At 41.1% G+C, this 72,089-nt stretch overlaps 1 protein-coding gene, 1 long non-coding RNA gene and 1 pseudogene across 4 annotated transcripts; 1 reads left to right on the top strand and 2 right to left on the bottom strand.

The window, feature by feature from the left end:
* Positions 1–209: 209 nt before the first annotated feature.
* Positions 210–9,752, bottom strand: LOC145515531 (nucleolar RNA helicase 2 pseudogene; annotated as a pseudogene). The gene is made up of 2 exons (XR_014060909.1): positions 9,677–9,752; positions 210–1,817 (listed from the first exon to the last, which is right to left on the bottom strand). The product of XR_014060909.1 is annotated as a nucleolar RNA helicase 2 pseudogene (transcript).
* Positions 9,753–16,341: 6,589 nt separating this feature from the next.
* Positions 16,342–17,388, bottom strand: LOC145521276 (protein ILRUN-like). Of its 2 annotated transcripts, XM_081529682.1 has the most exons (2): positions 16,938–17,269; positions 16,342–16,739 (listed from the first exon to the last, which is right to left on the bottom strand). In XM_081529682.1, exons 1-2 carry the CDS (start codon positions 17,246–17,248, stop codon positions 16,373–16,375), a joined length of 678 nt encoding a protein of 225 aa, XP_081385808.1. In that variant the 5' UTR covers positions 17,249–17,269; the 3' UTR covers positions 16,342–16,372. The 2 variants fall into 2 exon arrangements, with proteins under 2 accessions (XP_081385808.1, XP_081385797.1); XM_081529671.1 differs by having other exon boundaries at positions 16,342–17,388.
* Positions 17,389–27,146: 9,758 nt separating this feature from the next.
* Positions 27,147–27,752, top strand: LOC145521279 (uncharacterized). Its single transcript, XR_014065292.1, has 2 exons — positions 27,147–27,329; positions 27,441–27,752. It is a non-coding gene; the product is annotated as an uncharacterized LOC145521279 (long non-coding RNA).
* Positions 27,753–72,089: the final 44,337 nt, after the last annotated feature.

Here is a 72,089-nt window from a genome sequence, read left to right on the forward strand (position 1 = left end):
TCTGCTTCTGGCCTTTGTTTTGGAATCTGTTATTTTTGTTGCCACCTCCTGATCGCTGTCCTCTGAAGCTTCTACTTCTTTCCGCTGTCCCCTGAAGCTTCTACTTCTTCCCGCTGTCCCCTGACACCTCAGTTGCCCTTGCGCTGTCCCCTGAAGCCTCGATTGCTTCCTGCTGTCCTCGGAAGTTGTGATATCCTTCCCGTGGACCTTCTAGCTCCGGTTGCTCCGTGGCCACAGAAAGCTGCCAGCGCTGTGAATCGTGCCACTTTTCCTGTACTTCTGTTACTGATGCAGTAGGAATATCAAAGCAAACACCCTGCTTTCCTTTGAGAAAGATCATTCCCTTCACTTTGGAATCAATATCCTCACCCAGCTGCTCTTTAAGTTCTTTCCAAGCATAACTAATGTTTGGCATTTCAATTGAGCACCACAAAAGCACGGTCACAAAGCCTGCTTCTGAGTTGATCGAGGAGCGCTGGTCTATCAACGTGGCACCGGAAATGTGCGCCAGGGCTGCTGCCAGGGCTTCCACAGCTCCGTTCTCCTTGAAGTGACCAATCGCAGTGGAAGACACAGAGCCAAGAACCTGATAGCATCTTTGCTAGAAGCTTTTATCATCTCTGTTGCAGAAGGAACACCTCTTCATTTAAATTTAATTCCCGCTTTTTGCTCCACTTGGGCTAACTGGTATTCTTCTTTGTGCTGGTAAAAGCAGATGCAAACCCCAGTCCTCCCAGCTCTACCTGTTCACCCAGAACGATGAATGTAGGATTCAACATCCTTTGGTGGAGAACTTGGAACAACCAGAGCAGCCTCGGGGATGTCTAACCCACGTGCAGCAACATTGGCTGCAACCAAAACTCCAAAATCACCATTTCTAAAACCTTTCAGGGCGATTTCCCTTTGCTTCTATGGAATGTCTCCATGTAATGACTGGGCATCCTGTCTCACAGCCACATTCTGTGACAACTCCTGGGCTTCTTTCTTCGTTTCACAAAATATGATAGTGCGTCCTTAAAAACCTCTGTACACTCGGATCACGTCTCCAATAACTGCTGCCCTCTGAGTCTAGTGGCACTTGATAGCTAGATGCTCAACAGTTATTGCCGTTTTCTGTGTCTTTTTACCAATCAGGTCCACTTATTCATATGTAGATTTCATGTATTTCTTAGCAACGTTATACACCCAATAGGGGCAAGTTGCAGAAAAAAGCGAAGTTTGGGGATTGTCTTCCGAATCTTTCTTGTATGCCACACATAAAATCTCTTCTACTTGATCAGCAAAGCCCATATCCAACATCTGATAAATTTCATCCAGGACAACATGCTTAAGTTTGGTGAGATCGAGCTTGCCATTCTGCAGATGGTCTTTGATACGACCTGGTGTCCCAACCAGGATATCGATCCCATTCCACGTGTGTTCAATTTGTCCCACAAAGGGAGTTCCACCATAGAAACAAGCCACTGCCAGCTTTTCTATGATGTCACTGAAGTCTCTTCTTACTTGATTTGCCAACTCCCTTGTGGGTGCAAGAACCAGTACCTGAGGGGCACAGCCTCTCTTCCAGTCTTGCAGTTCTCCAGGAAGTTGCTCAACCAAAGGGATAGCAAAGGAGAATGTCTTTCCAGTTGCTGTCTGCGCCTGTGTAATCAAATCCTTCCCACTATAGACATGGTGAAACGTCTTTGCTTGTATAGGAAACAGGAAGGTCAACCCACAGGCTTTGAGGACTTTAATAGTTTCTTCAGATACGGGAAAATTAGAGAAAGCTCTTTCTTTTTCCTCCACAGTCATTTCCTGCCCTAACTCACTGTTTTCTTAACTGGCAGCTTCCTTGGAGTTGGAGTCAGGTCCAGAATCAGGGTATCCATTCCTGAGGTTGGGGCTTTTCTCTCGAATTTCTCCATTTATTTCTTGTGGACCAACAAACTTAATACACACTTATTTCACCCAGCAATTTCACTTCTGTGTAGTCAAGGGAAGGAAATAATGTTTATACAAAGACAATTATCACATCATAGTTTAAAATAGTGAAAAATTAGAAATAATCTAAATACCTGAAAAGAGGGAATTGGTTTTATCAATTATTATGCTATCTATAGACTTAGACACTTTCATTAACAATCATTCTACAGATGAATACTTGTTGACATGAAAAAATATTCAACCTACCTCTAAAGCTAAAATATATGTGAGATATGACAGTATTGGGCTTCTCAAAGGAAATCAACCCTGAATATTTATTGGAAGGACTGATGCTGGAGCTGAAGCTTTGGCACCTGATGTGAAGAACCGACTCATTGGAAAAGATGCTAAGGCTGGGAAAGACTGAGGGCAGGAGGAGAAATGGATGACAGGGGATGAGATGGTTGGATGGCCTAACTCAATTGACACGAGTTTAAGCAAACTCAGGGAGATAGTAAAGGACAGGGAAGCCTGGAGTGCTGCAGTCCATGGCGTTGCAAAGAGTTGGACTTGACTGAGTGACTGAACAGCTAAGGTGGCTCAGTGGGTAATGAATCTGCCAGCAATGCGGGAAACACAGGAGATGTGGGTTGTGATCCCTGGGTCAGGAAGATCCCCTGGAGGAAGGCACAGTAACCCACTCTGGTATTCTTGGCCTAGAGAATCTCATGGACAGAGGTGCTGGTGGGTTACAGTCGTAGAGGTGCACAGAGTCAGACACAATTGAAGCAACTGATCATCATGTAGCACAAGACAGTATTAGCTGCATCCTTCTGTATGTTTTGAAACATGCACAACAAAGTTTTCTCTGAGAGTAAAAGTATGCTTTTCTTTTTCCTTCTTTTGCTATTATTTTCTGAATTTCTGTCTACACTGGGCATATAACACATATCAGAAAGAAAAGATAATTTTTAGATAATAATTTAAAAAGAACAGGGACTTCTCCGATGGTCCAGTGGTTAAAATGCCACACTTCCCCTGCAGGGGGCACAGGTTTGATCTCTGGTCAGGGAATTAAGATTCCCACATGCAGTGCAGCCAAAAAAAAAAAAGAAGATGAAAGAAAATTTTTTCTTGAACTAAATAAAAATGAAAATACAATATATCAACTTTAAAAAATTATAGGAAAAAAAAAAAGCAAAGTAACCCAAATCTAGGCCTATGAACCAATAGTCAGAAGTATACTGCTGCTGCTGCTAAGTTGCTTTAGTCTTGTCCGACTCTGTGTGACCCCATAGACGGCAGCCCACCAGGCTCCTCTGTCTCTGGGATTCTCCAGGCAAGAATACTGGAGTGGGTTGCCATTTCCTTCTCCAATGCATGCATGCATGCTAAGTCGCTTCAGTCGTGTCCGACTCTGTGCGACCCTGTGGACAGCAGCCCTCCGGGCTCCTCTGTCCACAGGATTCTCCAAGCAAGAATACTGGAGTGGGTTGCCATTTCCTTCTCCCCAGAAGTACACTAGTGCTCCCATAATTATTTTGTACTCTAAATTGTAAACAGCTTTGAAATCAAAGTTCAATCCTTGAGCTGACTACAGCGCCCTGCTCTGGCCTCTGAGCTTCATTACCTGTGGCCCCTTTCAAGGAGGGTGTGGGCAACTTTCCCATGTGCCAGGCAGCAAGTGCTGGCCTAGAAGGAGAGCTTAGGTCTTCCACAATCAAGGAAAGGAGATGCCTGAAGACACTCACACAGTAATGATAGATTGCAGTACCTTCAGTTTTTGTATGTTAGAAGTTGCATGTGTAAATTGTATGCCTGCCATGCTATTTATAGGTGTTCTAATCAGAACCTTCCATCTTGCAGCAACTGAGGAATCACTAAGGAGTCAGTTAATTAATAGAAGTTGCATAGCCGGCTACAAGAAAGATGCCAAAGGAGAAACCAAATCAACAAAGAAGTGTTTATTCCTTGTAAGGAAACTGTGGTCCCCAAATTCAAGATATACATCAACTTAGAGGAGATGTCTAAGGCAAGAAAGCAGGAAAACATTCCATTCTTCCCCTCCCATTTGGAAGTGTGTTTTCAAATTTTCCTAATAGATATTATTTTTCATGAGTAACTTCATCTGATAGACAATGAGCATATTCTTCTTTGTTGGTTAGGGTCAGGAGGTTGTAACTTCTTATTGTATCATCTTGGTGGAAAGGACTCTCTGAAGCCACTTGCAACCATACGTTGTTGTTAAGACCTAGAGTTGTGGGGCACAGGAGAACAATGGACAAAGAATAAACACAGGATGTGTTCTTCACTCCGCATTGTTTAGTGTTCAAATAGCACACTGAGTAGTAACGGCTGGTGCCACAGTGACAGGCATTCACACGTGTGCTGCGCCCTATTTTCAGGTCTATGAGAAATAGCAACCAAAGTCTAGACCTGGGTACCTTCTCTTTGCTTGGTTTTAAGGAGAGCTGAAACTGAGTCCTGTGGAGTGTCGTATGAAACTCTTGAAATCAGGGTTAAACCTTTCCAGCATGCATGGTGAAAAAAATTATAATCACAATAACAACTTCAATGTGTTAAATGAGGCAGCATATTTTTAAAATAAAGATCAGAGGTTTGGGATTAGACTTAGTTCAAATACTTGTTTGTATCTTATTAGAGGTGTAGCCTTCCCCTCAGCGAGTTTCAAGCTCTTCGCTATGAAATTGGAATAAAATCATGTATCAAAAAATTCATAAGTTTCATAGAGCCTTATGCTGCATTTTCAAACACACTCTCTCATTTGATCTTTGCAATTATCCCAAAAAGAAGATGTTACTAACCCTAATTTATAGTTGAAGAACCTGAAGCTCAGAAATTGAAATGTTAACAGCTTATACAACTCAATAACAAAACAACAAACAACCCAACAAAAATTGGGCAGAAGACCTAAATAGACATTTCTCCAAACAAGACATACAGATGACAAACAGACCCATGGAAAGATGCTCAACATCAATAATTATTAGAGAAATATAAATCAAAACTACAATGAGATACCACCTCACACCAGTCAGAATTCAGTTTCAGTTCAATTTCAGTTCAGTCTCTCAGTCGTGTCCGACTCTTTGCGACCCCATGAACCGCAGCACGCCAGGCCTCTCTGTCCATCACCAACTCCCGGAGTCCACCCAAACCTCTGTCCATCGAATCGGTGATGCCATCCAACCATCTCATCCTCTGTTGTCCCCTTACTTCTCCTGCCCTCAATCTTTCCCAGCATCAGGGTCTTTTCAAATGAGTCAGCTCTTCACATCAGGTGGCCAAAGTATTGGAGTTTCAGCTTCAACATCAGTCCTTCGAATGAACACCCAGGACTGATCTCCTTGCAGTCCAAGGGACTCTCAAGAGTCTTCTCCAGCACCACAGTTCAAAAGGATCAATTCTTCGGTGCTCAGCTTTCTTTATAGTCCAGCTCTCACATCCATACCTGACCACTGGAAAAACCATAGCCTTGACTAGACGGACCTTTGTTGGCAAAGTAATGTCTCTGCTTGTTAATATGCAGTTGGTCATAACTTTCCTTTCAAGGAGTAAGCATAATGGTCATCATCAAAATGTCTGCAAATAACAAATACTAGAGAGGGTGTGAAGTAAAACAAATCCTCCTATATTGTTGGTGAGAATATAAATTGGCACAGCCACTATGGAGAACAGTATGAAGGTTCCTTAAAAAAAAACTAAAAATAGAAATACCATATGATCCAACAAATGGAAGGGAAAAAAGTGGAAGCAGTGACAGATTTTATTTTCTTGGGGTCCAAAGTCATTGCAGTCAGTGACTGCAGCTATGAAATTAAAGATGCTTGTTCCTTGGAAGTAAAGCTATGGCAAACCTAGACAGGGTATTAAAAAGCAGAGACATCACTTTACTGACAAAGGTCTGCTTAGTCAAAGCTATCATTTTTTCCAGCAGTCATGTACAGATGTGAGAGTTGGATCATAAAGAAAGTTGAACACTAAAGAATTGATGCTTCTGAACTGTGTTGCTGGAGAAGACTCTTGAGAATCCCTTGGACTGCAAGGAGATCAAACCAGTCAATCCTAAAGGAAATCAGTCCAGATTTCTGGAAATATTCATTGGAAGGACTGGTGCTGAAGCTGAAGTTCCAATACTTTGTCCACTTGATGCGAAGAGCCAACTCTTTGGAAAAGACTCTGGTGCTGGGAAAGACTGTGGACAGGAGGAGAAGCGGGCAACAAAGGATGAGATGGTTGAATGGCATCATTGATTCAATGGATGTGAGTTTGAGCAAACTCTGGGAGATAATGAAGGACAGGGAAGCCTGGTGTGCTGCAATCCATAGGATCACAAAGAGTAGGACATGACTGAGCAACTGAACAACAGCAACATGATCCAGCAATCCCACTCCTAGCCTCATATCTTGAGAAAACTATACTTCAAAAAGATATATGCACCCCTGTGTTCATAGCAGCACTATTTACAATAGCCAAGACACGGGAACAACCTAAATGTCTATCTATAGAGGAATGGATAAAGAAGATGTGGAACATAAATACAATGGAATACTACTCAACCATAAAAAAGAATGAATGAAATAATGCCGTTTGCAGCAACATGTATGGATGTAGAGATTATCACACTGAGTAAGTAAGAAAGAGAAAGACAAATATATATCACTTATATATGTAATCTAAAATATGACAATATGACACAAATGAACTTATCTGTAAAACCAGAAACAGACTCTCAGACAGAGAACAGAGTTGTGGCTGCCAAGGGGGTAGGGGGCGGGGAGTGGAGGAGGGATGGAGTGGGAGTTTGGGATTAGTAGATGCAAACTAGTGTATGTAGAATAAATAAACAGCAGGCTCCTACTGTATAGTACAGGTACCAACATTCAATATCCTATAATATACCATAATGGAAAAGAATATATAATATATATGTATTATATAGACAACTGAATCACCTTGCTGTACAGCAGAAATTAATATAACACTATAAATCAACTATACTTCAGCAAAAAAAAAAGAATTTAAAAAGGGAAATTGAAATGTCTTGTTCTAAATCACACAGGATGAGGACATCTATCTTCTGACTCATTGTCCTATGCTCTTTCCACAAAACACACAAAATATGTTCTAACCAACTGGCAATAAGGAAAATGAGTTGAAAGAAAGAGGAGCTAGCTGGCTCTAGATAAGGCTTCTCTCTGCTTGACCCCAGAAGCCAGTGAGCTGGGGCTGCGCTGAGAAAGCAGCACGTGACCATGAAGATGGCCCTTTGCTTACAGAAGTGAACTCAAATCTAAACTGGCCTAGTCAATTTGATTCTACCTACAGGAAGAGGATTTTACACATTAGCACTCCTAAAATTGTATGAGTGGAAGATGGTCTCAATTAACTTGTATTGCAAAAACTGATTATAACATAAGACCAAGTTTTCAGCCTGAGCCGCCATAAAAGCTCAACAAAATAAGAGCTAATTCCACAAAGCTAACTTTGCCTTTTGCACTTATGGTTAGTTTCATGATTCTAGTCTGGATCATTAGCTCATTTTATTACCTGTGGGGTCTTTCGGTCTCCACTGGGTCCTCTCTCTGCCAAATTCTGCCTGGTATTATAATTCAGGAGCTTTGAGAAACATGAAATTTATGGTCTGGGATTTTTCTAGTTGTATAATGCAAAGCTCTTAACTTCATTTTAAAAAACTGCTTCAAAATAACTTTGGAGGGTAAATTTTGTCATGTGAGGTCACATTAATGATGAATTCTTCATAGGGTCAAATGTCTATACCTATGGTCTAAAACGTCCCTTCTAGATACAATTCTGTTGATAGTATAATTAAAAGCTTAAACTCTAAAGTAAGAGAGAACTGGGTTCTAAACTCAGTTCTACTGTAGGATCTCAGATGAATTATTTACATATCCTCTGTTTCCTCATCTGTAAAATAATGACAAGGATTGCATTTACCTCATAGAATCATTAGGAGGCATTTGAATGAAATAATGTTTGCAACATGCTTAGTAACTCCTGGAAAACAGTCATCATTCAAGAACCTTACTGCTATCATTATTCATCAAATGTTTATTCCCTGGTGTCTCAGTGGTAAAGAATCTGCCTGCCAATGCAAGAGATGTAGGTTCAAACCCAGGGTCAGAAAGATCCCCCAGAGAACAACCCACTCCAGTACTCTTGCCTGGGAAATCCCATGGACAGAGGAGCCTCGAGGACTATGGTCCATGGGATCTTAAAGAGTTGGACATCACTTGGTGACTAAAAAATAAACAATAAACAATATCTGGCAAATACTGTAGCAGCAGAAGGTGGTTCTACTCAGGAGGCCAAGGTGACCAGTGCCTGGTGCATAGCAATTGCTGAAGCAGCAGTTAGCTTCTGATAGTAGCAAAACAAGTCAAGGGGGGTCACTACGGAAGACTCCAACTCTGAGCAAGCGGCCACCTAGAAAAGTCACCTGATCAGGAGCAATATCCTTAAATTATAAAAAGTATCAACAATTGAATTTCAAAAAGGCAACAAACCAAAAGAAAATTCACAGAAAGAAATACAAATATTGAGAAAAAGAATACATAAAGATGATTTGAAAACAAGATTCCTATGGTTTATACTTTCTGTAGATACATATTACTACAATAATTACTATTTTTGTGTTAAAAAAATCTCCATAGAACTAAGGTTTAAAATATCTATAAATGAAGCATTCAGTCTCCTCCTCTACATTTCTCCAGTTATAAGCACATATTGGAATTTCGTCATGATTTGGCTGCAAAGAAAAGGCCTATTGTGGTTATCTCAAAGAGTAAGGCTTGGCAGAGCATTCTGTAGGTAAAGAGAACATTAAATCATCATTGTTAAACAAGGAAGAGAAAGAAAAGAAGGTTTGAATTTCAAGAACGGGATTATAAATTAAATCAGACTCAGAATAGGTTTGGGGCCGTGTTTCTTTCACATTTTTCGGTCCTCTTTGTCTCCAATAGTTCATTCTTTTATGATGGGCTCCCTTCCTGGGAAGTTTCCTGATTCAGAATCCTGGATATTAGTCTTTCCCTTGCATTTTCAGGTCAAATCACCAAGTTCTGGGCCCTCTCTCTTAAATAAATCTCTAACTCAGTGTCCTCCTTTCCAAAGCCACCACGACTACCTTCACTGAGATCCATGGATTCTGGGGATAACTTCCTACTCAGTCTCTAAGCATCTGAGTCAAAACATACTGGATTTTTATTACCAAAAGATATCATTGACATGTATTTCATGATTCCTTGGCTTACACTTTAATCATATTTATGTTGTTTAACATTATTTTTTCATGAGTTCTTTTTAAAGACGACTACTATAATCAGGGGAAAATGATGTTTTAAATCTGATAAATCAAGGTTAATCTGTAAAAGGGTATCAAAGTCATCAAACCAGGAATGAGTTTGACATTATTAAATATACTATATCTCTATCATAAGAGTTCTGAAAGAACTGATAGAAATTTAATCAAGGATTTTCTGTACAGTTTGGAGTAAAAATAAAGGATCACGTTGTGCTCAAGTAGCCTCTCCCCCACAGATAGGTGGACCATATTTCCTAAGTGGTTGAGGACAATTCTATTTCATGCCTGTTGTCCTAGAATAATCATTATTTATCCAGCTTGGGGAATAAATTTTATCATCACTATATCTAGAATGGACACTATATCTAGAATGGATATGTCATACAGTATGTTTCCCCCTTTTTTCTTGTAAAAGGATTCCCTTACTTGGGAAGTACCCATCATATGGGATTCCAGGAAGGCTGAACCCCACACGGTAACTCTCCCAACCTTTATCCTCCATAAGTAGACACAGGCCTGCAGCATGGCCAGTCGGAATAATCCCTATCTTGGACCACAGTTTAGGAATAAGCATATAAACCAAGCTATCCGCCAGAATCCTTTCTGAAACAGTTTTACAGGCACTTCCTGGAAAAATTCTTCTTTATCTGGGTTTGTTCAAGTGGTTGGATATTAGCATTGGGGTTCCAGGGACTTCTTAGCCTACCAGGCAGAGAAAGATTGTCTCAAAGTGAGAGCGCCACAATGACATCACTGACTATGCCTCAAGTCAGCCACTTACCAGTCTCCCCAGTTCAGTAAGACATGACATTTTGGGGCTTCCTTGGTGGTCTAGTGGTTAAGAATCCACCTGCCAATACAGGGCACACGGGTCCAATTCCTGGTCCAGGGAGATCTCACCTACCCTGGGGCAATTAAGCCCATGCACCACAACTACTGAGCCAGGGCTCGAGAGCCTCTGAGCTGCAACTACTGAGCCCAGCGCCACAACTACTTAAGTCCAGGCACCTAGAGCCTGTGCTCTGCAACAAGAGAAGCCAGCACAATGAGAGGTCTGGGAACCACAACAGAGTGGCCCCCATTCACCACAACTAGAGAAAGCCCACGTGCAGCAACAAAGACCTAGCACAACCAAAAACTAATACATAAATAAATCTTAAAAAAGAGATGTGACTTTTTAATAACCAGTTTAAATGGTTCTAATTAATAGAACTATTAATTAGCCCAGCCCTCCTTCCAGTGTATAACATGAACCCCCAAATGAAACTGAACACCATATGGAATCCCATAAAGGCAGAGGTTTCCCGTTCTTGAGATTTCTCTAACGGAAAAGAGAACACATATTAGTTAAAGCACTTAATAATACTTATTAACTAAATGTAAATCATTGTTACAGTTATAACCACAAGGGAGTAACCAGTGAATTTGAGGTGCTGCTCTTGCAAACTACAAGGGAAGTCTCAGAGGAAGAGCAGTATGCTCGTTGCATCTTAATGACTCTTTCTGAGATAAGAACCTGCTGGAAGCATATGACTCCTGGTTACATGTGGCTTATCTGCCAGATGCTGTCTAATTTGCACCCTCTTTCTGACCCCACCCTCAAGTCTCCAGAGATTCAGGAGCTGGTGTGAAAAGAGGTTCTGCAAAGAGGTGAGATGGCTATTTTTGCACATCACTTGGTAAATTTTAAGAGCTGAAAATGTAATTAATTTTAGGCTACCTCAAAATATCCCCGAGTCAAAACACCTGCATCAAAGAAGCAACTTCAAAGTGCCAGGTATCGACTGCCTCTTTCCGTCTGGTCTTGCCCCCTTAATTTAGTTTCCATCCAGACTCTGGAGGGAATTTTATAAGATGAAAACCTGATCTAATCATGACCTTATTTAAGGTCCCTCTGGCTCCTGTTTTCCTTTCTCCCACTCTGTCCCCACGTGGATTCCCGGCTCCAGTTACGTCAAACTGTACGCAGGTCCCCGAATCCCCACGTGACTCATGACCCCATGACTGTGCAAACCCTCCCCTGCCTGAAGGCCCTTTTCTCCCATCCTGCCTGATGAACTCTTCATCTTGGGTCATCTCCTCTGAGAAAGACTCCTGGGTCTCTCCAGACAGGGCTAGTTAGGTGTTTCCTGCTCTGGGCTCCCTCAGCATTCTCTGCTGATTCTCTAATACCACACTTACTCCTTTAGTGGATGGACTTGTCTCCTATTTGTCTCTCTTTCTAGGCTGTGGATCCCTCAAGGGCGGAGGATATGTCTTTATTTTTGTCGCCTTTGAACTTGGCATAGTACATCGCATGGCAGTTGTTCAACAAATGTTTGTTGAATGAGTGAATTAATAAATGCATGTATCAATGAATAAATGGGGAATAAATTGAGCATAAGAAACCAACCATAATAGGATGATTACACTGGATGTCTCTTGCAGCTATACAATTTTTAATTTGTTCATGTGAAATGTGAAGTTGTTAAGTTTCCTGCCTTCCCCACAAGGGGAAGGAACATTTGTGCCGATATTTAGGGTTTGAGAATAAAGTTCTGTTCATCATTCATTAGTTGTACTTCAAGGACATGATATTTCATTTGCCAGAAGTTTAAGGACTCCACTTGATTTAGAAGTTTCCTGGATATGAAATCAGATAATACAAGAGATAATACATGTAAAGGACAGTGAATGGCACAAACAGGCATTAAAAATACTAATACTAACACTATTGTTATTGTCATCACCAGCATCAGGAACAGCAGCAGCCTTAAGGAATCGTGCTGTTGCATATAGCAGCAGAGCCCAGAGGTTAGAAAACACAGGGTTTGGAACTAACTGCTTGGGTTTATATCCTCCTTCCACCACCTACTTGACAATTGGCCTTTAAAAAGTAATCACTGAAGGATAGGGGGAGGGGATAGTTAGGGAGTTTGGGATGGACATGTACACATGGCTATGTTTAAGACAGTAACATGGAAACATACATTACCATATGTAAAATAGATAGCCAATGGGACTTTGCTGTATGACTCAGGGAGGTCAAACCAGGGCTCCATAACAACCTAGAGGGCTGGGAGGGAGGTTCAAGTTGGAGGGGACAGGGGTAAACCTATGGCTGATTCATGTTGATGTTTAGTAGAAACCAATGTAATACTGTAAAGCAATTATTCTTCAATTAAAAATAAATACATAAATAAAAATAAATAAATAAAATGGATAACCAGCAAGGACTCTGCTCAATGTTATGCTGCAGTCTGGAGGGGAAGGGAGATTCAGGGAAAATGGATACATGTATAAATATGGGTCAGTGCCTCTGCTGCTCACTGAAACTATCACAACATTGTTAATGGGCTATACACCAATACAAAATAAAAAAGTTTGAAAAAAACCAGTAATCACATGTCTGTTTGGTGCCAAGGGGGCGGGGGGGGAAGGAATGGACTGGGAGTTCGGGGTTAGCAGATGCAATCTATTATATATGAAATTGATAAACAACAAGGTCCTACTGAACAGCACAGGGAACTATATTCAATATCCTATGATAAACAGGGAATGGAGAAGAATATGAAAATGGAAATATATGTACAACTGAATCACTTTGCTGTACAGCAGAAATTAACCCAACTTTGTAAGTCAACTATTCTTCAGTAAGGGGGATTCTGGAGGGGGAAAACATGTACACCCATGGTGGATTCATGTCAATGTATGGCAAAACAAATACAATATTGTAAAGTTTAAAAATAGAAAATAAACTAATTTAAAAAACACAACAAAATAAATAAATAAAATACAAAAATTAAATTAAAGATATCTTAATGGTTTCTGAGTCTGAGTTGCCTAATCTATAAAATGAAGATATATGCATTTAACAAGCATTGATAGATTGATTTTTCTGTGCCAAGAATTTTTCTAGGTGCCTGGGATCCACAGCAAATAAAACGAATAACCCTGATCACATGAGGTTTACACTCTCAAAATAAAATCTATCAGAATAAATGAAATGTATCATAAATTAAATTTTTATGGTGATAAGTGCCATGACTGAAAGAAAAGCCAGGATGTGGATGGGGAGAGGGACAGGATTGCATTTTAAACAGAGTGGCCACAAAAGGGGACAGTTGTGTGAATATGAAAGTGGAAAGAGAGAGAGAACAGGGCCAAAGTGGGAGTGTGGGGACAGCAAGGAGGCGAGCATGGCCAAGTCAGGGGTCGGGGTGGAAAGCACTAGCATGATGTCAGACATCAGGGATGGACCTCGGAGGCCTGTTGTAAGGACTTTGACTTTTCTCTGAGTGGAATCCCATTGGAGGGTTTTGAGCAAAGGTGTGACTTGACTTATAGGGTTACACGGACAATTGTTCTGAAAATGAGAAGGGTGGAAGCTAGGAGGCCATGGTAATAATTCAGAGTAGGTGGTAAAAGGGAACTTCATGGCCTGTAATTGGGATATTTTCCTTTCATCGCACAGAAAATGGTTACAGTTACTTATTATACCAGAACTGCAGCTTCTGGGAAATTATTGTACTCCAGTATACAAACCTATGATGCCTACGATGTGAGTGGCAAGTCTTTACTTGTGCAGTATGCAACCTGCAGAACTACATGTGTTGAGGGAGAGAGAAAGAATATTAAAGATGACTGCAAGTTTGGGTTTGAGCAACGGGAAAGATGAAATTTCCAAGAATTAGTAAGAGTGAGTGGTGACTCAGTGGTAAAAAATCCTCCTGTCAATGCAGGAGACATGGGTTCGATCCCTGGGTCGGGAAGGTCCCCTGGAGAAGGAAATGGCAACCCACTCCAGCATTCTTGCCTGGGAAATCCCATAGACAGAGGAGCCTAGTGGGCAACAGTCCACGGGATCACAAAAGAGTCGGGCACGACTTAGGGACTAAACAACAATGAGGAAAATTTGTGGTGGCGGAGGCAGGAGATTCATTTTGAGCGTGTTGAATTTTAGAAGTGTGAGGCTGAGGATAATAACAGAACTTGTCTCTCAGGATTATTGTGAAGATTAGTTGGTATGTGTAAGCATCAAAAGCTATCAGTAGTTGTTCAATAAACACTAAATCTTGGACTTCCCTGGTGGTCCAGTAGTCTAAAATCCACTTGCCAGTGTAGAGGACACGGGTTTGATTCCTGGTATTCCATATGCCACCACAACTACTAAGCCCACGCACCTAGAGCCTGTGCTCCACAAGACAAGCCACCATACAGAGAAGCCTGTGCACTGCAGTGACGAGTAGCCGCCACCTGCCACAACTAGAGTAAACCCACGCACAGCAACAACGGTTCAGTATAGCCAAAAATGAAATTAATTAATTAATATAAATAAATAAATGCCGGATTCTATCATTGTCAGGTAATTTGAATTTTCAATGTACAAATTTAGACTGTAAACAAATAAAAATAAATTTAAACTGTACATATATATACTATATATATATAAGATCATAGATGCATATATGTAGTCATAGAATCATCTTCTAAGTGGTTAGCATTCCAGGCTCACTATTCCAAAACATAATTCTAAAACTGCAAAAAAAAAAACTGCAATCCAGACTGATCTTCTATCATCAAATTAAAAATAATGAAGTTGTTATTTTACACACACACATCTGTCTGCCTTCTATCTATCTATCTTTGATGAAACATGTGAATGTGTATGTTTGGAGCTGGGGTGGCATTTGCTTTGCAAAGTCCTCTCTCCTCTTTCCCTGCTGCACACATGGGCTCTTTGTCCTGACCGAGTAATAATATACAAACAAGCAAGAAACCACTGAAGAATAAAATTGATTATCTTTCAGAATTCCTTTTCTGTCTCTCATCAGACCTGACAAAACAGGAATGCTCAAATTTAGGTTGTAAAAATGAAATTACACCTTGGTTTTTATTACCTGTGATACCACTGAAGCAGAATATTTTGATATGATTGTTTAAAAATTCCCCTCAGCATGTAACAAAACGTTTGTTACAATCAAATTTGGCAGGTTTCTCTCCCACTGACTTATTCTCTGGACCAGGCTAAGCTACACTAAGAAGATAGTTTTTGGTAAAGTTAAGTACTTTGAAGAATACTCTCTTTTGAAAAAGCAACAACAGCAAAACTCTGTAGAATTAAGTGGTGGCAATCTGGGGAGAGAAAGAAGTCAGAGATGCTAAATGATCTAACACAAAGACATCTTAGTAACAAATTGTGCTGGACATGGCTTAGGATTTACGCAGAGCTTGTGCTTAGAAGGCATCATTATCTCTCTCCAAGCTTCCACCAGGTTCTCTGTTTTGTACATTAATACTTTTTAAAGTTATTGAATAGTTAATATTTTAATGTACATTTACATATGCATATAGAAATATCCAGTTGGGGGATACTTTCTGTTTTATATAAACGTCATGTATTTTTGTCAACTTATTTAAAATTTTTATAATGATGTGTTCATATATGAGAATAAGTGCTTATAAATATAAACAGCATAAATAATAAAGGAATGAATACCTGGGGTGCTCAACTTAAGAAAGTTAAAAGACTTCAATGTGCCCAGGTCACTCCTTTATGGTCACACTGCCTTCTCTCTTCTGAAAGGTAATTATGGTCCTACTCTCCTAAAATTGCACTATTTGTTTCCTTACGTACCTTTAGTTTTATTACATATGTATGTAGCTATTCATTATTTATAGATGATAAAGTTTGAAAGGTTTTGACCTTTATATATAGGTAATTGTGCTGTAGTTATTTTTCTGGGACGTGCTTTTTCCATCAATGTCACTTTTTTATTTTTTAGGCAAAATAATTTTTGTTTAAAAAGATGGCTTTTTCCCATTTAAACATTTTTTTCTTTTCCTTCTCGAGCAACCTAATAACTTGTTAGACTGACACCTAACAAACAAAGCCCAAAGTGGCTCACCGATCTCTTCTTGGTAGCCTCAACACCACTCCTGCGACTCGGCATTCACACATGCACACTGAGTTTACTCAAAACTAGTCTTTGCTGCGTCTTCCTGTTCTTCCAGGATGGGGGTCAGAGCCAGGGGTCCGTGCGATGTGGTCTGCAATCCAGAGGAACCCCCTGCCTGCAGCACCGCCCCCCCACCAATCAAGCCTTCTGTCGTTTGTTTATTTTTTTTCTTGCTGACACCCGTTTAAGACTGGCCGAAGGGGTAAGGCCCGTGGAGCCCCTTACTGTGAGTCACTACTGATAAGCTGTCTGCGGGACTGCTGGGGGACACATTTACAGAGTTCTGTGAGGGTCTAGTCTCGTCTTGCTCGGTTTGATCAGGAGCAGGAGCCCATGTGTTTTTGCTGATGGAGTCGAACTCGGAACCCCCAGGGTCTTTTAAGTTGTTTTTATCTGATTGTCGGTTCTTTTGGGGAAAGGCAAACGGGTTGAAGTTTCCTTCTACCTTGAGATGTGGCTGTGTGTTGAACTCCGTTTCAAAAGATGACAGCTGCTGCGTGACTCCTAAAAGTCCACCCACTTCCACACTGAGAATGACCCAGATGACATCTCCATAGTAGAGTCCTGTAGCGGTGCACATCCGCCACTGCCCCTGATACATCCCCGCTCGGCTGGGGCTGCGCATCTGGACGCTGACGTCCGCGACCTCCTGGGGCTCTAGCGGTCTCACCATCACCGTGTTCACATGTCCAAACTGGTCTCCCCCGACATACTTAAGACAGACCCCCGGAGGCCAGGCCTCTGCCCCAGAATTTTGGATCCGCCACGTTTTTATAAACTGAGTATCAGGAGGTATCGACTCCCCTTCTCCTATGGTGACATCTTCAACAAAGGACATGGAGGGTACACTGATGTTTGGGCTCTCAAAGTCATAATATGCGCCAATTGCTGCTTGTAGGTTCCAGTTGGACATGTCCAGGAAGAAGGCGCAGCCGGCCGGGTTGAGCTGGAAGCCGAGCAACCACTGAAACTCGGAGATGAGCACGTCCTTGTCCGTGGTGCCCAGGCAGCTGAACTTCTGCATCAGCTCGGGGTCCAGGTCCACGTCCATACCCTCCATGGCTGGGGCCGGACACTCGCTTCCCCGCCTCCTCACAACCAAGCAGCCGCCGCGCCGCCGGGCCCGGGGACCGGGAGGGGGCCCGCTGCTAGCTGGCGCCGCGAGCCCGCTCCGCTGAGGTTGGCCCGGGCCTCTCACCGCCTCATTGGGGTAAACTCTCTCAGCCGCTCACTGGCTCTCGCGCTCCCCCCCATCCCCGCCCCACCCAACCCCGACCCCGCGCCGCCGCTGCCTCTCCAATGTCACTTTTATAAGATAAATCCACATTGAAATTTGTAGCCATTGTTCAATCATCTTTCTACTGTATAGTATTTCGTTGTGTGAATGGGTACAAAAATATTTTTTCTTTTTCTCCATTCACTGGACATTTTGGTGATGTGCAATCTTTTATAAACAGTGCTGCTGTGAATATTTTTCTCTCCCAGTGCCCATGTCCAGAAGTTTCTTGGACATATACCAAGGGTGGGCATATATCAAGAATATATACCACAGGTGGAATGAACATGTAATGTTTGTCAAGTATTCTCAGAGATGTGCAAAAATGTCAAGCTCTGATAATGTCAAGATGTGAAGCAAGCACAACTCTTTTAGTCCTGGCAAGAGTATAAGATGGTATGTTTGCGTGCTAAGTGGTTTCAGTGTGTCTGACTCTTTGTGACCCCATGGACTGTTGTCTGCCAGGCTCCTCTGTCCATGGGATTCTCCAGGCAAGAATACTGGAGTGGGTTGCCATGCCCTTCTCCAGGGGATCTTCCTGCTCCAGGGATCAAACCTATATCTCTTATGTCTCCTGCATTGGCAGGCATGTTCTTTACCACTAGCACCACCTGTTTAAGTGATATAAGATGGCATAACTGTTCTAAATGGCCGAGGCTTGGTGGAAATGAACACTCTGATTCATAAATCTCATGCAAATAATATTTTACTGCCACAAACTGAAAGGACAATTATAATAAGAAATCTCAAAGTACGTGAAGCTAGGGCTGTTCAGTGAGCATTCTGTTAGAACCCTTCTACTCCCTTATGTTTAGGCTGAGGGCAATGGCCATTGGTTTGTCCATGGTAAGGTCTCTGAGGACTTGAGAACTTCATGGTTAAGAAAAACTTCTTTTAGCAAGCCAAGTCACCTAGATCTAACATCCAGGTTCCAGGTACTACTTCTTACTACACTCCCAGTATCTTCTTGTCACTCACCTACATAATTGCAATACTATTTGTTGACAGTGATCAGACCATAGACGAGCAAAATCAGTTCCAAGCCTAGGAAAGATGGTGGGAAAAATATACCATCAGATTTACTGTAAAGAACAAATTCCTTTCAAAAGTGGCTACCAGACTTCCCTGGTGACTCAGCAGCAAAGAACCCGTCTGCCAATGCAAAGAATGTGGGTTCAATCCTTGGTCCAGGACGATCCCACATGCTGTGGAGCAACTAAGCCCCCTCAACACAACTACTGAAGCCCACCCACCTAGAGCCCATGCTCCACAACCAGAGACGTCACCACAGTGAGCAGCCTGGGGACTGTAACTAGAGAGCAGCCTGCATGCGGCAACCCAGCAGAGCCAAAAATAAAATATATTTTTTAAAATAGTGGTTACCTGTTTTAATATTATCACAGACTTAGTTTATAGAACATATGTTGCAGACATCTTCTCCAAGACTGTGGCTTGTCTCTTCACTTCCTTAATAGTATGTTTCACAAATTCAAAATAAAAGATTAATTGTGATTTTTCACAGAAATGCTGTTATAGTCTGAACAACCAATTCATTCTTATAACTTGCACTATGCTTTATCAGATGTGTCAGCTAACATTTAACACTACTATTCACTTTATTATTTTTCTCTATTGATTAAAAAAATGGACCAGAGATTTAAATTTCAGGACTTCTAAGATATAAAATAATGATAAAATAGCCCTGAATAGCCAAGAAAATCTTGAGGAAAAAAAAAAAAACAGCTGGAGGAATCATGTTCCCTGAGTTCAGACTATACAACAAACCTACAGTAATCAAGACAGTATGGTAACTGGCACAAAAATAGACATATGGATTAATGGAATAGGACAGAGAGCACAGAAATAAACCCATGCACTTATAGTCAATTAATCTATGACAAAGTTGGCAAGAATTTAACAGAGAAAAGACAGTCTCTTCAATAAATGGTGCTGGGAAAACTGGACAGCTACATATAAAAGAATGAAATTAGAACATTCTCTAACATCATACATAAAAAAAACTCAAAACAGATTAAAGACCTAAATGTAAGACTATAAAACTTCTATAAGAAAACATAGGCAAAACACTATTTGACATAAATTGTAGCAATATATTTCGGCTGTCTTCTAGAGCAAAGGAAATAAAATCAAAAATAAACAAATGGGATCGAATTAAACTTAAGAGCTTTTGTATAGCAAGAGAAATCATAAATAAGACAAAAAGACAACCTACTGAATGGGAGAAAATATTTACAAATAATGTGACTGATAAGGGATGTGTAACATATATAAATAGCTCATACACCTCAACATCAAAAAAAAGAAAAAGAAAAAAAAAAAGACCCAATTCAAAAATGAGCAGAAGACTTAAAAAGACATTTCTCCAAGAAGAAATGCAAATCAAAATCACAATGAGATATTACCTCACACCTGCCAGAATGGCTATCATCAAAAAGAACACTAATAACAGCTGTTGGTAAGGATGTGGAGAAAGGGGAACCCTCCCTCATACACTGTTGGTGGGAACATAAATTGGTATAATCACTGTGGAAAACAGTATGGAGTTTTCTCAAAAAAAAAAAAAATAGGACTACCATATGACTGAGCAATTCCATTCTTGGGTATATATCTGAAAAAACAAAAATACTAATTGAAAAAGATATATGTAGCCACAGTGTTCATAGCAGCATTATTTATAACTGCCAAAATATAGAAGCAACCTAAGTGTCCATCAGCAGATGAATGGATAAAGAAGATATGATATATGAATACACAATGGAATATTGCTCAGACATAAAAAAGTATGGAATTTTGCCATTTGCAACAACATGGATGGACTTGGGGAGTATTATGCTTAGTGAAATATGTTAAACAGAGAAAGACAAACACTGTATGATATCACTTATGTGTGGAATCTAAAAAACACAGCAAACCAGTCAACATAACAAAAAAAGAATAGACTCACAGATATAAAGAACAAACTTGTTCTTTCCTCTCCCAGTGGGGAGGGGCAATATAGGGGTAGGAGACTATGAGGTACAAACTATTAGGTACAAAATAAGCTATAAGAATATATTGTACAACATGGGAATATAGCCAATAATTTATAATAACTATAAATGGGGTATAACCTTTAAAAATTATGAATCACTATGTTATATACCTGTAACATATATAATGGTTGGATGGCATCACCAACTCGATGGACATGAGTTTGAGCAAACTCTGGGAGCTGGTGATGGACAGGGAAGCCTGGCGTGTTGCAGTCCATGGGGTCACAGAGTCGGACACGACTGAGCAACTGAACTGAACTTATATAATATTGTACATCAACTATATTTCAACTAAAAAATAATAAAATGATAAAACGTATCATAAATATAAGAATGTGCAGAAATGCTATAATTGTAAGTGGCATTCAGAAATTCAGTACAAATATGAATATTTATATGTTCTGCTTCAAGGTGATCTGTAAATGAGATAATTTCCTACATGGAGCCTTAAAATGCAAAAAAGAAATATATCATGATGAAAACATTAAACTGAAATTTATTGGCCTTATTATCCATTTATCCCTATTCCTTGATATAGTGTTTTGAAATTTTGTCAAATAGTTGTATGAAGCCAGAGAACTTCCATATAATTTTCAAATAAAGAAGAGAAACCTCTATAGTAGACTAAAAAAGATTTTCTAGCACAAGCCCTAAGTAATGCATTTTAGGAGCTTTATTCCTTATTGTAAAATTAGATCAGGCCAAGACAGTAAAGAATCTGCCTGCAATGCAGGTTTGACCCCTGGGTCTGGATGATCCTCTGAAGAAGGAAATGGCAACCCATTGTAGTATCTTTGCCTGGAGGATCCCATGGACAGAAGAGCCTGGAGGGCTAAAGTCCATGGGGTCACAAAGAGTTGTACACGACTGAGCAACTAGTACTTTCATGCTATTGTCAAGAAGTCTATAAAACTTCTGATAAAAATATAGTTCTTGAGAGGAAACAGAATGAGTTATTAGATAAAATTCCTTTATCACAGGGAGCAAGCTGAAGTCACATGGAAGCACCGTCGCATGTTCATAGTGTGTGTGTGTGTGTGTGTGTGTGTGTGAGTTCTTTTCAGTAGGTTGGAACCTCTGATACACTGAATACAAATCCGCACTTGGTACAGATGCTGTCTGTCTGTCTGTGAGGGAGAAGGGTTTGGTGGTATTTGTCCCACTTATTACTGAAATCCATGCTACTATAGAGACTTTTCATTAATTGAAAATTTCTATGTGAAAAGCGATATGGAGTGGGACCAGTGTTGACAGGTGGGGACATCCAGGAAGGGGTTAACAGAATTTGCTCCTGACTGCCTGACCCCACATGGCTGTACACATTCACTGGCATTCAATGCTAAGTGACTCTTGACCTTGATTTTGAGTTGAAGGAAATAATGGCAAGTAAAAATGAGATGAAATTATATCCACTAATGGTAAAACTGTTCAGCATGCTGTGAGGGGAAATATTAAGCAGTGACACACACACAAAAATCCACTTCTCCCCACTTTCATAGGAAAAAATACTCACAAGATCATAAACAGAAACATAATTTTACTCAAAAGTATTCATATGAGACCATATTAGAGACATTTCTATATTCATAACACGATTAATGCCAGGAAGGGCTAAGGAAACCATCTAATGTATTATCTGATCAGGGACACCTTTGAGAATGAAAGGAGGCCCTTTTAACAGTTTTATCAATGTTAAGATAATAGACTTAAATTGAAACCAACTCAGAGATATATATCATCTTAGTAAAGACTATTTGTAGGACTTCCTTGTTGGTACAGTGAGTAAGAATTCACCTGCCAAAGCAGGGGACACAGGTTCAATCCCTGGCCTGGGAAGATCCCACATGCCCTGGAGCAAGCAAACCTGAGCTCCAAAACTACTGAGCTCACAAACCACAATTGCTGAGCCTGTGCACGTAGAGCCCGTACCCTGCAACAAGAGAAGCCACCCCAAATTAGAAGACTGTACCCTGCAATGAAGAGTAGCCCCCATTCACCACAACTAGAGAAAGCCTGTGCACAGCAATGAAGACCGAGCACAGCCAAAAAAATTAATTTTTAAAAGAGACAATTTCTATGATTTCAGGTAACTTGTTTGAATATTACATGTATAGTATTATTAACAAAGTGAACAGTTACCATTCGGGGTGAAATACAATGTTAATGTTGAGGATAAGCTATTGAGACTTCTTGGAAGATCGAATTATGCCATAAATCATTTGATTGCTGAGTATTTCAATCTTTTCCAATCCTGGATGATTTTCTCATGCCTTAGAGAAATAAATTGATTCTACATATTGAGCATATTTTACAATTTTAATAAAATGTTTTTTAAAAAAGAACCCAGAAGAAATACTTTCAAAAGCTGAACTCACCCAGATTGCACTTAACAATCCATCCATCACTGTCTTCCTAGGTGAACCATCCACCCTTGAGTTTCTAGTTTATTACTATGGAGTAGAGAAAGCACTTGGTAAGAAATCTCACCATGGAATGAATTGAGACAGTAGCATCGAAACATATACTTTACCATATATAAAATAGATAGCCAATGAGAATTTGCTGTATGACACAAGGAGCTCAACCCGGTCCTCTGTGACAACCTAGAGGGTGGGATGGGGTGGGAGAAGGTAGGGAGGTTCAAGAGGGATGGGACATGTGTATACCTATGGCTGATTCATGTTGATGTATGGAAGAAATGAACACAACGTTGAAAAGCAGTTATCCTCCAATTAAAAATAAGTAATTTTAAAAAAAGAATATGAAAAAATGATGAAGATGTTGAAGAGGGAAGACATGTTCATTTTAAAAAAAACATCTCACCATAATTTCCCCATAAGCATTTGAAAGATTCACCAAACACCTGCTGCCTATTTTCCAAACTTTTCACTGTGAGAATATTGTTATTAAATAGAACAAAGAGAAGTCTAAATTGGATATGAAATCTCACCAATGGTTCACAGTGTCTGTAGATCCCTTAGTGAAAGATAGTGAACAAGTATCATCCTTCTTACTGATATGAAACTGGTAAATATGCTAACAATAGTAAGTTAACATACAGTGCTTTTGTTTCATTTTTTGATTATGATTAATCTTTTGAGAGTGTTTACACTTGCTGGTTATCTGCATGACTCATACACAAAGTATATGGTCTGCAAATGCCAAAAGTTTTAGAAACCTTTAAAAATGATAGTCCCATGTCAGAACTGAGGCTTGTAGGCCTGAGCCTTAACCAAGATTGCAAAGGGTTGACAGGACAGATATGTTTACGGTCTACATTGCTCCATTATCCTGCAAGAACTAACTCAAGTATCATATTTTACAAACATTTGAGTCCTGTTTGTGTGTCAGAGTTATAACAACGTACAAAAACCAGCCCTTGTCCTCAAGAAACTTCAGAGAATCTGTGAAACCTCAGGGGTTTAAGCGCTACATCGGAGAAAATTTAAGAATCTCTAAAAAAGTACAAAAGAGTACCAACCAAGACTTGGGGGAGTCAAATCAGACAACTGAAACCTGAAAGCTGAAGGAGTGGTGAAAGAGAGCATTCCTAGCCTAGGTAACATGATTTGCACAAACCCAGGAGGTGAGAAAAAGTATACCATCCCCAAAACTGCAGATCACTCAGTACCGCAGAGCACCTGGAGGGAAGAGACACTATGATTTTTTTTTTTAATAAATTTATTTATTTTAGTTGAGGGCTAATTAGTTTACAATATTGTAGTGGGTTTTGCCATGCATTGACATGAATCAGCCATGGGTTTACATGTTTTCCCCATGCTGAACCCCCCTCCCACCTCCCTCCCCACCCCATCCCTCTGGGTCATCCCATTGCCCCAGCCCTGAGCATTTGTCTCGTGCATCGAACCGGGAATGGTGTTCTGTTTCACATATGATAATATACATGTTTCAATGCTATTCTCTCAGAACGTCCCACCCTCACCTTCTCCCTCAGAGTCCATAAGACTTCTATGCATCTGTGTCTCTTATTCTGTCTCGCATAGGGTTATCGTTACCATCTTTCAAATTCCATGTATATGCATTAGTATACTGTATTGGTGTTTTTCTTTCTGGCTTACTTCACTCTGTATAATGGGCTCCGGTTTCATCCATCTCAATAGAACTAATTCAAATGTATTCTTTTTAATGGCTGAGTAATATATTCCATTGTGTGTATGTACAACAGCTTCCTTATCCATTCATCTGCTGATGGACGTCAAGGTTGCTTCCATGTCCTGGCTATTGTAAACAGTGATGCGATGAACATTGGGGTACACGCGTCTCTTTCAATTCTGGTTTCCTCTGTGTGTATGCCCAGCAGTGGGATTGCTGGGTCATATGGCAGTTCTATTCCCAGTGTTTTAAGGAATCTCCACACTGTTCTCCATAGTGGCTGTACTAGTTTACATTCCCACCAACAGTGTAAGAGGGTTCCCTTTTCTCCACACCCTCTCCAGCATTTATTATTCGTAGACTTTTGGATAGCAGCCATTCTGACTGGCGTGAAATGGTACCTCATTGTGGTTTTGACTTGCATTTCTCTAATAATGAGTGATGTTGAGCATCTTTTCATGTGTTTGTTAGCCATCTGTATGTCTTTTTTGGAGAAATGTCTGTTTAGTTCTTTGGCCCATTTTTTGATTGGGTCGTTTATTTTTCTGGAATTCAGCTGCAGGAGTTGCTTGTGTATTTTTGAGATTAAATTGTTTGTCTCTTGCTTCTTTTGCTATTATTTTCTCCCATTCTGAAGGCTGTCTTTTCACCTTCCTTATAGTTTCCTTTGTTGTGCAAAAGCTTTTAATTTTAATTAGGTCCCATTTGTTTATTTTTGCTTTTATTTCCAATATTCTGGGAGGTGGGTCATGGAGGATCCTGCTGTGATTTTTGTCGGAGAGTGTTTTGCCTATGTTTTCCTCTAGGAGTTTTATAGTTTCTGGTCTTACATTTAGATCTTTAATCCATTTTGAGTTTATTTTTGTGTGTGGTGTTAAAAAGTGTTCTAGTTTCATTCTTTTACAAGTGGTTGACCAGTTTTCCCAGCACCACTTGTTAAAGAGATTGTCTTTTCTCCATTGGATATTCTTGCCTCCTTTGTCGAAGATAAGGTGTCCATAGGTGCATGGATTTATCTCTGGGCTTTCTATTTTGTTCCATTGATCTATATTTCTATCTTTGTGCCAGTACCATACTGTCTTGATGACTGTGGCTTTGTAGTAGAGCCTGAAGTCAGGCAGGTTGATTCCTCCAGTTCCATTCTTCTTTCTCAAGATTGCTTTGGCTATTCGAGGTTTTTTATATTTCCATACAAGTTGTGAAATTATTTGTTCTAGTTCTGTGAAAAATACCGTTGGTAGCTTGATAGGGATTGCATTGAATCTATAGATTGCTTTGGGTAGTATACTCATTTTCACTATATTAATTCTTCCAACCCATGAACACAGTATATTTCTCCATCTGTTTGGAGACACTATGATTAACACAGTTTGTGTGAGCTACATTACGGATCTCCATCCTGGGCTCCATAGGTAGCCAGTGAAGAATATGAGCAGAAGAGGGACATGACTAGAAGCGCACTTTAGAAATACTCTGCAGTATGGAAAATGAATTGGAGGGAGGCAAGAAGAGGCAGGGAGACTTGGCAGGGGGCTATAAGGGCAATGGGATGATCTAAGAGCAATGATAGCAGTAATTATGGGAATGCAAAGGAAGGGGAAAATAGAGGATGAAAGTGAGTTCTGACATTTAATTTTGGTCTTGAAAGATGAGTAAGAGTTTACCAGGCAGGCAAGTAGGGAAGGGCATTCTAAGCACAGCAAAGATGAAGGAAACAAAAGAAAAAGGCATATTCCTGGGCACTCATACATCAAAGAGATGGGGTATGGAGAGAAAGATGGCTTGGGAACAGGGTGGGATGCCACTTGGTTTTCGGAGATGTGGAGTGACATGCGCAGAACTATATTTTAGAAAAACAAGGACAGGGCACAAGATAGATTTAGAGTCTGGGGAGGTAACACCCTACCAACCCCCTTTACAAGAGCACATCTAGTCGCTCCACCTCTGGGCCTCCATAGAAATTCCTTCAAACAGAGGAGATTTGACCAGAACAAGGACACAGTGAGATTTCCACAACGAAATGCTTTCAACAGATCCTTGCAGAAATCAGGCTGGTTTTAGCCACTTTGAGTTGCATGGCACCAGCTAACATCCTCTAAACAGAGCCCCTTTTGCAGTGGAAGAAACTCATGGAATTTTTAGCAACAGGGAGGGAAATATTCTTCAACATTAGCTACATCTCTTCAAGTTCTCCCTTTTCTTCTACTTTCCTCACTGACTAATATAAACCAATCATCTGTTCTATAGCCTGCTCCGTGGAGGTAAACAAAGTACCAGGGAGAAGGTAAAATACACTGACTGACTGTTTCCCAGCCTGGAGCGTTTGATTGACTGATTACGGGAGGGGAAATATCACTCCCGGCTGTTCAAAAAGGAGCCCTGTGAACACCTGTTCTTTGTAGAAGATGTGGGAAAAGTGTCATCCTATTAATGCAGGGCCAATGTCCTCACAAGGAATGGGATGCAAATGTCACAAAGGGCCATTATGAGCAAAGCTGCCTTTAATTGGGTGGCTTAGCTAACTTGCAGCATCCTAGGAGCAGGTAAACTTCACTCCCACACAAGCATCTGAAAGTTCGTGAGCGGCTGTGAGCTCCTGACCCAGGCTCGGGTTTATGATTGAGTCCAGAGAAAAGTGCCACAGAAGATGGTCCCTGGTCTCTCACAGCACAGCAGGGACTCCAGCAAAGAAAGCTGCTGTCAGTTTTTGATTTCTATGACTCATCTCTCACATTTTAATTTTCTGGAATTGGGATGCAGCTCACTACTGACATGTAACACTTAATGCAGTATTATTTCTTTTCCTGTAGGATGTTCTTCAGTAGATATCAGTGTCAGCTGATGTGCTGGGAAAGGCATGGACAGATCTACTCCCCTCAGGGGGCGGCGAGCATGTGGTTTAACCAGTGACCTCTGCCGCAAGAGGCTGTTTGCTTATGAAATCTTCCTCCTGCAGAATGGTGCCCACTGAGCTGGATATCCCGGGAAGTCTGACCTCTGGGTGGACAGGAGAAGTGCCTTGAGTGGCATAATTGTGGGGTCCCTTCAGCAGGGGACCTCTCATGCATCCTGTTCAGTCTGAAATTCCTGCATTATAAAGTCATTCCTTTAGGTCTTAAAAAGTCGTCTTGTCTTTGAGAGTTTTCTATTGCATTATTTTCAGATTGAATAGCAGTGAACTCTTTCTCAGTAAAATCTCATTGGCAATAATAGTATATAGATATTTCAATGGATACTTGCTTATTGGAAAAAAACCTTAATCTTTGCACAATTTCTGAATCGCCTCCATGGGACACTTGTTTGAAAATTACTACTCACATCCACTGAGATATATGGGAAAAAATTATGAGGGAAGAATCTGGCCCAACAACCTCATTTTACTAGAGAGGCAACCTACGCTTTGAGAGATTAAGAGGCTCAGCTGCAGGTAGTATTTATGCAGGTGGTGACCATATGGATCAGAACCTCTGCCAGCTGACTCCTGGTCTATCGTTCTCATAAGACAGTAGGTGCCACTGACAAGAAGGGACAGGCAGAGGTCCACATACCTGGGTCACCAGGTTGCCTGGCACTGGCTCTGTGCCCTCAGAAGAGAAGCCTGCCACCACACCACTGGAGCTTCTGCAGCCTGGTCCTTCTTTCTCTCCTCCCCTCTGTGCCAGCTGCCGTCATGAGGAGGGTGGCCATCTCCACACAGAGGCCCATAACCTCGTGTCAACAGACCAAGCAGCCTCCCATGAGGTGAAGTTGTATGGCTGAAGTCCATGGAAGACAGATTCTTTCCCTGCTCTTCTCTCGCCCTGAGTCCTGGGACTGTCTTCACAGAAATGCCCGATGGGCTCCTTGGATCATCCATCCGTTCTTCTCAAGAACCTGCTCTCAGGCGTTGTGGAAACTGAAGCCTAGTTGGGATCCATGCCATTCCAACACTGTGAGGTGGCATATTCCTTCCTGTGGTGTCAGAGGCCTCAGTTATAAAATGGAAAATAACAGTACTGGGCTTATGGTGGTGTGGGGAAGATTCAGTGGGTTAGTACCAGTGGAATACTTAGCATGTAGTGAGAACTCAGTCATACAGTCACCTCTTATTAATAATACTCACTGTTGTTTAATTCAATCTGTTGAGTAGCTCTTTGTGCATGAGGCATATGCCTATTAATACCAAAAATATTTTTGAAAAGCTACATCTTTTACACTAGGTTGCAGGGTAGACGGCAACCTGGCACAAACCACTTGTCACCAAACTAAGGAAGATTCAGCTAAAATCATTTCCTACAGATGCTTTGCTTTAATCCCTGCTGATAGAGTCAGCCTAATTCCTGGACACCGTGATGCTAAAACACCAACTCTGTTCCATAAATAAACATTCTGGCAAAGGACTAGATCAGCAGTGTTCCTTCAATCATGGACTCTATAATGAAAACATGCATTCTCTTCATCATTTTAAGATATTAGTGGTCTTTTGTTATTGTCTCAGATTCTACCATCCTTCCTATTTTTCTCCTCTACTCTGTTTATCTTGTTTCCTGCTTTCCAAATGTGATAGGACTTCTTTGCCATCCGGAGGGGAAAAAAAAACCAAGAGATAAACTTCTCTGCCTTGCTGCAGACAGGTGAGAGGCTTCCTGAAAGCCCTACTGGTTGGGGAAAGCTGTAAAATGACTTAAATATTCCTACTAGTTCTAACGTGAAGAAGTGTGAGACACAGGTAACCAAGGATACCTCAGTAGGTTTGACAGAAAATTCTTCAACCGGACAAGGAAAATAAGTTTATAAAAATAGCAAACAACACTTTGTAAATAAGCAGATTGAGTTTGTAGATAAAGTGTACTGGCAAGAGAAGACTTGACAGTGGACGAGGAGTGCTGGGGGAGTCTTTGGAAGATGCTAGGGGGCCAGGTGATTGACTTTGAAAAAGCAGCAAGTGAAATTGTGATTTATAACAAGAAATATATATATTTGGTTTTCATCCCACTCCTGGCACAGAGCTTCTAAAATCTTGGGATTTCCCAAGTGATAAGGAGAGATAAAGATGTTATTGATAAACCCCTTTTAGCCACAACCTGTGTTTATGTTAATACGGTGACTTTGCAAAGCCCCTAGTGATGGGGTTGGATGCCAGGGGAACCAACCCTGTGATTGCATGTGGGCTCAGCTGTTCAGTCATGTCCGCCTCTTTGTGATTGGCGTCTGAAGTTGGGGAGCAGTCTTGTGGGACTGAGCCTTAACCTGTGGGATCCAATACTGCCCCCAGGGTAGATAGTGCCAGACTGAGTTAAAGCTGTACGACACCCAACTGCTTAGTGTGGGAAACCCTGCGCGCACGCACGCACGCACACACACACACACACACACACACACCCACACACACACCCACACACACCCTTGGTGGTCAGAATAACAGTGTGTGAGTAGAAGGGAAAAGAGTTCTCCCTTTACACAGTGTCTCTGGGGCTTGGGGTTATTTTGCACTTAGAGTTATAGACAGGAAAAGTTAAACATGAGAATGCTTTGAAAGCATGGTTTACAATCACCTCTGTCGTATATCTAACTTCCACATATTCGTAAATCTGTTGACGGCTCTCTATTACGTCCCACTGGTCTGTCTACTTTGTCATCAACATCACCCTGCTTGAAACTAATTCAAAAAGAAACATGCAGCCCTATGTTCACAGCAGCACTGTTTACAAGAGTCAAGACATGGAAACAACCTAAATGTCCATCTACAGAGGATGGAAAAAGATGATGTGATACATATTAATGTATACAATGGAATACTACCCAGCCATAAAAAAGAATGAAATCATGCCATTTGTAGCAACATAGGTGGACCTAGAGATTATCATGCTAAGTGAAGTAAGACAGAGAAGGATAAATGTCATATTGTGTCACATATATGGAATCTAAAATATGACACAAATGAACTTATCTGTGAAACAGAAACAGACTCACAGCCACAGAGAACAGACTTGCCATTGTCAAGGGGAATGGGGTCAGGGAAGGATGGATTAGGAGTCTGGGATTAGCAGATGCAAACTACTATATATAGGATGAATAAACCAGGTTCTACTGTATAACATAGGGAACTATTTTCACTATCCTGTGATAAACCATAATGGAAAAGTATATATATATATATATGAATAACAAAATCACTTTGCTGTACACCTAAAACTAACACAACATTGTAAATCAACTATATTCAAAAAAATGAATATTCTTAAAAAGAAGGTAAAGAAAAAAGTACCACCTTGCTTACTTTACTATAGATTTTTTTAATAAAGTATGCAGTAAAGTGAGCTCGTGAGCTCTTATTTTGCCAAAATTTTTCTTGGTTCATCTTGGTCCTCTATGTTTCCATAGACATTTTAGAATTAACCTTTCAATAAAAGGGGGACTTCACTGAGTTTTTATTGGAATTACATTGATTTATTCTGCAAATTTGGGGGACATTTAGCAGTTTTAAGATATGGAGCATTTCCATTTGAAAATGTGCTGCATGTTTCTCCTTAGATTGGCTTTAATTTTTACTTTTTATGATTGTCTCCAAAGCAGTCTTGCACATCTTTTGAAATATTTGTTCTTTAAGTACGGTGGTATTTGTGTTGCTTTTTAAAATGGTATCTTTCTTAATTCCATTTTTTACATTTGTTGCTAATGTGTAGGAATACAACTGATTTTTTATGCACTCATATCCAGCAATCTTGCCAGATTCATTGGTCAGTTTTAATTAGACTGTAGGTTCCCTTGGACATTCTACATAGACCATCATATAAATGTGAACAATGGCAATTCTGCTTCTTCCCTGGCAACTTATATATCTTTCATTTGTTTACTCATTTATTTTTTTAACTTACTGTACTCATAGGATCTCTAGTATATTATAAAACAGATAATGATAGTAATAATGGGTATTTTACCTTTCCTGATTTGTAATAAAATGCTTTCCACTGTTCATGGTTACATGTGATGTTATTGACGAATTTTGGTAGATGATTTTGATTTTCAAATGATCATGTGGTTTTTCCTTTATAAAATGTTAATGTGGAAAATTAGAGCAATGGATATTTATCAAAATGATGCACAAACATGATTGAAAGAGTCAAATTGCTCAATAACCCACCATTTGTAAGTCTGCTAGCAAGGCATGAGAATTCCAGGTATTCTACATCTCCATCCATACTTGGAATTATTATCAATATATTTCATTTTAGTCATTCTAGTGGGTATGTAGTGGTATCTCATCATTTATAAACTTATGAGCTCTGTAGTTCTTGCTGCAAGTAAAACTAACAAAAGCAACTGGTGTAGGGTGAGCCACACCGAGATGTTTATAAACCGGTAGATAAATCAACTCGCATAACAGTAGCTTAATCCAAAGTCAGCATCATAACACAGATTCCGAAACTACCATGAAGGACTGTTCCGAGAGCTTTGTGAATCCATTATCTATAAACTGTATCTATAATAATTTGTGAGTCCATTGTTTATAAACTAAATTAATAAAAGTATTACTTTATGTGGGTTCTACGGGGTTTTCTCCTTTAAAAAAGAGCTTCCTCTGGTAGCAAAGACACCAGCAGGCCTCTGACAGCTAATCTATGCGACCTTGGGTAAACTCTAAAACCTGAGCCTCAGTCTTCACACCTGTGAAGTGGGACAGTAGTAGGATCCACAGAATAGGATCATTTTGAGAATGAAATAAAATCATGTCAAGTTTATTCCAGTGTCTAGCTTGGAGCATATGCTTATTAAATGTTTAGTTGTGGCAATTTATCAAGAAGCTTAGATATTGGTTGCTTCACTAGTAGGAGAGAAGTAAAGCAGTCATGCAAGTCCCTAGCAGATACATAGTAAAAACTAAACAAAATGGAAAACAAAATTTTAAATGTCTGAAAGTATTCCAAAGTGGACCAAAATCAGAGGAAGGTTTAGGCTTGAGAAACTGCAAGTAGAAAGGGTAAAAACTGCACAGACTGTGCTTCCTGACCTGAGAAGCTGCCAAAAATCATAGCCAAGGTCAAGGAAAAAATAATAAAGTTAAAGAAAGCTGTTACATAATGGATGGCCTTGGACTCTGTGTAAAGTAAACAGTGTTATAAGTGGTGGTCTTTAGCTGTATAGAAAAGGGGAGAGGAAAAGAATTATTCACCCAGCATCACCCAAAGACTCTATACATGGGAGACATTTATAAAGAAATTAGTGAATAGCTTTGCATGATTGGGCAGCGACCATTCATTCATTCATGTGTTACTCCTCTCCTTGTTTGTTTAGTCAACAAATTTTTATCAAGCATCTACAATTTCATTACTAAATGTTAGCACTATAAAGATGCTACTTAATGTTAGCGCTATAAAGATAATAGTGGAATTTCTGGATTTCCACTATTTATTCTCTAAGACACAGGCTTGACCAAATTCAGAGATGATTTTAAGGCTCTGCCTCAAAATCTTGTACCCTGTCAGAGCTTCCACCTGTGTCAAACCAGCACTTGCATTTACCTTGAATTTATACCCACGTCCATAGACCTGGCTTCCCTGGTAGCTCATCAGTAAAGAATCTGTCTGCCAATGCAAAAGATGCAGTTCAATCCCTGGGTTGGAAAGATCCTCGGAGGAGGAAATGGCAACTCACTCCAGTATTCTTGCCTGGAAAATTCCATGAACAGAGGAGCCTGGCAGGCTGCAGTCTATGGGGTCACAAAGAGTCAGACACGACTGAGCACGCACGCACTTCTGCCTCCACAGATCTAACAGAGAGAGGCTACATCCATGATGATCAACTGGCTGTATGTTAGATCCACCTAGGAACTCTAAAAACTCTAAGGCCCTCACTGTTTCCAGATCAACCACATGCAAACATTTGAGTATAGGACCCTGACATCAGAATCTATAAATCTTCCTAGATGATTCGGGGTGTAACCAGAATGGAGAATGAACACTAGGCTGGCTTAGTTGCATCAGAACAAATGAGAACGGCTGGATGGTCTTCCAGGGAGCAGGAAGGTGGGGACTGGTGTTGCTACTGATAGTGAGGGGCCTTCCCTGGTGACTTAGATGGTAAAGAATCTGCCTGCAATGCAGGAGACCTGGGTTCGATCCCTGGGTCAGGAAGAACTTCTGGAGAAGGGAGTAGCTACCCACTCTGATTCTTGACTGGAGAATTCCACGGGCAGAGGAGCCTGGTGAGCTGCAGTCCATGGGGTCACAAATAGTCAGACATGACTGAGTGACTGATAGTAAGTCAGGGTAGGCTAGAGGCAGGAGGACATTATGGTCCTCCCCCATGCCTGCTCTGCACTGGTGGGGCTTGTACCTATCAGGAAGTGTTGTGGGCTGAATTATGTCCCCGCAAATTCACATGCTGAAGTCCTAACCCCCATACCTCAGAATGTGACTGTACTGGGAGACAATGTCCTTACAGAGGAGATAATAGGGAGGCTATATGCAATATGACCATTGTGCTTACAAGAGGAGGAGATTGGGACACAGGCACGCAGAGAGGGAAGAGCATCTGGACACACAGTGGGAAGGCGGCCATCTGTAAGCCAAGGAAACAGGGAAAAACCAACCCTACCGACACCTTGATCTCAGATTTCTAGACTCTAAAACTGTGTGAAAGTAAATATCTGTTGCTTAAGCTGCCCAGTTATGGCAGCCCTAGCAAACTAATACAGGAAACACAGGTTCCATTTGATGATATGGCTGTCTCATTACGGCTACTAAAGCATAGTCATGGGAACTTTTCTGGTGGTCCAGTGGTTAAGACTCCGCCTGCCAATGCAGGGGACATGGGTTCGATCCCTAGTCCAGGAAGATTCCACATACTGCAGGGCAAGTATGCCTGTGTGCCACGACCACTGAAGGCCACGAGCTCTAGAGCACATGCTCCACAACAAGAGAAGCCACCGCAATAAGAAGTCCACGCACTACAGCTAGAGAGTAGCCCCTGCTCTCCACAACTAGAGAAAGCCTGCATGCAGCAACAAAGACCTAGTGCAGATAAAAATAAAATAAAATTAATTAAAAACCATATAGTGATAGTAAAAAAAATTCTAACAGTGGAAAATGGTAGAGAATGAAAATTTTAATTTCTCTTTTCTTCTCTGAACCCTCTGTAATAATTCCCCTGAGGTAAGTACTGTTAACAGTTTTACATTAAATAATATCATGTGAAAGCGTCAAGATGTATTTCTTGACCACGCAGTGAGCACTGATACCTTCTATGTGGCAGACCTTGTGCAGCTGCCATACAAAGGAAGACACTGTGCTATTCTGAACCCCAGTGCTGGCCACGTGATGGTGCCTGGCTTCCCTCTCTGGGGTCAGGGCCCCTCAGCAGGAAGGAGGAGCATACTGGGAAGGCCACACTGGGGGCCAGATGGGAATGAGCACAGCTGTTATTTGGAGTAAGCCAAAACAATCACCATCAGAGGGCAAGAACCAACAGGAATGAAAATTTGTGCTTAGTCATGGAGGAAAGACACTTAGCCAGCCACTGATCTAGGACAAGAGGACCAGGCCATGGACAGAGGGCAAGGTGGGAAGTGAGGAGGTGCAAGGGTCCCCAGCAGGAGCTGCAGGAGAGAGGGTTCTGCAGCTCTAGGCTGTGAACAGGGTGGGGTGTAGGGTGCGACTCAGTGGCATCAGGCTTCAGGTCTCGGGACGTCTCTCAGGTGACAAATACACACACGTGGGGAGGTGGGGAGTCTAGCCGACATCATCCTGAGCAATTACAGCCACGGGAGGTGACACCCAGATCTCATGGAACACAGAGGAGGAATTAGGGAAGGAAGTCAGGAAGGTGACGTGGAGGAGTGAGGCTGAACTTGGTCTTGAAGAAGAGACATTGACCAGATGAAGGCGTGGAAGGCCATTATAGGAAGGGGAAGCACAATCAAAGCCAGGATGGCCTGAGGGAAGAAGGTTTGTCTGCAGGGCAGAGAATATACGGTGTACTAGACGTGTATTGTTATGGGTGTAGAGGGTCTGGAAAGGTACCTAGAGCCAGGCTGGACAGCACCCATCAGAAGCAAGTGTGGCCCATGTCCTGAGGAACTGTGGTCGGAGGAGAGAGGTGCCGAATCTAGGCTGCAGACGCTGATCTGCCTGATCCTCTAGGGGCAGTGAGGCGACAGGCTTGCATCTGGGGAGAGCACGCCGGCAGTGGGCAAACACATTTTATCCTCAGCCTCCCTGTCACCTTCTCCACAGCTGCAGGAACTTTCCTGCGCTCTCTCCTCTCTTCCACTTCTACAGCTCTTTTTCCCCAAGTAGGTCACCGCCTGTGACAAGGTGGACCTGGCCCGCTGCTCCAGGCCCTGGAAGAACGCCCAGCACAGACTGCCCACCATGGGTCACCGTGATGCCTGAAAGACATGGAACAGCTGCAGCCTGGCTATAGCCGTGAGCCCCTCTGAAGTGTATACGGAAAGAAGTACAGGGGCAGAAGTATCCCCCTGCCCCACCTTAACAATTCCAGTTACATGCTGAGCACTGAAGAGTCTGACAGGATGAAAACACGTGTGGGCAGATCTCCGGGCTGTTCTTTAGGCTGCGACGAAGACCCTTCTCTCTCTCCAGGATTCTGTGAAAGCCGTTTCACTTAACTTTCCCAGCATGTAAGACAGGCCCTCTCCAGGGTTATCTCTGGTCAAGGATCAAAGAGTTGCTACCCACTGTCTCTGCAGAATGAAATGCTGCTACTGAAGCAAAACTGACACAGCGGCACAAAACAGATAAGCGTGAGACTGGGCCATGGGAGGCCCGGTTATCTGGAACATTGTTCCTTACCCAAGAGAGACGCATTTATCTGAGGAGTACTGTGTCCGTGTACTTTGAGATAAAATTTCCTAGGGAATCCTTCATATCAGCAGCGACTCTCCTCTCCGAACTTAAGGAAAAAAAGAAGTATGTATTTCTTTGCCTTGTTTGGCTAAGAGGAAGTATATAGTGTAAAGGGAGGGGAGGATTTGAAAGAAGTTCTCCAACTTGTGTCCTCGTCCCCAACCTGAGCACTGGAAAAGGATGTATTGGTGGGAACCACCCCACAGTGTGGAGGCAGAGATGAGGTCTGACTTGATGGCCCTGAAAGGCCACCTCCCTGTCCCCTCCTCCCAAAAAGGACTTCCCCAGTGTGTTTAGCACACAGCACAGTAAGTATGATGGTTCATTCTATGTGCCAACTTGGCTAGGCCACGTTACCCAGGTATTTGGTCAAATAAAATACTAGTCTAGATGTCACTATGAAGGTGTTTTTTTTAGATGAGATTAATGATTACCATTTAAATCAGTAGAATTTGAGAAAGCAGATTACTCTCCCGAATGTAGGTGGGCCTCATTCAATCAGTTGATGGCCATAAGAGGAAATGACTGAGGTTTCCCACAGGCAAAGGAATTCTGACTGGAGTTGTGACATCAGCTCTTTCTTGGGCGTCTAGACCACCAGGCTGCCCTGCAGGTTTTGGACTCCACAACTTTGTGTGCTAACTCCAGAATTTCTGAAACAGATATATGAAAAATATATATATACTTTTAGGTATGCATGTGTGAGTATTAATGTGTGTGTATATGTATGCATAGTGCATATACATGCTTGTATTTCCCAGTTCTCCCTAGTGAAAGTATCAAGAAGGGAATACACTCCAGCAGCAACAATGAGCACACTTAGGGCCTGGGTAGTGGTGTCTCATACTCCTCACAAAAACTGACCAGGACTACTCACAAAAATGGCTGAGTCGAAGACCAGGGCAGGGTCAGTACAAGATGAGCCTGGAACATGTTAAGCCAGAAAGAAAGAAAGGAAGTGCACAAAAAAGATAATGGAGCATGTTACAAGGACTTGGGAAGAAGCTCCAAGTCTTCGCAATGGTAAAACTGGAGCACCAGCACATTAAGTACAACAATAAACTCTTGGAAAATGGGATTGAAAAATCAATCCATATTCAGTTAAGTTCAGTCGCTCAGTCGTGTCCAACTCTTTGTGACCCCATGAACTGCAGCATGCCAGGCCTCCCTGTCTATCACCAACTCCCGGAGTCTACCCAAATCCATGTCCATCGAGTCGGTGATGCCATCCAGCCATCTCATCCTCTGTCGTCCCCTTCTCCTCCTACCCCCAATCCTTCCCAGCATTAGGGTCTTTTCCAATGAGTCAACTCTTCGCATGAGGTGGCCAAAGTATTGGAGTTTCAGCTTCAACATTAGTCCTTCCAATGAACACCCAGGACTGATCTCCTTTAGGATGGACTGGGTGGATCTCCTTGCAGTCCAAGGGACTCTCAAGAGTCTTCCCCAACACCACAGTTCAAAAGCATCAATTCTTCAGTGCTCAGCTTTCTTCACCGTCCAACTCTCACATCCATACATGACCACTGGAAAAACCATAGCCTTGACTAGACGGACCTTTGATGGCAAGGTAATGCCTCTGCTTTTAAATATGCTATCTAGGTTGGTCATAACTTTTCTTCCAAGGAGCAAACGTCTTTTAATTTCATGGCTGCAGTCACCATCTGCAGTGATTTTGGAGCCCAAAAAAATAAAGTCTGACACTGTTTCCACTGTTTCCCCATCTGTTTCCCATGAAGTGATGGGACCAGTTGCCATGATCTTAGTTTTCCGAATGTTGAGCTTTAAGCCAACTTTTTCACTCTCCTCTTTCACTTTCATCAAGAGGCTCTTCAGTTCTTCACTTTCTGCCATAAGGGTGGTGTCATCTGCATATCTGAGGTTATTGATATGTCTCCCTGCACTCTTGATTCCAGCTTGTGCTTTCTCCAGCCCAGGGTTTCTCATGATGTACTCTGCATAGAAGTTAAATAAGCAGGGGGACAATATACAGCCTTGACGTCCTCCTTTTCCTATTTGGAACCAGTCTGTTTTTCCATGACCAGTTCTAACTGTTGCTTCCTGACCTGCATACAGGGTTCTCAAGAGGCAGGTCAGATGGTCTGGTATTCCCATTTTTTCAGAATTTTCCACAGTTTATTGTGATCCACACAGTCAAAGGCTTTGGCATAGTCAATAAAGCAGAAATAGATGATTCCTGGAACTCTCTTGCTTTTTTTGATGATCCAGCAGATGTTGGCAATTTGATCTCTGGTTCCTCTGCCTTTTCTAAAACCAGCTTGAACATCTGGAAGTTCACAGTTCACGTATTGCTGAAGCCCGGCTTGGAGAATTTTCAGCATTACTTTACTAACGTGTGAGATGAGTGCAATTGTGCGGTAGTTCAAGCATTCTTTGGCATTGCCTTTCTTTGGAATTGGAATGAAAACTGACCTTTTCCAGTCCTGTGGCCAGTGCTAAGTTTTCCAGATTTGCTGGCATATTGAGTGCAGCACTTTCACAGCATCATCTTTCAGGATTTGAAATAGCTCAGCTGGAATTCCATCACCTCTACTAGCTTTGTTCATAATGATGCTAAGGCCCACTTGACTTCACATTCCAGGATGTCTGGCTCTAGGTGAGTGATTTTAAAAGACATGCGCATAAATAGAGGAGAAGTTTACTCTGCTTACAGTTGAATGCTGAGGGCCAAACGGCCAGTGTGCAGGAAGAGCTGGACAGGGAACATTATCATTGTACAGCCACAGAGTGGAGAGTAGATCAGTAAGAAGCACCCATGGATTTTCAATCCAGAGGGAGGTTTTGATAAGGAGCAGGAAACTTGTATGTGTTAAAGTGTCTCCTCGTGAACTGCTTATGAATTCAAGGGAGAAAATAAAACCTAATAATTATGTAGCAGAGATCAGAATTACCTCCACCAGTGAGTAGTGTGTGTCTCCTAACACATTAGCCCGTGAAGGACACAACTTCACCCGTGCAGCATCATGGCCAGCAACGCATAGCCCCAATAGAATCACCAAGAAACATCAGGCCAACACAACATGATGACTGATCTATTTTTAAAAAGAATGGTGCATGGATGGGAGGGGGGCCTCTATTTCTCAAATGTCAGTGTCATAAAAGACGATGAAAGGCTATGGAAGTGTTTCAGGCTAAAGAGGACCAGAAGATCCTGACAACTAAATGCAGTACCCAACCCTGCACTGAATCCTGTGGAGAATGAAGCGCTGGAAAGAACATTATTAGATTGACTGACAAAATCAGGATACAGCTGCCAGATTAGATGAAAGATTACATCAATGTAAGTTTATGAAGTTGATACTGTACCATGGTTATGTAAGAAAATATTCTATTCTTAGGTAATACACACTGAAATATTTAAAGGGAAAACACCATATGTAATTTACCTTCAACTGGCTCAGAAAAAAGAATTCTATATTTACACATGTATGTATGTGTCTGTACGTACACAGAGATGGATGGATGGGTGGGTGTGTGGATGGGTGGATGGGTGACTGGGGGGGTGGATGGGTGTATGGATGGATGGATGGGTGGATGAATGGATAAAAGAGGCAAGGAGGGAGAGAGAAAGAACAAAGTTCCTGGGAGAAAGAGAACTCTATGGGGAAGAGAGACATTTGTTCCCTGTGTCTGTAGCAGCATGTGTTCTCAGGCCCTGCCCACAGTAAGGCTGGATGAACTAATCCTTTGACCTGAAAAAACAACCAAAAATATATGAGGTGAACCTGGGGCACTGGTTAGAATCAGATCATTTAGACCAAGTGAGCACATCTAACGCACCAGCCCCCTTTCAGTGACCATGTGCTATGGTGTGTTATAGACAACTCTAGCTTAATCACTGTACCAGTCAGCTTTCTAGCAGGAAACAGATGGTACACTGAAACTAGATCACTGAGGACAGTGTAATAAAGGATATCTACAAAAGTGAAGGACAGAGTTAGAGAAACCAGTGAGGGAAGATGCAGCTCCCCATGAAAAGCAGTGGTGAGGAGCCGGTGCTATCAGAAAACAAAATAAAAGGGAGGGAGCAGTTATGTAGAGAAGAGCTGTGTTGAGACCTGGTCTGGCCATCACAGAGGAGCCGTATGCTCTGGAAAAGGGATGCACCCGACTCTGCAGCCAACCCTTCGCAATCCAGAAGGGAGGGACCATAGAGGACAAACACCTCGATCGCACTTTCCTTACAACCTCTGGTCTCACTTCTGGGTCTCCAATTGGCTGAATCCTCCTGGTAGCTGGTGGGCAAGGGAGCTTATTGATGCAGTCTACACAGGTCAGTCTCCCAGGGGAAAGGATGGGATAGAGGAGGGTAGAGAGCAAATCTTACAGGGGAGATGGACTTAGCAATGGTTTGGGGCTACAGTGAATGTTTAATTTTGCAGGAGCACAGAAAGCTGACATTCAACATCATCAAACAAAAGAGTTCTGATTGTATGTAGAAGATTCTTTGAACTGGAATGGTCAAAGAGTTTGAAATGAAAGTTGAAAAAAAAAAAAAGTGCTGTTTTCCGAAATATTGGAAATAAGCCTTTTAAAATCCGTATTTTTTCTAAAGTAATTTTCCAAATTGTCAACCACAGCCAGTAGGAAGTAAACATAGGAGAATTCATTAATAAGAGAGCAGCAAAATTGAACATGGATGGAGGAATTCTCCCATTAATTTTTCCTGGAAGTAGAATACTTGTCAGATTTGACAAAAAGGTGGTAAGTTTCTGTAGTGCTCCACCAAAGCGTGACCCCGCATCTGGAGTGTATTCTGTGGGGGTCTCTGCAGAAGGCAGGGCACAAGGCAGGATGTAGACTGCACAGCTTGTTCACAGAGGAAATTCAGGGGGCAAGATAAAGCTATTGACTGAAAGATGAATCAAAAATGAGAAGTTCAGAGGTCTGGAGGAAGAGCAGGGCCGTGGTGTATGACAATGTGTGGCCAATGTTTCAGGACCCAGGATGTGAGAGGCCAGTGCTGAGTGTCATTCGCTGTTTGTTTTGGAGGCAGGATTCACTATGGAGAAGAGGACAGACCTCACAACTAAAACCAAGGCTGACCCTTCCCAGCCCATCACGTCTTCTGTTGTGAGACACAAGCCCGGCCATGATTTCCTGACTATACTAAGTCCTGCATTTTCTGCCCCACCTCCCACCACTCCCTAACCCCTTTCTCCACACTCCAGTCATGATGCTTTCTCTGAACATACTCTGCAGTTTAACATCACTGCGTCTTTGAGAATTGCAATAGACTTCAAGTTAAGCTGCTATAACAAAGAAAGAATAAAATGGATAGCTTTAAATTAAAATTTTTCTCCTGAAGCAGTCCAGGGGTGAGTGGCACAGAGCTGGTAGGGCAGTGCTGCTCCCATTCTGGGATCCAGGTTCCTCACATCCTGTAACATCCTGTTACTTCCCCATCTCCGGGGATATTGCCATCATTCATGGAGGTGAAGTGGGCTTGCCTTCATGTCTGGCAAAGAGAGAGCATGGGGAAGTGGCTTTGTCTCTAAAGAGATGGCTCAGAAGTGGCTCACGTAACTTTTGTTCACATGCTATTGGCCTGAACCTAGTTGCATTGCCATTTCTGGCTGCAAGGGAGTCTGGAAAGTATAGCCTCTACCTGGTGACCCTGTGATCGACACAGACATATGGTATTCTTTCATGGAAGGGGGAACTAATTGCAGCATGTTACCAGAACTTAAGTAACAGGTCAAAGGGGCCCCACTGGCCCACAGCTGAGTACAATTAGAGCACTAAATTATAAAGTACAATAATAAACTATTTAAGATGAGAATGCACATTAATCCTTTTCTATCCACATCAATGATTTGAAAAGGTACATAAACAAATAGGGGAGAAGGGAAGGTTCTTGTTTATGATAACCATCTGCCACCAGCCTGCCATTTTCTCAGCCCAGAACGGATTTTGCTCACCTTGATCACATCCCTGAATTTCCCTTTCTGCCCTTTTGTGACTTAATTAAAAATAAACTTCCCCTATTCTCCAAACCCAACATTTTTTTTTAACTCGTCTTGGTTATAATTATCTGTGTATAGCTTAGACTGTGAGCTGAAGAAGTCAGCAGCAAATTACCAAGATCACTCCCAAAGGAGAACAATTTTTATAAAGTCTATAAAACTCAGTTGTTGCAGTCTTCGCTTGGTCACCCTTCAGAACCATATTGCTGTTGAAGAAAAATTGTTTCCAACCCTGATCAACTTTTTCATATCCTTCCAGAGTCAAAGATCTTCTGTGACCTGGAAATGGTCTCTCAGGCCACTGACTCTACTATTCTTCTTAGTTGCTGCCCCTTGTAGCAAGTTTGTGTCCCACTCTCCATGGTTCTACAACAGGACCCGTTCAACTTTAGAGACCAGACATCACTGTAATCACAAATGCTCTCATCTGTATCAAAATAAAACGTATGTTCTGACCAAAATCTCACAGCTCATTTGTGAAAATTGTGGTGCAGAGAGTTCAGGTCCTTTGATGAAAGATCATTGAAGTAAGCCCTTCCTGAGTGTTAGCTGAATGAACAATTCATTCATTGAACAAATGAACAAATAAATAATAAAGTTGGTCAATATTTAATCCAAAAGCTAGTTATAAAAATCTCTCATTTGAAAAGATGAATGCACCCCAATATTCACGGCAGCATTATTTACAATAGCCAAGATATGGAAGCAACCCAAGTGTCCATTAGCAGAGGAATAGATAAAAAAGATGTGGTACATATATACAATGGAATATTACTCAGTCATAAAAAAGAATGAAATAATGCCATTTGCAGCAACATGTGTGGACCTAGAGACTATCATACTACATGAAGTAAGTCAGACAGAGAAAGACAAATCAAATATCATATGCTATCACTTATATGTGGAATCTAAACAAAATTATACAAATGAACTTATTTACAAAACAGAAACAGACTCACAGACATAGAAAACAAATTTATGGCTACCAAAAGGGAAAAGTTGAGGAGGGGGGCAGATAAACTATAAATTTGGGATTAACAGGTACACACAGCTATTTATAAAATAGACAAACATAAGAACCTACTTTATAGCACAATGGAACTTATTCTATATCTCTATAGATAATCTATAATGGAAAAGAATCTGAAAAGAATGTGTACATATTCTTTTGCTATACACTTGAAACTAACACAACATTATAAATCAACTATACTTCAATTTTTTAAAAAATCTAGTTACAAACAGTCTGGTTCTTTCAGTTGTTTTAATCATCAAATGGCATTTGCAGGTTACCTGTCTGCTCACAAGATTTCCATTGATCAAAGCACACTGTCATACTGCCTAAATCTAATCTTGATGAAGGGGTAGTACCGGGTTTCATGCTTTTTAGAAATCTTGGAAATTAAAAGGAATAAATCCTGTTGGACTGCTGGTGTGGAGGGTAGGCTTGGGGGAATCCACTTTTTTCAGGTTCTCAGGATAGTCCTTCTGTGGTTCTCCCCTAATGCTTCTGAAGTGGTCTTTATTTAAGCTTGAGGATTGGCAGTGAACACAAAGGTCTCCTGTTACTTCGGAACCCACCCAGGGCTCCTATATGTGGTGGGAGGCCCTGTGTGCCAACAGGAGTACAGGCTGGCAGGTCTCCCCAAAACAGGCTTGCTTGGGCCTGAAGGTTTAGGAGGACAAGATAAATAAGAGTAATGATATGACATCAAGGATGTCTATTTGAAGACACAACAACCTACCAGCTACACCTTGAGATCAATAGACAGTCAGCCCTATCTACATTAATATCCAAATGACTCCATAAAGATCATTGGTTCCAGTAATGATGTCACTCAGGCACTGTAAGAGCCCAGATCATCCTAGATCCTGCCATGTTCAGATTCACATGCTTCCCAAACACTGGAATACAGGCTTCCATTTTTATAAGCGAAGAGTCTAAACAAAAATTTCACTTTTACACTATCCCCTGAGTTTCCTGAGTTCATCCTGTTGATGAAACCTGTTTCTTCCTAAAACAAAATAAGGTCTGAATCCTGCCAAACTTCTAAACCCCTAATCTAGAGAAATTCCAAGCTACTTGGTACAGTCACATTATCAAATCAGATGTTTGGTGTGTTTTTTCCCAAGAATACTATGAAACATCCTAACACGTGAGTTGAAGTTTTTAAAGACCAACCTAAAAACTAATCATAACCTTTGAATAACGACAAAAGTATCAACTGAATTATAATTTATGTCACACTTTTAATAGGAGGAGAAAACACCTTTGTGGATTGATCCTGGGGAGATTTTTCACATAAATAGAGACACAGTATAGTCTAAAGTGAAAGAAAAGGTGGGGGAGAATGGATATATGCATATGTATGGCTGAGTCCCTTCCCTGTTCACCTGAAACTATCACAACATTGTTAAATGGCTATGCTGCTGCTGCTAAGTCACTTCAGTCGTGTCCGACTCTGTGTGACCCCATAGACAGCAGCCCACCAGGCTCCACCGTCCCTGGGATTCTCCAGGCAAGAACACTGGAGTGGGTTGCCATTTCCTTCTCCAATGTGTGAAAGTGAAGTCGCTCACTCGTCTCTGACTCCTAGTGACCCCATGGACTGCAGCCCACCAGGCTCCTCCATCCATGGGATTCTCCAGGCAAGAGTACTGGAGTGGGATGCCATTGCCTTCTCCAGTTAAATGGCTATACCCCAATACAAAATAAGGGCTTCTTTGATAGCTCAGTTTTTAAAGAATCTGCCTGCAATGCAGGAGACCCTGGTTCGATTCCTGGGTTGGGAAGATCTTGGAGAAGGGATAAGCTACTCACTCCAGTATTCTTGAGCTTCCCTAGTGGCTCAGCTGGTAAAGAATCCACCTGAAATGTGGGAGACCTGGGTTCGATCCTGGGTTGGGAAGATCTCCTGGAGAAGGGAAAGTCTACCCATTCCAGTATTCTGGCCTGGAGAATTCCATGGACTATATATAGTCCATGGGGTTGCAAAGAGTCAGACATGACTGAGCAAATTTCACTACAAAATAAAAAGTTTTAAAATACAATAAAGTGAAAGAAAAGATTGTTGAAAGGAAGGCCCAACACTCTCATATCAGCAGACCTCAAAGATAGTGCAGTTTCAGTTCCAAACCAACACCATAAACTGAGTATCGCAATAAACTGAGTCACACAAATTTTTTGGTTTCCCAGTGCATGTAAAAGTCGTGTTTACACTATATTGCAGTCTATTTAGTTTGCAATAGCATACATCTAAAAAAAGTATATTCTTTAATTTAAAAATACATTATTGCTAAAAAAAAAAATGTCAATCATTTGAACATTCAGTGAGTAGTAGTAGTAACAAAGATCACTGGTCACAGATCACCTTAAAAAATATAATAATAACAAAAAAGTTTGAAACATTGCCAAATGTGACACAGAAACACAAAGTGAGCAAATGCTATAGGAAAAATGGCACCAATACACTTAGTTGATGCAGGGTGCCACAAACCTTCAATTTGTAAAAAACAAAAACAAAAAACCACAGTATCTGTGAAGCATGATAAAACAAAGCACAATAAAACAAGGTCTACCTGTAATGAGATTTCCAAACAGATAAAATATTATGTGCTATTACAGGATATTATAGCTGATGTCTGACTTATGGCCCAAATGGGATTCAAACACATCTAAACGTGACTGTTGAGTAGTAGGCAGCCCCTGGTGCTAATGATTTACATAAGAAGAGCTGTTTATGGCTGAAGGAGTAAACACGGGCTGAGGCACTTGTGCCTAGGGGTGCATGATGTCTGTGCCCCAAATAGCTGGTGAGATATGAGAAATGCAGAAGACACCTGCTGTTTACTGAAATGGATATACTACAAGGAGAAAGCAAAGTAGATACAAAACATTCTGGGCTGGGAGCTGCAAACCTGAGCTCTAACCTATCTTGGCCTCAGTGTCACTTCTCCAGAACTCCTTTCCCTCACATGCTATGTATTTGGTTTGGGCTAGATGATGTCTGTGGACCTTCCAGTTACAGACTGGAACTAGAGTGCTTGGACTCTAAGGAGAACCATGACCAAAAATAATATAAAATAACATGGTAGTCAGTGAAAGAATAGCAGTCAGAAAGGCATGGAAAAGAAGTGGCTGGTATGTCTCCTTTACCAAATGGAAGAAGGATCTGAAATCCATTTCCTTGGACAGAGAGCGGGCAGCAACAGCAAAGTCATGGATTTCTGTGGTGTCTACAGACCCCAACAAATTCTTGTTCCCATGGGAATGAGGAAATAACGTTGTTTCCAAGCAGACTGGTGGCTTTAAATTCCCATCTCTTCTGAGGTTTTCCTTCTGTTTCTGTTGTCCTGAATCCTGCTTTGGTAGCATGAAAATGGAAAGACAAGTAGCATCTGAAAGAAAAAGAAATTGTCCCCTCCTACTCTTCCAGTACATTCTATTCAAAAGATGGGCAATGGGGAAAGATGAAACCAAATAAAATGATACTGAAAATTTTGAACATTTTTTTCATACTCCATGTGGGTTCATGAACCTATTATAATTGGCTACCAAATCCTTAACATTTTTATCTCCCTTCAGTCTCTACTTACTCCCTATATTATAGTATCATTTTTGGTAATTCAAGTAAAATGCCTAAGTTTTCCTAGGGTTCATAACACAAAGAAGTGACAGAATTCACTCTTAGCCCATCTGGAGACATTTTGTGAAACAGGAGGGGGAAAGCCACATTTCCCATCATGGCTGGACAAGGACGTGTGAGCTGGAATTTCAGCACCACCAGCCCTCAGTGGACATCTTTGCACAATGAAACTTTACAAACAGCCACAGTGGCTCTGATCTGAGTGGATACAGAATAATTAGGAAAGACTTCCAGCAACCTGAGCTCTGCTTCATGAATATGGACTGTCCTCACATCCAAAGGAAAGAAAATAACTTCTGCATTAATTTTCAGATAGAGCTTCAAAAAAATCTCAAGCCTGGTGTATTTTTAGAATTTCACCTACAGCTTGATTTTAAACTTTGCTTTGTCTTTCTATTTTAAATAATCTTATGGGAATCTTTAAACTTCATCTTTTTAGGAGAAATTGTGGAGGCAGGTATTCAAATGAAAGAGAAAATCTAAAAGTTTGTACTTGTAAATTAGTATTGATTTTAAATAGCCCAAAGAATACTTTACTGAGCAATGACTTGCAGGAATGACCTTTAAAGAAGACTTTTTCTCCCTTTCATTATTGAACACTCATGTATGCATGCATACACACATGATCTATGCGTGCTAGTACAAATATTAACTTAAAATTTGGCAGTATGATTTTTCAAAAAATTGTTTGCCTAACCACAAATCTTGTGTGATCTTGGTTCCCTGACTAGGGATCAAACCTGTGCCCCCTGCAGTGGAAGTGCAGAGCCCTAACCACTGGATCACCAGGGAACTCCTGATTTTTCTTTTAATAAATCATCAATTGCCAAACTGGAAGTTAACAGCTCCAATCATTTAAAATGATCATTAATTTTTTTAAAGAGTGTAGAAATTTTCATTTTTAAACTAAGGGAAGATGATATTGTTTGTTTCTTAAAGGAACAAAAATTACAAATCATTATTCTAATTCTGCCTTCAAAATTCATAAGTTTGTCCATTATAAAATTGTTTATATACACTAGTGTTGTATTTCAAAGATACACATAAAAGTAAAAAAAAAAAAAACTTTAAAATTCACAATCCACTCACCTAGAAATAAACAATGCTAACATTTTTGTTTTCCTTCTGATCTATCTTCTCTGCATGAAGAAGTATACCCAGGTAACGTAAAAGTTATTTTTAATAACTTAAATTAAATGAATTTCTTTCATTTAATTATTATTAAATAATTATAATTATTTCATTAATTATTAAGGTTTTTCAAACACCTTATTTTAGATATCTAACATAATTATTTATGACATGTGGTAGCCAGCCTCCAAGACAATCCCAGTGATTACTGATGGCCTCCTGGTGTTCATGACCCTGTGCAGTACTTTTTCACATTGAACAGAGGTCACCTCTGTAACCAATAAGATACTTCAGAAAAACAGTTTGACTTCCAAGACTATGTCAAAGAAGATGTTGCAATTTCCACCTTTTTTGGTTTGCTCAGTATAGGAGAAGCCAGGTGACATGTAATGACTCCAGTCATCCACTTTAGAGAGGTCCAGGTGGTGAGGAATTGAAGTCTCCTGCCAATAACCAGCACCAATTTGGTAGCTATTAATATTTGAGTTTGTCACCATGGAAGTAGATCCTCCCACTTAGTCAAGTTCTTGGATGACTGCAGTCCTGGTTGACACCTTGATCATAACCATGTGAGAGACTGAGACAGAATCACCAAGCTAATCAGCTCCTGGGTTCCAGATCCACAGAAATTGTGGGAGTTAATATTTATTATTTTAAATATCTACATTTTGGAATAATGTTGCATATAAATAATTATGACTTTGGTATCAGATGTGGGGCACTATCATAACAAAAATAACTAAAATGTGGGGGTGCCTTTATGACAGGGAAGACTCAGAAGTAAAAGCCTAAGGTACATTGAAGAAACTTAGCAGAAGCCTAATGACCTTCAAGGATGCCACTGGTAAGGACTCAGAGGAAAATCTGGAAAATATTACTGGGAACTAAAAGATAAGAGGTTCTTGTTAGATATGACAGAAAATTTAGCAACTGTCACATGCAAAAATATGGGGGGGAGGAGGAATATATCTAATGAGCTAAGTGATCTAGCTAAGGCAATTTCCAGGCAGTGTTGAAAGTACTGCTTGGTTTCTTATAGCAAAATGTAAGAGAAGAGATAAGCTGAAGGAAGAATTATTCAATAAAAAGGAGTCAAGACTTTCTGCTTCTGAAATTTTCCAGATGACAGAAAATGCTAAAATTGTAAAATAGCTTCCAGGCAAAGATCAAATCCAGGGCTCTTCCAAGAAAACATGGTCTAAAGATGAAGTTGAGGTTGTGACTGTAAAAATCTCATTTAGTGATTAAGGAAAATCTAAGGTAGTACTTCAGAGAACTCTAGGGCTTCTGAAAGTTTACGGACATTGCCCCTCTGCAGTTTCAACAGCCCAAGGTAGAAAAGGGCTTATCTTGAAGAGATTTATGGTGTGGCTTTTAACTAATGGAATAAACCCCACTTAACTGTCCTGTTGCAGGTAACCTACAGAGTTGTTGTTTTTTTTTTTTTTTAAATTAATATTGGCAGAAACATTATCAGGGTCGACTGCTTGGACAGAAACCATACAAAGTGAAAAGAGACCTTCAGACGGTCAAACTTCAAGAGGCAGGAAGTAGGGTAAGACTATCTCTAAGCTGCAAATTATGGGTTACCTTTAATGGAACAGGAAGGAAGAATCAGAGGGCAGAACAAAGAGCTCAGAGGGTAGAACCAGGAGCTATAGAGAATCATTTCCAGGCAAGAGTGGACCCAAGTCCTATTTAAGGAACTTTTCCATATTTACTTAGCTAGATATTAGGATTTCTATGAAGCAGTGACTTATGTGTGCCTCCTGTTCTCCCCATTTTGAATGGGAGTATCTGTAATATTATTTAAAGGCTATCCCACCAGTATATATCAGGTGTGGGAGGGGGCAGGTAACTTGCTTCTGTAATCCACAGGTCTTCAGATTGAGAGGAACTGTACTTGAACTGTACTTGGAATGCTGGCTTAAAAAACAGTCACAACCTAGAAGTTAAGAGTTATGTTTTATTTGGTGGGAATTTTTAGGACTACAAGCCCAGGAGATAGCAGCTCAAGTAACCCTGAGAGAACCGTTCTGAGGAGGCTGGGGGGAGGAGAAAGGTAAACTTGTAATAAGGGGCAAGTAGTCTGAACATCAAAAGATTATTGTTAATTAAGGAAGCCAGATACCTCAAGTTAAGGAATTTAGTGCTTTTCTATATATGGGAAGATGCAAGACTCATTCCTTTCATATGCATCTCAGCTATCTGGGGCCAGTGCTCACCATGGGGAGTGGTTGACTCTGCCTGAGAGCAGGCATTGTTATTCCTGGGCTCAGAAAATCACATTTGGAGGGCTGGAATCCCTGATGGCTGTGACGTCCTTGTTTATTGGTATGATAGGAAATAGTGCATTTCACAGGAACTATATACTGAAGAAACTATTCTTGAAGAGCTTCATCTGCCCCTGCACCTGACTCAGCTGGTGAGGCTCTAGACTTGGAACTGATGCTGAAACAGGAAGAAACTTTAGAGGACCTTGTCAAAGGGTGATTGTATTTTGCATGTGTGAGGGTGAGAATCATCGGAGGCCAGAGCACAAACTGTAGTGACCAGCCTTTCCAATGACCTCCAGTGATTCTTGCCTCCTGGTTTCATGTCCCTATTGAGGTCCCTGCCACCATGAATAGGACTGATCTGTGCAACACATAGAATATTAGAAAACAAGGAGAGCATGACTTCAAAAATACGCTGTTTCAACTTTGCTCTCTCTTGGATCACTTGCTGCAGAGAACCGCTCTAGACCTCTGGAGAGGTCCATGTGGTGAGGAATTGAGACCTCCAGCCAACAACCAGCACTAACTCTTCAAGCATGCGTGGGAGCCTCCAGCAAAGCAGAACCTACAGCCCCGGTCAAGCTTTTGGATGACCACAGGCCCAGCCAACAACTTGACTAAAATCTCATGATATATCCTGGGGCAGAGCCATCCAGCTAATGTGTCCCTGGGTTCGTTACCCACAAAAATTGTGTGAGATAATAAATATTATTTTAAGCCACCAAGTTTTGGGGTAATTTGTTATGTACCAATAAATAATTCAGCCTTATTTGATCATATGATATATACCATAATTCAGTATTAATTTAGATTTAATTTTAGATTTCTTCTAATTTTTCATCATTATAAATACTACTATAATGAACCCGATAAATAATAAATTGTCTGAATCTCTAATGTGAATAGATTCTTAAAAGAGAAATGATTAGATATGAGCAGTGTATGTTGACAGCTGCATTATACAAAAGCATGCATTTTACTGTAGCCTCAGTTATGCTTTTCAAAACCACGTGACAAGAATATCCATTATCAATATTCTCATTTAACACTACACTGGAATAGACACACTTAGGAAAGAAAATGAAACTAAAAGCGTGAAAGTTAGAGAGGAAAAACTTAAACCTCCACTCTTTTTATTTGATATGATGAATATTTGAAAAACACAAGAGGAACTACTGAAATGCTATTATAAATGATATGAGACCCCAATAAGTTAACAAGAAACCAAAGAACTTCATTGCTACCCTAGATGCATTCAAGACACTTTGGACAGAGGTCTGACCAAGTGCGATTATGGGCACCAGTAGGAGGAAAAATAGAGCTGCCTCTTGACTGTATCCTACTGAATTCACGTCACTCAACAAACAAGTTACCCAAAGACAAACAATAACGTCAGCTGTGTAACACTTGAATATTACATGTACACCTCTCAAATTCTGCTGCTGATTTTGAAACTACAACTCGCAAGAAGGAAACAAGGGAGTACGTGGAGACTGAAGCAGTTTGTCAGCCTGAACTACCTCATTCCTTTCCTCAACCCCTGTAGCTTCGCCTACTCCTTCAGATAATCTTCTCTGGGACCAACGAGTCAGGTCTTCAGTGTTTAGCATCGTGCTTCCTGAGTCCCTGCTGAGTCACTCTCCAATTCCTGGCAAGCTCTTCCTTGTGAGAGCTTCTGCTAAGCTCCTATCCTGAAGCATATGTTCAAGCCCAAAAGCTGAACCAGGCTGACGCTGCTAATTCAATTCCGCATGGTTCCAGGGCCCAGGAACAGGAGTATCTTGAGGCTGTATCACGAACTAGTGGTACCATGAGCTTGAGGTCCACACTTCTTTACCAAATCAGCTAGCAAGAGGCAAAATTCATCAGGACATGTGGCCCTTGCTCATTCTATGGCACATTCCCTGAAGAAAACAGCAATGATTATCCATTTTGGATAAAAATGAGAAAGGGGAAAGGAGGGACAAAGGGTCCGATGCACAAACAGCAAATCTTTGGAGCTTGAGGACTGAATGTGATCTCACTTGGCACTCTGGGCTCCACTGCCAGGCTCAGAGCCCAGACAGAAATGTTCTCTATACATGTGACCTTCCTGCCAAGTCTGACAAGTATTCCTAAGGCTAAAGTGTGTTAAAACAGAAAGAGATTGGGGGTTCATTCCTGCAGCCTCTCTGACCTCAGAGAACTGAGTGCACCAGTGCGATGGGGAGCCTCCAGATCCCTCCTCCCTACTTCACCCCACCCCGGGTCCCCACACCCATCAAGGGGTGGGGCACAAGCAAAGTGGAGGGGTCTGCAAGTGGCTTTTCAGCACACACAGAGAGAAGCAGCTCTTCATAGGCCAGGAGACAAGTTGGCAGAAGCCCAGATGAGCTTTTGCAGTAACGTGTGTGCTCTTCCTAAAGTGATCCACAGAGCTCTTACCCTCCAGGGTCAGCAAGTAAAGGTGGGGCTTCTGAGACCCTCTTATCCTTAGCTCATAAGAAACTGTGACCTAGGCCTACAGAGAACAGAGCGACTGATTTTTTAATGTTTTGTTGTTGGTTAGTCACTAAGTCCTGTCCGACTCTTTGTGACCCCATGAACTGCAGCATGCCAGGTTTCCCTGTCCTTCACTATTTCCCAGAGTTTGTTCCAACTCATGTTCATTGAGTTGATGATTCCATCCAACTATCTCATCCTCTGTCGCCCCCTTCTCCTCCTGCCCTCAATCTGTCCCAACATCAGAGTCTTTTCCAATGAGTCAGCTCTTTGTATCAGGTGGCCAAAGTATTGAAGCTTCAGCTTCAGCATCAGTCCTTCCAATGAATATTCAGGGTTGGTTTCCTTTGGGATTGACTGGTTTGATCTTGCTATCCAAGGGACTCTTAACAGTCTTCTCCAACACCACAATTTGAAAGCCTCAATTCTTAGGCACTCAGCTTTCTTTATAGTCCAACTCTCACATCCATACATGACTACTGGAAGAACCACAGCTTTGACTAGACAGACCTTTGTTGGCAAAGTAATGTCTCTGCTTTTTAATATGCTGTCTAGGCTTTAAATACTGAGGAAGAGAGAAAATATGTGAAAGTCCTCCTCAGCATTCACTGTCTATGGTGCTATCAAAATATCCCATCCTGGGGTCTCCAGAGTGTGATTTTCCATCAGGTTTCATAACACCTTCCAGCCTCTCCATTTACCTCATGAGATATTAAGGAATTCACAAAACAGATTTACAATTAATTTTATTTCAAATGAATGTACAGCAGATCACATTTGTTGAGTCAGAGAGAGGAAATTTGAAATAAAAATAGAATGTGGTGAACTAAAAAACATTGAAATTCATGGCTCTCCAGACAAAACTGGCATTTAAACGGATATAGAGAAGAAGAGTGCGTCACTGTCCTTTCTGAAGGTCATAGATGTTTGTAATTCTTCATTTGGGGTTTTAACCTTAACTCATATTAAATTTCAAAAGCACAGGTTCAGTCCACGATGCATTTTGATTCAGCCTCTCCTGCGTGCTTGGCACCGAGCTACGCACCGGTGATACACAAGAGAGTAACACTCATCTGCCCAGAGGAAGAGCCGAGAAGATGACATTCTTGCTATTTTGCGAATGAAAAGAAATAATGCTCTGTGTCAGTGCAGCAAACATTCTGGAGAGCTGACTATAAGGTTCTGTGTGAGGCCCCAAGAACCCCCCACCCCAGATAATGCCAGGTCGCAAGTGGCTTTTTAAAGCCACACTACATATGGACTTTGTAACACAGAATGAGCATCTGGGCAGATTTACTTCCTTAATTATGTTTTGCTTGTGATAATATTAAAATTAGCCTGTATTCCCTGATCATCCTCAGAGGAACAAGTGTTTTAGAAGCATACTGGGCAATAAGATATAAAGGGACTAAAGATGCTCAAGCCAAGAAATATGTTTTCTCTGTCCTACCCTTGATTCCTTCCTCTCCATGCCTTTTTTTTTCTTCCTTCTTTTTTTCCCCAGATAACTTATATGTGACTCATTAAGAATATGAAAACGTTTATTGTACTCGTCGTAAGTCAAAGAAGGAAAAACTTGATTTATTGAGCACCTACTTAGGGCTAAATGAGCACTAAATGTGTTTCATTAGTTATCTATTTTAATCCTTCCTAGAGTGCTGTGAAGAAGGCATTGCTATCATCAGTTTAGAAATGAGGAAACTGAAGCACAAAAGTATTTACATAACTGATAAAAGATTGAAGCAGAATTTGAATATAGTCCATCAATATTAAAACATATTTCATGGGACCTCCCCAGTGGTCCAGTGGTTGAGTGTTCAACTTCCAGTGCAGGGGTTGCCAGTTTGATCCTTGATCAGGGAGCTCAGATCCCATATGCCTCGTGGCCAAAAAAACAAAACATGAAACAGAAGCAGTGTTGTAACAAATATAATACTTCTAAAATGGTCCACATCAAAAAAAATATCTTAAAAAAAAAAAGAACTCCTTCCCACTATCCAGTTCACTCTAACCTTTAATATCCCATTTACCAACAGCCCAATAGAGGAATGGGCAAAGGAGAGGGCCAATAGTTTACAGAAAAGTTCTCAAGCATATTTTTTAGATGCTCGATTATACTCATAATAAGAGAAATGCAAATTAAAGCATTACCCATCAAAATAGCAAAGATGAAGAACACCTGGTATGGCACTGAGCTGCTGTGGGTGGGGGAAACAGGCTTGTTCACACATGGCTGGTGAAGGTAAAGACTGACGTGAGTGCTCTGGAGTGCACTTTGGTAATTCACATCAATATTATTCCTCTGTGACTTCATCCTTCAGGGATACTTGCATTTTTGAGAAATGAGATATTCACAAGATTATTCACTGCAACACTGTCTGTGATAGCAACAGACTGAAACAACCTGATGATCATTAATGGAAGATGTAAATTTTGTTCATCCATACAAAGCATTATACATAACCATAAAAAATGAGGATTATTGTGGATAAAATTTTCTAAGTGAAAAAAGAAAGATGCAGAAGAGCAAGTGCTATTTTGTGCTTCAGTGTGTGTGGAGGAGGAAATATACACAAGTTTTTGTATAGAACTAGGCTATTAGGAAATTAGTAGCATGGTTGCCTCCAGACAGGCATGAGGAGACAGGAGGACAGAAGAATGATGCTATACACCCTTTGAGGCATTTGAATTTTGAACATGTTAATACAAAATCTATTTTTAATTAAAATTTATTTTTTAAAGCATCAAATAAAGGGCTTCCCTGGTGGCTGAAACGGTAAAGAATCTGTCTGCACTGTGGGAGACCTGGGTTTGATCTCTGGGTCAGGAAGAAACCCTAGAGAATGGCATGGCAACCACCCCAGTATTCGCGCCTGGAGAATCCCATGGACAGAGGAACCTGGCAGGCTACAATCCATGGGGTCACAAAGAGTGGGACACGACTGAGTGACTAACACACATTAAGTAAGAAGTTAAAAAGCACTATAGAAGGAAAGCAATATTTTACCGGTTTACAGCTGAAAGTTGTACAAACTGATATAAAATCACCACCAACTAGCTTTCTCTTTGCTCATTTAGTCTTTGGAATTACTGCTTCCTTAAATTGCTGTTTAAGGCTATGATTTAGACCCTTTAGATTTCTTTCTTCTAACAATAATAATAAAACAATGATGAGAACAATTTATGGAAGGACCGCTATTTATAAAACTCTTGCATGTAGAGCTGTGGTTATACTGTCTAATCTTCCTGATAATCTTATACAGTGTGACTATCAAGCCCATTTTTTAAAGTGAACTATAGTTGATTCACAATATTATGTTAGTTTCAGGTGTCCAACCCCATTTTAAAGGTGAGAAAATAGAGACTAAGACAAATTATTATTCTCTATTTTAATTGATTTCTAGATACCATACCATGAAGCAGCTGTTTTCTAATGTTATGGCTTTGAGAAGAAAGAGAAATTTAAAAAAAGAAAAGGCCTTTGAAAGTCCACCAGGCCCAGAAAATGAAGATGCTGACACACAATTTATTCCACAGAGATTATTGTATTTACTCCATAGAGATGCTTCTCACATTCAGGTGCTACTCAGAAAAAAATAATCCACGGGCTATATAAAAGATTCTATCATTATAAAGGAAGAAAAATTCCATAAAACAATAGCAGCTATAGGCTCCTCTCCCTGTTCCTGTCAATTTATCAGCTGCAATGTGTATAAAGCAAAGGCTCTTCCTTGACACAGGAGAGCCCTTTTTTTTTCCTCTCTCACCATACGATGAGAAAAATCACATAGTCTTTCCCTTTACCAGCTCTTGTACTATCCTCCAGCATCTTCTCACAAGTTAGGACAGAGTCCAGAATAAAAGCCTGACATACTAAAAGGTGTATCAGAAACTCTCCACTAAAATGTTTCATTATTGAAGTAAAGACAACAACATAAACCATTCAGACTTTGGCTTTTCCCCCATCACTGTGCAGGAGGCTCGAACTGAAGTTATGGTGCTTACAACAAATGCCCACAAGACTGGCCTTTGATTCCCTGTTGCCCCAGCTGACATCTTCATCAGCCCGTGTTTTCCCGCCTCCTCTCTCTCAGCCATAAAAGGGTGTTACACCTCACTAAGGAGCTCCCAAGAGAAGGGGTACTGTTTCTCATTCTGAAACAGAGGAGATTGAAAGAGATTGAAAGCAGTTTTCCCATAAATTTGCCATTCAGGCTCTGAATTTTCAACGCCCTAGCAGGACAGCATCCAAATTCAGACATCTTGATGATATCTCCTTGTTGGTCTTGATGGACTGGAGTGACTACACTGCTAGTCCAAGGACAGAAGATGGCATGTGAGCACATGGTAAGGACGTCATGGAAATCATTTTATTCCTCCTTTGTCTTTTGGTGGATGTGAACTTTATCACTTCCACGTGATCGAATCCAGAGGGACACATTATATTTGTCACCTGTTTATGGCAAGTCATTGTCCTAGGCACTGAGGACACAGGCAAATATAAAACCAAGTCCTGCACTCTGGGAGTTTAATATTCTACTAGAGGATACAAAAAATATACAAGTCAAGTAAGTCGTATATGACACAGAAAAAGGTGTCTCAGATGTTAAAGAATCTGCCTGCAATTCAGGTGACACAGGTTCAATCCCTGGGTCAGGAAGATCCCCTGGAGAAGAGACTGGCTACCTACTCCAGTATTCTTGCCTGGAGAATCCCATGGACAGAAGAGCCTGACAGGCTACAGTTCATAGGATTGCAAAGAGTCGGACATGACTGAGTGACTTATACACACAAGGGAGTGGAAACCAAGGGTGGTTTCCATTAGGGTGGCAAGGGGTGGCACCTGAGGAGTGGCCACTTCCAAAGAGATCTGAATGGAGCCTGTGGTTCCCCCAGGAGGTGGGTCCTGTACAGAGAGAACAGCAAGGTCAAGGCTCTGAGATAAAGTAGGTTTGACAGAAGCAATGGAGGCCTGTCCTAGAAAGGGAGGAAGCAAAGGGGAGAGTGGAAGAAAAGGGGGATCAGAAGAATTGCAGAGATTCCTAAAGGATTTTGTGGGTCACGATAAGGACTTTGGACCCTGGGAAGCCATTGACAGATTTTGAGCAGGTCGCTGACATGAAACGTAAAATGATTTACATTTTAAAATGACATCTTTTGTGGTCAAAATACAAAAATGCCTTTTGTATTTATAGATTTAAAAGCTGCATGTATAGCCTTTACTACGAAACGTACCCTTAAAAATAATATTTTATGTGACAAAATATTTGGACTCATTCTAGACTTGGGTATTTCAGTGTTCTTGGTTTTTTAATTTAACTCTTTTCACAGACATGTTGAGAGTAAAAATAAATAATTTCTATTTTCCTTTTCAAGTATTACTGTATAAGGGATTCAAAAAAACTAAATGTGTTTTTGTTTGTAATATAAAAGACAGAATTCATCTTTCCAGGGTCAGAGATGATTAATGCTTTTGCTATATACATTTATGCATCATTTTTTAAACTACTTAAAATATAAACATTCCTTTAAACAGTTCTCTCTCACTTCTGTGCTTTGGCACCTGTTTTTATTTCTTGCCTAGAACATTTCTTCACCCTCATATCTTCTTAAGTAATACCTAGTCTATCTTTCAGTGTTCAGCACAGGTACGAGCTCTTGCAGGAAGTTTTCTGCTACGCTCATGGCCTTCATTAGGCTGTTTCCTTCAAGCTCTGAAAGCAGTCAGTGCAGTCTAGCAGTACTACTGGGGCTTCCAGGTGGCGCTAGTGGTAAAGAATCCGCCTCCCAATGCAGGAGACTGAAGAGGCATGGTTTTGATCCCTGGGTCAGGAAGATCCCCTGGAGGAGGGCATGGCAACCCACTCCAGTATTCTTGCCTGGAGAACCCCATGGACAGAGATGCCTGGTGGGCTACAGTTCATGGGGTCACAAAGAGCCAGACATGAATGAAGTGACTTAGGACAGCACATGGTTGTAAGCAACTATGCTTTCACAACATATCTTGTGTATGTGAAAAGATAAATATTTAATCCTCACTATTCACTTCTAACTGACAAAGCAAAAGAGTGAAAACTACAGGAGCTGTGGTGGAACCTTACTTGCTATTCTAGACCTGGTTGTACCCACCTTGGTCAATCCCATAGCTACTTAAGAGACCTTCTCAATTGAGTACAAGTGACCATCTGAAGTCACTTCCCATATCCCCTAATGAATACTGAATGTTTTTTCAAATAGTAAGTGGTGACATTTTTAATTGACGATTAGTATGACCGGATGGATTCTGATTTTGCTTTTAATTCTTGGATTGTGTTTAAACAATTGAAAAGTATGTTCCTGATTTTGAGATACTAAGTGATATTGCACAGTTTTCACTTTACTGAGTGTGTACAGCAGTCCCATGAAGTTTATAAGTATACCTTTGTATAGCTTCAGATGCCAAAATTAAACCACACATGAAAAAGGCAATCTTTGGAATCTATAATTATCTCAAAATATTAAGTTTTTAAAATGCTATCTCTGGCTGCCAGGTAGAGAGGAAACCATAGGGGATGTGGTAGGCAGACTCTTAGATGACCCCAAATGACCCCCACCTTCTGTGTCCCTGCCCTTCCGTAATGCCTCCCCGTGAAGACAGGTTGCACTTACAGACTCGCATGTAATGAATAGGATATGACAGAAGTAGTGGGATGACCTTTCTGAGATTAGGCAGCAAAAAGACTGTGGCTTCCACCTGGAGCATTCTCTCTTGCTTGCTCTTGCCCTATCCCTCTCTCAGCTCACTCACTCTGGGGGAAGCCAGCTGCCATACTGCAAGTCACCTTATGGAGGTGTCCACACAAGGTGACCAGGAACAGTGTCCCACAGTCCAAAACCCATGGGATCTGAAGCCTGTGACAGCCACGTGTGTGTTTGGAAGCAGATCCTTCTGCCCAGTCCTGTCTTGAGGTAACTGCAGCCCTGACCCACAAGTGCGCTGCAACTTCACGAGAGACATTGAAATGGAGGCACCCAGCTCAGTGGCTCTCCCGTTTCCTGACTCACAGAAACTGTATAACACTGTATGTTTATTGCTTTTGCTATTATGTTTTGTGATAACTTGTTACACAACAGTAGATAATTCATACAAGAGAGTAAGAGTAGAAGCAGAAACATGTAACCCAATATTCATTACAACACTGTTTACAACAGCCAGGACATAGAAACAACCTAAGTGGCCAATGACAGACGAATGGATAAAGATGTGGTACATATATACGATGGAATATTACTCAGTCACAAAAAAGAATGAAATTGGGTCATTTGTAGAGATGTGGATGGACCTAGAATCTGTCATACAGAGTTAAGTAAGTCAGAAAGAGACAAACAAGCATCATATACTAACACATGTATGTGAAATCTAGAAAGTGGTGCAGATGAACATAGCTCCAGAGCAGGAATAATGATGCAGATGTAGAGAAAGGACTTGTGGACACAGAGTGGGAAGAGAAGGGTGGGATGAACTGGGAGAGTAGGACTGACATATATACACTACCATGTGTAACATAGCTAGCTGGTGGGAACCTGCTATATAGCACACGGAGCTCAGCTCAGTGCTCTGTGATGGCCTAGAGGAGTAGGTTGAGAGGAGTGGGAGGCAGGCTCAAGAGGGAGGTGATATATGTATACTTATAGCTGATTGAGGAGGGGTCATGGGGTCACAAAGAGTCAGACACGGCAGAGCATGCACACACTCCCAGACTCCACTCCCAGATAGCTGATTCACATTACTGTACAGCAGAAACTAAAACAATATTGTAAACAATTATGCTCCAATAAATAAATGATTTTTTTTGAAAGACCAGTTAAAGGCCATTGTTGTAGTGGAGACAATTTAGAATAGGGTAGTAATGGTGGAGGATCCTGGTAGGCTACAGTCCATGGGGTCGCTAAGAGTCGGACACGACAGAGTGACTTCACTTTCACTTTTCCCTTTCATGCACTGGAGAAGGAAATGGCAACCCACTCCAGTGTTCTTGCCTGGAGAATCCCAGGGACAGCGGAGCCTGGTGGGCTGCTGTCTATGGGGTTGCACAGAGTTGGACACAACAGAAGCGACTTAGCAGCAGCAGCAGTAATGGTGGAAGTGGTGAGAAGTAGGCCTGGGCAGCACAAAGGAGATAAGAAAAGCAACAGCATGCTCTCTGAAACCTGGAGAAGGAAAGTAAAAAAATCTATGGCCCTGATTTCCACTCAGTGGAGAATAACCAGCAAGTCCCACAGTGGAGCGGCACGTTGGTAGCAATGGAGAGAATACTCTGGAAGGATTTGGGCTCCAATGGGAAGGTGAGGGATAAGAAGTCTGAGGACATGGCCTGACCTGAGCCTCATCTAGCAGCCTGTGGCAGGGCTGAGAAATTGATCCCAGGGGTTGGGAAAGGGACAGGCTAGGCTCTGGCATCAGTCTGAATTTATAGAGCAAAAGACGAGGGCAACAAGTCCTGAGCTCTTCTGTGTGGCTGAAGTAATCAGAGAAGCTCACCTGAATAAATATGTCAGTCATAATCTTAAGTGCTCCTCTATCAGAGCAGACCACTAGGCGCTGCCCCCACCCAGACACAGCCATGCAGGCATGGACCCTGGGAGCAGTTAGCGTAGTGGTTAAGACCAAGGGTTTTGATATCAGGAAGGTTGGGGTGGAATTCCAGCTCCTCTTTTGCTAACTGTGTGACCTCAGCAAACTTATTTAAATTCCTACAAGCTTCTACCTTCTAGACTGCAAAAGAAGGATACTAAAGGCACATACTCCTAGTACCTTTAGTACAACACTGAATGACTAAAAGGATTAGATAAGTATTTTCCTTACCACAGTGTCCGGCACAGAGTATGTTCTCAGTAAAGGAGCCCTTGAGCTGCCACGATGTGAACTGTCACCTGCCGCTGCTGTTCTGAGTTCCTGGAGGAACACAGAGTGACTGAAGGAGAAGGCAGTGCTCTCCATCTTAAAGCAAAGCTGCACAGCTGTGTCTGAGATTGAAAACAGTAAAGTACACACATCCCGGTGCAGCTATTCTTCTGGGAAAAGCTGTGATCAAAAGCCCACTTTACCCCATCAGTGAACACAGCTCCTGGTTCCATTTGCCCTCTTCTCACTCTTGATAAGCGAGCTTTTTAAAACGCCTTAAAGGTAAGTCCTGCTTTTGAGATAAAGAAGGTTCCAAAGGGGACCTGGCAGATTCACAAAGAAGAGCATCCACGGAGTGTCACTTCTTTCAAGCCCCCCTATGCACATTGTCACCACACCTGCTTCTGACATTCAATGGCCCCTTTGTGACCCACTGATGTACAAAGAGACAACCCATCGAATAAGCAGGTCGAGAGGGTTGCTGGAGGACCAAAGGCCCACCAAGTCACCCTCGAGGCACAGGTTAAGCTCAGGGTCTGTGTGTCATGTCATAGCTACAAGGGATACTCCTGCCCGGGTGGCACACCCCACATTTGGTCATTCAGGGCCCCGTCACTAAGAGCTAACACATGCAGCAGCTTTTACGTTCAAACACAAAAACCATCACAAGCTAAGCCCACGAATACAAACTCTGCTGGAAACAGTGGTCACTGTCATGAATGATAACACCACATGCTAAGACCACCAAGAATACACAGACAATGTTACCAACAAACCCACCAAAGATATGCAAGTATACATAAAGGACATCAAACGTTATAATCAAAAACTGAATGCTGATGTTTACAACAAGAAAGGTAAACAAATGATAACAACTGAAGAGAAGAAAACATGTGTTTTGTGGATACATCTAATCTGAAAGTTCACTGTTTAGTTCAAGGCATTCACCTGAATCCAACAAAATGTCATCAGCTTGGCTTCCTGTTCTAAAATGAAAGCCTTCAGAAACCTCGATGTACTTATAAATCTAAATGCTTTGCGTTTAGGTCTATAATTAAGCCACAACCTCCTGCTAACATCCACAAGCAATTCATATTTGGAAATAGACTTATCAAGCGTTACACAATTTGCAAATTTTCTTATGTTCTTCCCCACCGTGGATCTTGGCCAGCATTCTGTCATTTCTAATCTACAGCATCTGATTGACAGTTAAACCCAACAAGAGCTGCTAATGTTTGTGATGGGGGAAAATAATCAGCACATCCATACATTAGCATCCTGCTCACACATTCACTGTCAATTACAAATATTTGCTTGGGCTCAACTCTGCCACCAGCATTGGAGCCATTACCGCCTGTAACAATGTGATATATTTGAAGAGTCAAGCTGCTGGCAATTCACAGCTGGGACTCAATAATCAAAACGTTCGTCAACTAACACTTGGGTCCCAGCAGAGTATCTGGCTCAAGATAACAAATGATAATCCTAGACAATGGAACTACAGTCTAACTTAGAATCATCTAATTCATGATTCATGAGTTTCCCAGGTACGCTTCTGGCCTGTATCCATTAGGTTTTGTTGAACTCCTTTTCACTTGCTATTTGAGAACATTTTTAGGGAACATTCAAGTGCATACTTGGACCTGCACATTGGGAGATAATGCAGGATTCTAGGGGGAACTCCAGATCCTACAATATGTGAAGGGAGGCTGTTGGAGCCCCGCCCAGATGCCCTTTAGGAGCAACTGCACCAGCCCTCAGCTGCTGCCAGTGGAGGTTGAGTGGGGATGGCTAATGACCCACAGCTGTGCCCTTCTCCTGTGCTCTGTCCTCTGCCAAACCCAAACCATTTTGACCTGGAAGCTGTGCCCTCCCCACCTGTTTTTTTTAAATGAAATTCTGAATTCATTTCACTTTCAGGTCTTGCAGTGAAGGTTGAGTAGTAAGATTTATACAAACCTTGGCAATATTTTTTACTTAGATACAGAAATTTAATATGTTTATTTTTCTGTAATTGCACAATGGCGCCAGAAGCCAGGCTCATGTATATAGAGCTATATTTGTTTGCATGTATCCTTCAAAGTAAAATCTCAGACACATTTAACAGTATATACATCTAGTGCTGCTGATAAAACACATAGGCCAAACCTGCCTACCAGGCGGATTTGAAATCTGAATTTACTTTTACATGCACTCATAAATTACTATTTCAGTGCAACCAGGTGATACTTCATTTCCAATAATGTATAATGTTTGGTTTGGCCAAATACGTGTTTTACTGTCAATCTCATTGTACCATATTACATATTTTCCCCTCACCAAGGACTTACCAACATGGAGAGCAAAGAGTAAGTCTCTGCTGTGGGGGGACAGCCAGCTTTGGGGTGTGAGTCCTCCTCTAGAGTTTGCCCTCTTCTCCCACGGAGACTACATTCCTGCTTAGTTTTCCTCCTTTCACCTGTCCTGGTTCTTTCACTCATCTTCTCCAGAAAGGACTCGAAAAAATTGCTTGAAAAGGAACAGCCATCTCAGAGTCTACTCCTAGGAAACCCGAGAGAACTTCTCTTTGTCCAGGGTGGGACTGCGCTCCTTCCAGGGCCACACAAGCCCTAAGCCCCACCCTTGAACGAGGTGCTCTTTCCCAAATATTGGAAACAGGTGAGGCTTCCCGCTTGTGATCAACACGTCTTCCCCACAGACTGGGTAATACATCCCAAGGACTGTGTCCCATCCCTTCCTGGCTCAGTTCTGGCAGAATTCCTCATTGCAGCCCAGATTTAAAAAATCCTTCTCAACCTTTCCTAGAAATAAGTTAGAAAAAGACTCAAAGCCCAACAGAAAAATAGTCATATGGACATGAGTTTGAGCAAACTCTGGGAGATTTGAAGGACCAGGAAGCCTGGTGTGCTGAAATCCATGGGGTCACAGAGTCAGACATGACTGAGCGACTGAACAACAAATGAATAAAAACACACCCACTGAAATGGAACCATGTGTGTGCTAGTCACTTAGTTGTGTCTGACTCTTTTGCAACCCCATGGACTATAACCCACCAGGCTCCTCTGTCCATGGGCTTCTCCAGGCAAGAGTACTGGAGTGGGTTGCCATTTCCTTCTCCAGGGGATCTTCCCCACCCAGGGATTGAACCCCGGTCTCCTGCATTGCACGCAGATTCTTTACCATCTGAGCCACCAGAGAAGTCCTGAAATGGAAGTAGAGGCACAAAACATAAGAGACACTCATCCTTACTCATAATAAGTGAAATCTGAATTAAAACTACACTGAGATACCATTTTTCAATCATTAAATGGGGAAACTCTGAAATATAATTTTTATTATACCCATACATCCAGTCCAGTGATAGTGGGTTCTTTCTTCCTCTGTTATGAATGAATTGTTAGTGCAAGAAACACTCCTCTGGAACTCCCCTGCTGGGAAATGAATCTGATAAAGCTCCACAGAACCCTTTAGGGCTGTGGGTGAGAGGAGAGTGCAAACCTAGGTTATTAACCTGAATATCAACCTCCTCAGGAATATTACATTATTATGTTCCTTCTCCAGATCTTGAAGAATATGCTGCTTTTCTTAGGCCCTCTGTTTATCCTACCCAGGCAAGAGTCTTTATTGCCAGTTTTATCTATTTCTCATTTTCACCTGAAATCATTTTTTCTTCAAGACCACAAAATATCTTGGTCATATAAGGGCTATACCTTTCAGTTTTTTTATCTTTTTCCCATCCATCTTAATGCAAATAGGATCAAATGGAGTAGGCATTTTCCTCTATTATATTGTGCCTGCTAGTTAAGTGTATAGATCTACAGATCCATGTGGTTTATTGCATTATATTTTTCAAATATTCACTTCCTCTCTCTGTAGAAGTCTTATACCTCTTTGCCCCAATAATGCCAAGTCTGGTCTTATAACTTGCACTGGTCTGTGAAATGTGACCAGAAATGACATAGGGCACTTCCAGTCAGAAACTTCAAGACCCATCATGTGGTTCCAACCATCTTGCTATTTCCTCTACTGCAAGACCATCTCCAGATTAGCACATCTCAGGAATGGTTTGTTCCTTTAGCCTCATCCTGGAATAAAGACAAAATAGAATAGAGACATGAAGGACACAAAATGTGAGTGAGAAATAGACCTTTGTAGTCTTAAGCCTTTGAGACATAGGAGCCGCTTGATATTGGAGTATAACCTAGTCCAGCTGACTGCTAAATCTATAAGCTCTGATGCATTTTATTAATATTATTATTTGTACCCCAAATAGCACCTAGCATAATCCCTTGCCCATGATGCACTTTTAACAAAAATTGGCTACTATTTTTCACTTCCTCTTTCATTTCTCTTCCTTTTTTTTTCCCATTTGTTATTTTTTATTGGAGTATAATTGCTTTACAATGTTGTGCTAGTTTCTGCTATACAACAGAATGAATCAGCTATATGTATACGTATCAGAGAAGGTAATGGCACCCCACTCCAGTACTCTTGCCTGGAAAATCCCATGGACGGAGGAGCCTGGTAGGCTGCAGTCCATGGGGTCGCTAAGAGTCGGACACGACTGAGCGACTTCACTTTCACTTTTCCCATTCATGCACTGGAGAAGGAAATGGCAACCCACTCCAGTATTCTTGCCTGGAGAATCCCAGGGACAGGGAAGCCTGGTGGGCTGCAGTCTATGGGGTCCCACAGAGTCAGACACGACTGAAGCGACTTAGCAGCAGTAGCATACATATACCCCCTCCCTCGAGGACCTCCCTCCCATGCCCTCATCCCAACCCTCTAGGTCACCACAGAGCACCGAGCTGAGCTCCCTAAGCAATATAGCAGCTTCCCACCATCTATCTACCTTCCCTTTCTTTTCTGAACAGTTCAGTTCAAAAGCCATTATAAGGGGCCAAGAAAGGTAGGCATTTGACAAGGGTGTAAAGAGGAGCTGCTATAGCCCAAAACAGGGTGTGAGAGCCTGGACAGGATGAGGAGACTTGATTGAATAAGTATTTACATTATGGATAATCGGAGTCAAGTTTCTCACTCTCAGAGAAGGGAGCTACAAACATGGAAAGGGAGAAAATTAGAATAAATCCTGTTTTGTTGGATTGGAATTGGAGATATTAATGTGAACACATGGTCTTCAATATATATAGATAGACAAATAAACATAATTGTAAACATATGTTTATATATAAATTTCCTAATTCTCTTCCCTGAAAGGGCTTGGGTGTAGCAACTGCCCAATGGAAATGATCACACCCAGCACCAGGCCTTGGCTTCCAAATGTATTCTCTACTAAAGGAATCTGGAATCCTTGGGAAAAGAGCTTCATATTCTTGAAGAGGTCAATGTCCTTATTAATAATTAAGGATTGTACTCTCCTTTCATCCACAGTTTGAAATTATTTTACACAACTTTATTAAATTTATTTCCCAATAGTAGGACACCACAGGGGTTTCACTTGACTAACAATTCAGCTGTAGTAGGGTATATTAGACAGGGTTATCTAGAGAAACAGAAGGAACAGCATGTGTGTATATATAGAGATTTATTTTAAGAAATCAGCTCACATGATTTGGAGGCCTGGCAAGTCCAAAATCTGCAGGGTAGGCTGGCAGACTGGAGACTCAGAAAGGAATTGCAATTTGAGTCTAAAAGCAGTCTGCAGGCAGAATTCCTTCTTGCTTGGGGACGTCAGTCTTTTCCTATTAAGGTCTTCATATGATTAGATGAGATCCACCTACACTCTGGAAGGTAATCTGTGGAAGGTTATTAAAGATTTACATTTTTTAAATACTTTCCTTAATTTTTAATTGAAGTATACAGATATAACATATACATGTTACAGGTTATATCTGAGGTTGTTGATATTTCTCCCAGCAATCTTGATTCCAGCTTGTGATTCATCCAGCCCAGCATTTCATGTGATGTTCTCTGCACATAAGTTAAGTAAGCAGGGTGACAGTATACAGCCTTGGCGTACTACTTTCTCAGTTTGGAACCTGTCGGTTGTTCCAAGTCTGGTGCTAACTGCTGCTTCTTGACCTGCATACAGGTTTCTCAGGAGACAAGTAAGGTAGTCTGATATTCCCATCTCTTGAAGAATTTTCTATGTAGATGATACCACTCTAATGGTAGAAAGTGAAGAGGAGCTCAAGAGCCTCTTGATGAGGGTGAAAGAAGAGAGTGGAAAAGCTGGCTTGAAACTCAACATTTCCATTTATACTCATCATAAAATATTTGCTGTGTTCCCTGTGTTGTACAATATATCCTTGCCGCTTATTTTCTACTTAATAGTTTATACATTTTAATCCTCTACCCCTATATTGCCTCTCCCCACTGGTAACTACCAGTTTATTCTCTAAATCTACAAGTCTGCCTTTTTTTGGTTATATTCACCAGTTTGCTGCATTTTTTAGATTCCACATAGAAATGATATCATATAGCATTTGTCTTTCTCCGTCTTATATCACTTAACATAATGCCCTCCAAGTCCATCCATGTTGCTGCAAATTGCAAAATTTCCATCTTTTCTATGGCTGAGTAGTATTCCATTGTGTGTGTGTGTGTGTACACTACTTAAAGATTAAAATGTTAATCTCACTAAAAAAAATGCCTTCACAGAAGCTTTTAAAATAATGTTTAACCAAGTATCTGACTACCATGACCTAGGCAAGCTGACATACAAAATTAACTTTCACAAAGGGAAAAGAGAATCCACTGTCATTGGGTTGTACCTAGGCATAGAATAAGGGCTCACCTCTTTGGATATAAGAGCATTCACTTTGGTCTCGTGTCATTCAGTATTGTGTATACTTATCTCATTTTTTACCTGGTTTTCACTTTTAGGAGAAAAAACAGCCTTGAACGTCATCCAACTTTGGATCTCATTTTGCCACATAGCTAATGCATTTTGTAACTAACTCATTAGCATAACACATATGAGAAAGTTTCTTACTGGGTATTCATGGAACAAGAAAATCTAGGCCCATCTACTTTACAGACCTGAATCCAAAAAGGCTACTCTCAGGACTAGATCTTAAGGTTGCTAGAGAGGAGACCTAAGACATGATGATGTTTTCACCTAAAAGTTTTTGACTGATTTTACTTAGAGCAGTCTAACCCATTTACTATAGAAAAGATCAGAGTTCAGCTGTGGCAGAAATCAGCCACAAATAACTCATTCTGTTTCAGAAGATGATATTTCTTCTGCCAGGGACAGAAATGACACTCACCTTGGATCATGTGACCATGAGCAGGAAAACATCAAGTTAATCCTTGATGGAGCTGAGAAATCTTTGCCCTCGTGGCTTCTAGCTCTTTGGTTTCTTGGGACTATCACCTGGGATGTGTATCTCAAGCATGAGAATGAGGGGATAGTGAACTAAGCCAGTTAACAGCCATAATAATGATGAATTAAGTATCTATTTTATACCAGATGCTGTCCTGGATACCACAGAGACAAGATGACAAAACATGGCTCCTTATCCTCAGCCTAGTGGGAGCAAAAAACAATTGAGTCACTGTGATACCTGGAGGGGAAAGCTCCATGCAAGGAGTTGACAGACACAAAGGAGAGAGTGATTAACTGTTCCTAAGGTTCTAGGAAGATTTCCACAGACAAGGTGACTTTTTTTTTTTTTTTTTTTTGACAAGGTGACCTTTGACTTGCACCTCGGAAGATGCTTAAGAGTCTAGCAGAAAAGGTAACAGGAAACAGAGGATTCCAGAAACTGGGTGTTAATTTTTTGTTTACTTATTTATTGGTTTTATTAAAGATTATGAAACTACTGAGTGTTAATTTAGAAAATATGGAATGTACTAAAAATTATAAAGAAGTAAAAAAGCAACCCTAATGACCCATAACTTCAACATCTAGACACAATACAGCAGCAATAATTACTCTGCCATAATCATTTATTTTCTTTTCCTATGTATTTTAATATAAAATTGTGTTTCTTCCAGAATTATAACTTTGTATGTTGTTTATTCTCAAAACATGTTCCACCATTTAAAAACTTGGTAAACTAATATTTGATAGATTTTTAAAAATCATACCAAGCAGATTTATCATAATACTTGTAAGCATTAGTCTATTGTGCATTTCTGTGCTCCAGGTTTTCATTCATATAAGGCGTGTCTTTGTGTGTAAACTTTCATCATATTTTAGAGGCGGAAATCCTAGGATAAAGTATTTGAACATTATTAATGCTCTTGATAACTAGCCATATTGCTTTCTAGATAATCTGCAACAAATCATCACTAGCAAAGCATGAAAGTGCCTTTCTTTCTAAACTAACATCATTGCTTAGAATTTTGTCAAATGGATTTTAACATGCATTCAATAAAGTGCGCTAAACTCAAATGTATAGCTCGCTGGAATGGTATAAATTTTTAAATATTTGATAATGTAATAGGAAACAATTTGGCAGTTCCTCAAAAAGTTAAACATGGAGCTACTGTATGACCTAGCAATACCACTCCTGGGTATATACCCAGGAGAACTGAAAATGTCTGTCCACACAAAAATTGTACACAGGAGTTCATAGAAGCATTATTCATAATAGCTGAACCATGGAAACAATCCAGATATCCATCAACTGATGAATGGATAAGCTAAATGTAGTATATCCATATAATATAATATTATTTAGCTATAAAAGAGAATGAAGTATTGATAAATGCTAATACATGGATGAACCTTGAAAACACGGTAAGTGGAAGAAGTCATACACAAAAATCTATGTATTATGTGATTCCATGTCTACAAAATGTCCAGAATAGACATATCCATAGAGAAAGAAAGTAAAATGGCGATTTCCAGAGGCTAGGAAGGATGGGAAATGGGGAATGACAGAGAGTGGGTACAGTTTCTTTTGAGAGAGATGAAAATTTTCTGGAATTTGATGAATACAACTTTGTGAATATACTAAAATCTACTTAGTTGTACCCTTTAAATTAATAAAATAAGAAAAATAAGATTCAAGCCATACTATAAACTGTCTTCACCATTTTTCTCCAAAGAAAGGAGGAAGACATGTCATATGACACATATGATATTTATAGAGAAACGAAGGCACCAAGTGGAGAGCCAAAGTGCCAGCATCTTGATCAGCAGTTATTGGGCACTTGCTTTGGGTAGGGCCAGGGCAAGTCTTGTCCCTACAGAAGGTAATGCAGGAAATGGCAAAGAAGCTCCTCTCCCTTCACTGAGTGGGAGTTCCAGGATAAACACAGGTCATATCTGTTAATCAGTTCAATTCAGTTCAGTCATTCAGTCATGCCCAACTCTTTGTGACTCCATGGACTGCAGCATGCCAGGCTTCCCTGTCCACCACCAACTTCCAGCGCTTGCTCAAACTCATGTCCATCGAGTCGGTGATGCCATCCAACCATCTCATCCTCTGTCATGCCCTTCTCCTCCTGCCCTCAAACTTTTCCAGCATCAGGGTCTTTTCCAATGAGTCAGTTCTTCGCATCAGGTGGCCAAAGTATTGGAGCTTCAGCTTCAGCATCAGTCCTCTCAATGAATATTCAGGACTGATTTCCTTTAGGTTTGATCTAAACCATTCCTTTGACTGATTTGATCTCCTTGCAGTCCAAGGGACTCTCAAGAGTCTTCTCCAACACCACAGTTCAAAAGCATCAATTCTTCAGTGCTCAGCTTTCTTTATGGTCCAACTCTCACATCCATACATGACTACTGGAAAAACCATAGCTTTGATTAGATGGACCTTTGTCGGCAAAGTAATGTCTCTGCTTTTTAATATGCTGTCTAGATTGGTCATAGCTTTTCTTCCAAGGAGCACGCTTCTTTTTATATAAAACAACTAATGGAAGATGGTTTAGCTTTGACCACTGATTTAGAAAACTACAGGCTTGTTTTTGTTGTTTAGTCACTAAGTCATATCCGACTCTTTTGTGACCCCATGGAATGGGGTCAGGCTCCTCTGTCAAGGGAATTTCCCAGGCAAGAATACTGGAGTGGGTTGCCATTTCCTTCTCCAGGGGTTCTTCCCAACCCAGGGATCAAACCCATGTCTCCTGCACTGGAAGGCAAGTTCTTTACCACCGAGCCACCAGGGAAGAGCTACAGGCTTGTTACAGTTACTCATATCAGAATGGGCTGTTAATACAGCTGAACACAGTAGATCACCATTTCCAAGCTACACAGAGTAGTTCCCATTTCCATAGGCAAATGGAATAGAATA

This window comes from Giraffa tippelskirchi, chromosome 1 (genome assembly GCF_054371585.1).
Source record: "Giraffa tippelskirchi isolate mGirTip1 chromosome 1, T2T-mGirTip1v1.2.pri, whole genome shotgun sequence".
NCBI classification, from domain to species: domain Eukaryota; kingdom Metazoa; phylum Chordata; class Mammalia; order Artiodactyla; family Giraffidae; genus Giraffa; species Giraffa tippelskirchi.

Coding starts and splice junctions, on each gene's coding strand:
- LOC145521276 (XM_081529671.1), bottom strand. CDS start 17,248: ATGGAGGGTATGGACGTGGACCTGGACCCCGAGCTGATGCAGAAGTTC.